The following is a 52,519-nucleotide window of genomic DNA, read 5'->3' as shown; positions in this document are numbered from 1 at the left end:
AGTGTCTGGCCAGATTATTGCAAGTAAGAAGTTAGAGAAGAGTCAACTGCTGTTTTAGAATATGTCTTGTAAACTCAGCTACCTCTCTCCGTTGATAGGGAATAATATGAAAGAAATAAAAAATAGAGAGGAAAGTGATCTAGACTGTGCCATAGCTTGACCTGCGATGCACGGTGATGTCTGGGTGGGAGGAAAGCACAAAAACTCTGAATTTTATCACCAGGTAATAAGCAAGTATAGAGAACGTTGCTCTCCTTTAAAGCCTTTCTTAAGCCCTAAGGGCATGCGATGATCTGTGACTGAAGAAAACAAAAAATTTCTTATCACAGTTGTCCTGAGATACTGCTTCAGCATGTAGGGTACTTTTCAAGAAACTACCTCAAAGAGGAGATTACAGCTACTAGAGAAATCAGACTAATGGAGATGAACCATTGTCAACATTAAGCTGCTCCTCAAGTCAATATGAAGCCGTCACACTGAAAGGAAGGTGTAAAAATGCAACCACACTGCAGTGATGAAGTTGTCAAAGTCGGAGAGCGATAATACCTTCCGTTTAGTGACCCTTTCTTCTTGAGCTCATCAAGTAGAACATCTTGGCTTGGTGATCTTACTGAGAAACGCCACTTAAATTTAATAGACACCCAGCATGGTGCCTAACCTCCAGCCATCTTGTTTATAGCACTCACTGCTTGAAAACTAGTTCAGAAATCCTGGCCCTGCGCTCAGGATTAATCTGAGCTTTTTCGATCCATCATAGAGGGTAAGCGCTGCAGCATCACAGACAAATGCGTGGTGCAGTATGTGGTTGATTAATGATGGCAAAACCAAATGTATCCTCTGGTGCAAAAGAAGGTAGGGAAGAGATAATCTTACTTCTGAATCACATTATCCTTCCTTTTCATACTTAATTAAGAACATAGTCTTCCCAGAGGCTGAAAAGCTTTGGCTTCAGTTGACACAGGCATGTTATATCTGCCTGCCTGCCTGTCCAAATTTTTCACCCTTATACATTAAAGTGATATCTCTGTGTCTGGTCTTACAAAAATTGATGGCAAAAAGCCTATTGATTTCAGCTGAGCAGGAGCCAGTAGATGCTGATCTTCCCTGGACAGTGTTCTGTAACAGATGTAGCTCAGTAATAATTCATGTAGTTGAATACAACATAAAACTATGAATACACATTAAAAAAAAATTGCAGTTCAGAGACCTTTATTTCCTTTTCCCTTAATCAAAAGGAACAGAGAGAAGGACTAGGTGATCTGTAACAAATGGTCTTTATCATTTCTTCTGTACTTTCTTTATTGCTGAAGTGAACATCTTTGTCTCTGAGAGATGTACGGTACCCAATTGTTATTTATAAGATGCTTTCTTTGGTGATGTTCTTCCCACACCACATTTGTAGCAGCTAAAACATCATCTGAATCAGAAAGCCTGGCAAAGTGAAAAAGTCTGTTATTCTGTGCAAGAGGATAATGAGGTCCCAATTCGATTACAGGGTAACAAGCAGTGAGCTTGTACGAGATGATCCCGGGATAGAGGAAATTGCTACAACCTAGTTGTTTGGAGGAATTCTGGAAGTACATTAGTTATTCACTGCAGCGACCTCCGGGTTATTCGACCACAGGGAAGCTTTAAGCGCACGACAGCACAAATAAGAGGTCACTGTTTCCGATCCTGGAAAATACCTGGGGTCCCTGGAAGACTCTGAGTACCCACAGTTCTTTCAGGTCTTTCCAGGGGTCCATGGAGTTTTATCCTAAATCCCTCTCATACAGCAATTCACCGCCGGGCCGCTGAAGCAGATTCTCTTCCTTTCTGAATTGATCAGTGATTTCTGAGTTGGTCTGAACACAAACTGCGGGTATTTCCTCCCCCATTCCTTGAAATACAGTGAAGTTCAGATCCGGCTGTGTGCTCAAATACTGACTTTCAGGCTTATCTGTGATTTATATGGGTCTGTCATGCTGGTAACATGAAAAGTACTCTGCTTAATGAGAAAGTGGACTGTGTTCCTATTCGAGCTCCCATATCCCTGACTCAATCTAAACCACATTTTCCTCACAAAGAACTTTTCAAAAGCAAAGAATTTCAAAAATTACTGCTATGAATGGTCCAAGAATCTACATTGTAAGGAAGTCCCCAAATGATCCATCACCATTGCAGATTTGTTTGTTAGCTTGGATTTCTTTGTCCAGCAATGGGTCGATTTTCACACACATACAAAAAGATCTTTTGTCTTCCTAAGTATGTGTGAGGCTTATGGAATCCTTTTAGAAAAAACATGTCTTTAGTTTCAAAGTGTAACGTGCCAGAAGCGGTTGCTTCGAAAACATCCTTGCCTGTAGTATGTTTTTTATTAGGAAAATGTATTCTCAAATTGAAATTAGTACCAGTTTTCAGGAAGGACTCGGGTGTGTTCTTGCATCAACATCTGTTGGTGTAAATAATGTAGTAGAATATGAGTTCGGAAGAACGTTTGTAACTGGATAGTAGTTCTGACAACCTGCTTGTAAATGCAGAGCTGTACCCAGTTCAAGTACTAAACCCTGCATAAAGGAACACCGTGATTATTGCTGGATCACACCTGCAGATCACTTTTACAATTTCCAGCCAAAGAAAAGAAAGAAGTTGCAGACTGGCATGGAAGCGTCACCGGGGAACCACCTTGGGAATGGTTAAGCTTCGAAAGGAAGTTTACAGCGAAAGCTGTTTTGTTGTGATTTACATTTCCAATAAAGCTAAACCCCAGGAGAATTTTGGCCTGTGTAGGGTATTTGCAATCTGGTGAATGCAGGATATGGACTTTCTCCACTCACCAGGTTTCAAAACTCTGCCCCAGAAATAGCCTTGCAGAATTGAGAACTGTAAGCACTGGGACAGTTGCATTAATAGGACATTAGTCAGTGGGTGGTTGCCTTAACAGGACTCCTCTGATCTTAGTTTAAAATCCAATCATTATCACTTTCCATGGGATTCAGTATGCAAACTAACTAGGGAGCAACCTCCTCCCCTTTCCTCCAATCCTGCCTTACTGACTGGGAAGTAACGCTCGTTTTTCGTGCAAACAGTGAGATTGACTTACTGGGAGCAGTTTAAATGCCTGAATAGAAAAGGCAGAAACTTGAACACACAATTCACTGGTTTTACTCCTATTTTGAGAGCCTTGCCCCCTCTTGCCTTGAGTGAACAGTCGAACTCGGGGTCCTACTTTGTGGTGGCCCTAGCAGGACTACAAGCCGAGCCAGCCACCCTACCTGGCTCCCCAGGCGCCAGGCAGGGCTGTCGCTCAGTTTTGCGGCTCCGGCTCCGGCTCCGTGTTGCGTGAAGGCTTCTTGTGTTCTTGCTGTTTATTCTGTTAAGAGACTTTCGGTTTCCCTTAATCTGCTGACAGGAAAACTCGGTGATCTGCAAGCTGATTCAGAGGTGGTTGTTTGCGGTGGCAACATTTGTCATGCGGGCAGAGCAGATGGCTGGGGTCAGCAACCAGTTCCTTTCCCAGGTTTTAATCTGCCCTTACGTGTCTATTAGAGGTCTTTCCCAGCACATCACTCAGTGGCTTTTTTTAAAAATTTTGGTCCAATATTCACTAGAACCAAACTTTCTTGGTTTCTTGTCTGCTTTGGATTTAAGAGGATGAACTTTTGCTGGTTTAATTTAATTCCACATCAGTTCTTACATTCTTTTCCCACTGGAAGCCTTCAGCTTTTCTGGCTGTACTGAAAGTAGCATTTGGCATAAGTCATAAACCCTTCTTCAGACAACATAATCTATTCAAAATGGTGCTGAAAGGAAGAAAGATTGCTAATGCAAACAAAAGCTTGTATATCTTTTTCAAGGCTGAAAAACTTAGGGCTGTGGCAGACAGTTTTTGTCTTTGCATCCAGCTGTAACACTTTAAGGCATGACTGTTTCAGCTGCTGGCGGTGTTGCTGCACTCAGGCTAGAGCAGGGCTGGCGCGTTCATGCCTTATGCCTGCAAACACATCTGAGTTCCGTGAAGATGCGCGTTGAATCAGTTTTCATATCGTTGTACCTGAGAGAGTGAAGGTGCTTGGAGTTTAAGGTCAGAAGAGTACATTAGCTCTAATCTCATCTACAACAGACAATTATATTCCTGCTCTTTTTGAGCCCAATAATTTGCGACACTCAAGTCTCTCTTCCAGAAAGCAAGCATTCTTCTTCGTGCGGGGGAAGAAATGGAGAATCAGCCAATTCCCTTGACTGCTTATTCTAGAGGTTATTCACCTTCACTTATAAAAATAAAAGCGCCTAGTTAGTTGTTTGAATTTGTCTGTCTTCAGCCTTTAGCCACTGATTCTTGTTATGTTACGCTATGGTCAGCTGCAAGATACCAGGCAGTTCATCCTCCAGCCAAACATCCTCTTCTCTCTTCACCCCCAGCAGCAGGTAATGTGGCTCAAGTTCTTATAGCTTGATGCCCAGTCACAGTGACTTTTGTTAACTGATTAAAATTGTTGATCAAATCTCCTCTGTGTCCCAGTTTCATGATTCTTCTTGGAATATGCCATCCCACTGGTTGCAAATAAATCACCAACTGGGGCAAAAGTGTACTCAATTTATGACTGACTCTTCTATGCACACGTGTAATAATCCTCAGATAAACTGATCAGGAGATTGTACTGCTTAAAGACAATGTTTATCTTTCCAAGCACTTAAGGCATTAACTATCTGTAGTATAAGAGGAAAATGAAATGTTGGCAGAGAGTTCTCAGAAACAAGCATGAACTGGAAGAGTAAGTGAGAAGCTGGCTGCAAGAAGGGACATCTTGCAGATGTATGTTTTCATCTGACAGGTTCCTAGCCTGTAGGAGAGATGAAGAGAGATGAAGATAATAAATTTTGTAGTGTCTTTGATTTACAGCTCTGATATAAGCTGTACTACTCTATACCGGTCATGATTGAGATTCTCTGTCAAACCACTCCATAATTACATCTGTATTAACGCAGTAGCAGTGCAACTCTTGAAGCATAAAAATTTCTCCAGAAAGCTTGCTGAAGTGTGCTAGAAAAAAGATATAGCTAGATGCAAGATGCTTCTTGGAAAATAGATAGTTTAAAGGAGAAAGGAATTATTTATACTTCTGGAAGTTTTTTGTGTTGACGTCGGAAATGCTTTTCACTAACGCTGTAATTCCACCTGAACGGAAGGTGTTTGGAGAAAAAGTCAAACATTTGCAAACAGAATATGGTATGTGATGACATCCAAGCCAAGGATACTGAACACAGCTACTTATCTAGGTGGTGCAGTGACTACTGTTACACAGTTAAAAATTTAAAACCATTTCATTCCAAAATAAAAAAAGAATCACTTTTGATCTACAAAAGAATATAGTGCTTCTGTCTATTCTTAGTAGTCATTCTCAAATGCTTTTAATAACATACAAATAACAGAATAGTTTGCCACTTTATAGCATGAATATCATTTTATGATAAAGAGCTCTGATACATTTTTTGAAAAATACTAATAATTTTCTGAATAGAACTTGAAGGCTTTTTTGGAAGATTTCGGCTCTGCAAGCATTGTGACACCTTTTGTTGTCATTTTGCTTTGGAACAAAACAAAATTGAAACACTGAAATTTTCGGTTGAATACTGCTCCTGCACTTTACTTGTTCTTTGGGGTGCTAACACACCCTTTGTTGCTACCTTCCGCATGGAACTAAGCTAACAGTTCAAGTCTTATCACAGCACCTTTCAAGCCCTTTGTGTCTTGCAGTCAAATTCTATATAACAATTTTCTTACAAGAAACTTTTCTTCGTCCGTCGTAGCCTGGAAATCCATGCGAGAGCCCAGCATTTGCCCCGTCGCCTGGGGACGTTGCCCCCACGGCTCCTTCGCTCTCCGAGTCTCTGACTTCACTGAGGCCACCTCTGCGACCTGCCCGATTTGCCACTTTGGTGAAACTCTTCCTCCTGTTGAAGCCAACGTCAGAATTAACTTCAGCGGGCCAAGATTCAACCTTTATTATTTTTCAGACGTTTTGCCGGTATACTCATTGGAACCTTGCCCTGGGTGTAATAAAACCTAGTTTAAACCTGGTTTAAGGTTGCAGACTGGATCAGCTGCTGCCTTGAACAGCTGCATTGCTGTAATGTGCCAATAGGATGTATTACATCCTGATTACAGTTTCTGTTGAGTGATAGGCCAAAATTACAAGGCAGCAATGTGGCTAATCGTGATAAAGGAGATAAGTCTATTCATCTACTGCCCGTATTTAATATTTGCAGAGCAGATGCTGTTTGTTCCCCTTCAGCTGTGTTTGCACGGAAGCGCTCTTCCACTCTGAAGATGTCTTAAGGTTAATGAAAAAACCTTACTGGACATTTAGATGAGGGAGAGGAAAGAAAGGTGAAATATATTGCAAGGTTTCTCTTTGTTTGCCAGCGCTGATAAACCTAAGCAAGTGAGTCAGCCTCGTACCACGAGCGAGGCTGGCTGCTGCCAGGTCTGTGGCAGTTGAAGAGACCATGTTTTTAGCATACGGATTGCCAGCGTGTTTGCAAATCGCACCAGGAAAGACTGTACCCCCGCAGGGACCAAGGCCCGAGTAGGCTATGAACGCTCTTTTCTTGCACTCGTGCCCACCGAGCAATACACGGTTCATCACGCTGTAATTGAACCATCGCTTTCGGTGTTTCGCCTCATTTTGCTGTAGAGCCCAGCTTTCGAGTGGGGCTGCGTTGTCACACCGGCCCCCGTTCCACGCCGGAGCGGCCCCAAAAGCCTGAGGTTCGGGGGTGGAGCGGGGAGCATCCGGCTCCGTAGCTCGGTAAAGAGGTATGACGCTCCACCGCAGCTCCCCGCGTCCACCCCAGCACCGGCCGCCCCTGCGCGAGGGGCGAGCGGGAGCCCGTCCGCCGCGGCCGAGGCCGGGCAGTCGGCAGCAGTCGTCACGCCTGGACGGACGGCGGCTACGCGGTGCGTCTTTCCGGGCCCAGGCTGATACCGTAAGGCGCAAAAAAGCGTCCTGCAGCTCCCCTTCGCCCCGTCTCTCCAGCTTCTCTGGCGCTTTGATGCTGAATAGCTGCAACGGGGCAGGCTGCAGGGATTAGGTCACCCCGGGGGTCCGTACAGCCGAGCCTACTTAGCACCAGCCGGTAATCTGGCATTATGCGGTCTTTGGGACAGCAGTCTATAAAAACACGCACAGAGAGAGTGTTTCAGCCCGCTCCTTGGCCAGACCTGGTCCCCAGCACGCTGCCGCCCCAGCCGACGCTCCCCCCGGCTTTGCAGAGCCCCGTGGAGGCTGCAACCCGCCCTGGGAGCCTGCAGCCTCCGGCGCCGACGTGATAGCAGCCCTTCGCAGGCTCCCGCAAAAAGCCGTTGTGCAGCGGCAGGTCTTTAAAGCCCCGTGAGAAGGTTGCTAAGGCAAAAACCGGGGGCTTTGGATACTAAACGGTGGCAAAACGGGGCACCTGAATTTATAAAAAATACAGAGAGACGCGTAAAAAAAAAATCCGTGCTTCATACAGTCATTAGCATAAATCCCCGGCGGGAGCGTTATCAGCGTTGCTCTGATAAGGTGAGGAATGCATATGTTAAGAGGCTAAGTCCCAGGGCTGGGCTGTGGGGCCCTGTAACACACTGGCCAGGGTTTATGCTTCCATCTCTTGATAAAAGGCCCTTTTCAAAACAAAGGTATTGCGCTCCAGGAAGGATAGTGCAGTCTGGCTCATACTAATCTTTGTGAAACACTCTGCGACCTCCTTATGCAAAGTATTATAGAAAAACGAGGTATTATTAGTTCCGTCTTTCCCTCCACTACTCGGGGCACAAAAACCAGCCCATACTGCAGTCCCTGCTAGGTGCGACCAGCGATCAGGCGCTTGCAGACATCCAGCAGCACGAATATGCTGAGAGTTGATAGCGAGGTAGCTCTACGAGACCTCTAGTCTTTAAATAGCCAATTTCCGATTTCTATTGTGCTGCTGTGATATGCCAAGTGTAAGATCTCAAATGAACCAGAAATAATTGGTGCTGTGCTTTTACTCTTCATGTCCCAGTCTTTCTTCCGCTTCTTTTTTGTCTATCTTTTCTTGCATTCTTAATTATTACCAAGGAAGGCTAATGCATGCGAACACTGTGGGGTAAATACTTTTCCAGCCAAGCAACAGCAGACCCTGGAGACAAGTTTTAGTCTGCAGAGCAGATTATATGAGTTATACCAGGTGACTTGCTGAGCTGCTCGTATTACAAACCCGAGAAGGATTTGACTTAATGCCAATAAAGTCACCCTCCTGAGGAAGAAAAGACCACTTGATAATGCTGAGGCATCATCAACATCTTAAAAACTCAGCCGTTTAATTTGTAATTCAGATCTCTCTTACAGGAGTGACGAGCAGAGAGGGAGGGAAGGGTTTAATTTTTCAAAGACCTTTTGCCCCGCCAGCTGGGCCGTTGCCTTCACCTGCGGTGGGACAGGGTGTTTCCCAGGCACCCTTTGCGACAGAGATAATCTTACTCTCCACCGAGAGTTCGACCAGCGCGGGCTTGGCCGCGTAGGCTGCTGCGGGGTAGGAAGAAGGGGACTGGGCAAACGAGAACGCCGCGGTGAGATTTTCCGACCGGACCCAGCCGCTCTCCAGGGAAGCTGCAGACTGAAGCAGCAGCAAATGCTTTTCAAAAAGCTCCTCCTGTTTTATTTTCCCTACAAACGTCTTCTGAGCATTAGCAAGATGGTGTCATTCGCTAGCCCGAGAAGATGAGATTGAGGCCAGAAACGGAAAAAAAAAAAAGTCACAAATTGTCTGTTGTTAGTATCATTTGTTAGGTTTGATTTTTCGGTGAGGATTTGTCCTGATATCCTATCACGAATGAAGAATTCCTTCTCTTCTTCATTTTGCCTGTGTGGCTCAAACGTCGCTCGTGCAAGCACTGTGCTAGAGGCTGCAAGCATGATCTGCCCGCGGCCGAATGGGACTGCATATGCCAGTACATTATAAAGGCAATTTAAAGAGGAAATAGAGCATCTTGTACGGCTTGGAAACTGGAGTGATTAAGAGCAAATGGGATGGTTATCTCGTAGGAGTACTTGGGAGTCCCATTGCAAACCACTAAATGGCTGCAGGGAGTCAGGGGAGAACGCGAGAGGCGAGGCAGAGCCCGCGTGTTGCCCTCGAGCCTCTCCCACCGCGTGACGCCGGGAGCCCTGGGCACGGGGCAGGGACGTGCCGCTGTCGCACAGGCCATGGGACAGGCACGCCTGGAGAAGGCACATCTTCAGAAAAAATTTAGAAAGTCTTTGGAAGATTTTCAGAAAGCCTTTAGTAAAAGACTCTTGGGGAGGCCTGGGCTGGCTGATGAGAGCAAAGCAGCCGCGGGGGAGGCCAGGGCACTTCCTCCGTCCCCGGAGCCGGCGCAGCACAGGCAGCACGAGCTCCCCATTTTGTCCTGCTGAGAGAGGCCGAGAAAGCCATTTTGCTCTTCTTGAGCAGTGCGTTAAACCTCACACCCCAGCTGCCTCTGATACAGCTGCCGCACACACAAACCAGATGGAGACCTCAGTCTTTCTGCATAAGCTGTCAAATAAAAGTTTATCGTGGTCACTGCAGTGATAAGACGAAGCCTTAGAGCATCTCAGGCCCTCTGCAAAGCTCTTTCCCATTAGCTATGCCTGTCCCTGCTGTCAGTCTTGCAAAAATAACCCTTTGGGGCAAATTTTAGGACGGTTACTCCCAGAATTGTAACCCTCCGTGTAAGCCTGCGAAGGAAGCTGCAAAACTTCATCGCAAAAGTGTTTTCGCTCCCAAATCTGTTCCTGACCTCTCTACATTTACTGTACATGGGAGTGAAATTCTCTTCGACCTAATTACAATTCCCACTCGGCGTTTTGGCACTCGAAATTTAGACATAGAGCTGCTTAAAAAAAAAAAACTGTGTCAGATGCACTGTGGTCACCTCTGCCATTCAGTGTGGAGAAGCGCAGACAAGGGCTGCAGGCACCAAGATCATTTTACATTTAAGCCAGCGTTTAATTCTCCTGATGGCACCAAGACTGCAAAAGCTCAGAGCCTTACCCCCAGGGTTAAGAGAGCTCCTAAATACAGAGTCTTATTGTCGACGAGAGGGTAAAAGAACAACAGAGTCGCTGAGAACTGTTCTTGAAAAACATTTATTTCTTTAATGGGTTTACAGCACTGACTCCCAAGCCCCAGTACAACATGATTTTCCCCTACACATAACTCTGGGGACAATTACCTTGATGGAAGAAAAAGCCATACAAAGAACCCCCCCCCCCCCAACCAAACAGTTTGGTACCAACAAGCTGTTGAATGCTCTCCCCAGCCTGGGAGAGAGCTGCCCTGCTGCATCCCTGCAGGGTGGTTCACTGCCCAAAGGCCCCAAACAACTGAAGACCTGTTCAACCGCAAAAAAAAAAAGGAGGGGGGGGAGGCAGAGAAGGCTGCTAGGATTCAGCAGCTGCTATTTTTGCAGACATTTAAAAAGGATATCTACGCATTTCAATTTCTCCTCCTGAGCCCCAGCGCTAGGGAAGTCAAATACAAACCCAGAGACCAACGTACACAAAATAGTGAACAAATGTCCAGACGTTTCTAATCCCCCCCCCACCCCGTTTACTGTGCCATGATAACTTCAAAAAACAACAAAAACTCCACATTCAAATCATGTTGGATCTAGTTTTTAAGAGGGAGGGGTGGAGATGCAGCACACAGCATAGCAACTGTCAAGCAATTTTTAAGGCAAATTTATTCCCATTTATTCAGAGTTTTTTGTTTGCTTTGTTTTGAAGCTGTTAAGTAACATTATCTCAGCTGGACATTAAGCTTAGGCAATTTAATCAAAGTTTCGGTGAAGTCAACTCATGTTGATCTGAGCCCAGAAGATCAAAAGTATTATTCCCGAGAATATCAATGAGAACAAATTAAAAACATTAAAAATACTCCAGATGATACACAACTCTCCCAGAATCTTCATCCCCTCAAAGGCCAGGTTGAGCCCAACTAAAACATACACACATACGAAGAAGGACACAGTGGCAAGCCTCTACAAACACAATGCTGAATACAGACCAAAGCAGAGCCGAACCTAAATTCCACAGATGCGAGAGCGTGGACAGAGTTATGAGTAAAAAATGGGGGGGAAGAAACAGAACCCCAGAGAGGGAGGTTTCGTTAGATGGAACGGAAAATAAAAGTCTGCCGTATGCAAAGAAAGGGAGCTCTTGGGTGCACGCACGCAAAGGTGGGTGCCTTGCAGTTGCCTCATCTCTCAGTTGTGTTAGTTTGTTGTGCCTTTCCCCTCCCTTTGAGATCCAGGTGGTGGTGCCAGGAGGTTAGTGCGTTTACTCAGTCTGTGCGTCATAGTTAGCCCCCCCTGCTTTCTTCAGCTCGTTCTTGATGTAATCCTCATCCAGCTCTTTGTGGTCACTGATCACAAATTCTTTGGCAAAGTTCTGCAAGAGATAAAGAAAAAGCATGTCAGAAACTGGCATACTTGTCCACGTACTCATGTTAAGAGGGGTTATCTGGCTTCCCCGGCTGTATAAGCTGCATACCTTTATCTACTATGATAGCGATGATAACCAGAAAGCTGTGGATGGGAGAAGACTATAGTGATGGTGAAACACAAGACTTAGTTTGTAGACGTGTTTTGTGTCTGCTTCTGTGCTCACTGGCTGCAAGACCTAATCCTGTCCCATGCAACAGCTCTTCCTGGAGATACATGCATAGGCTAGGTTAGGTCAAGTTTCCTAAACACTAGGTAAAAAGGAGTAAATAAGCATACTTCGGCAGATTTCCTGGCCCCTCCTCCGAACTAGCTGACCTTTAAGGACACACTTTATTATATATTCTGGGAAACCGCAGGGCAGCTATCTAGCTATTTGCACTCTCTTTGCAACTTAGGTTAGCTGCACAAGTCCCAGGCAGCATGCTGTTATGTGATGGGGACTTTGTGAACAGAGAAGACCTTTCCCAGAACAGATGACTGCGAACGGGCTCCCACAGTGCCTTGAAGATCCCTGTCACTACACTGTCACTGCGGCAAAGGACTCGTGCCTTGGGAGGAGCCGTCTCTCCTGCCTCAAAGCAAGGGTGGCAGGCATGTGTGTACACAGACTTTTAAGCAAAGAGGCACATTTGCTTCTTGCTTTCACATTTTCTTCCCTTCCTAACCACAACTGAAGACAGTTCATGTGTCTTTCCCTTCTCCCTCCAACCCACAGAGATTTTAGACAGCATGAAAGCCCTAGGATCCACTGCGTTCTGCACGGCCAGGGACACATGGCTGACAAAAATGAATAAAATCCCAACTGTCTGGCTGCAATGTGTCCGGAAAGCAGCAACGGGTAGCGAGCAGCCAACAGGCCACGGAGGCAGCCTGGCAGAACGAGAGGCTGCTTTGGGAGAGAAGCAGCCGTCTTGTTTGGGTCTCCCCAGCGCTGGAACAGCCCCGGCACAAACGTGACCGGGGGGGGGTTTCTAATTGGTTTCAGACTGAGCCACGGGAGAGCTCTTTATTTGGCAGCATCTCAAGCGCCTTAATTTGGGATCACAGCTGGGTAAGGGGGGGTGGGGGTGGAGAAGGCTTCAGCTTGAAAGAGCCTCGCCACCTCTTTCATGCGGTGGAAAAATGGAAGGGAGAGCAGAGCAGCTCCCTCCCCCATGCCGGTCTCCCAGGCTGCAGCTGATCCTGTTTCACACTGCAGGAAATCCTCAGTACTGACGAGTTGCTTAGGGAAAAAAAAAAAAAAAGAAAGCTTACAGCAGCTACGAGAAGCCCTATCTGCTCTGTTTTTGTTTATCAGCACCTAGAAGAAGTCCTAGGAAACAACAGTGGCTTCCCAGCACCATTTTGCTCCACACTTGCAAAGTCCGGTTCTCTGGAGTCCAGAGAGATAGAACTTGCACTTGTCCATGTCTTAGCAGGGTTTGGGGGGGGGGGGGGGAAGTGTTTGTTTTGGAGAAGATCCTTTCTGAGGTAGGAAACGAAGAGGCAAAAACCCCAAAACATCAAATTTGGTCATGCTTACAAGGCTGCAGCCAAAGTGGAAGGAGTGTTATTCTGAAGACAACTCAGCTGATAAATCAATAGACATGTCCTACTTGCAAATATCCTGTGTGAGATCTTTGGAAAGCTCAGTTCTTGCTAAGACGATTTCCACCAATGATTTGGTGCTCATTGAGGTGTGCTTCATATGATTTTTGAGCTGAGCCTTTTCGATTTCTTTTCTACATGCTAAGAGGTTTAAGAAGTCTGCCCCATCTCAGGAAACACAGGTTTTCCAGGACTATGTAACTAGAGTACTGGCCTTTGCCTTGACTTTAGGGAAAACTGAGGCGGGTCCATAAAATCCTTTCTGATAGTGATTCCATGAAAAATGTGTGCATTTTATAAACCGGGGGGGGGGGGGGGGGGGGAGAGTTTCCTTCACTGCCCAGTCTGCAGATTCAAGGCGATTCTGAAATTAAAACTGCATGTGCCCTCACGCATGAACAAAGGAGAACTAAATTACATGCAACACAAAATAATTATAATGACTCAAATGTCTTCTCAATTAAGCAGTCATCCAGATGATTCCAAGGTGATGATGGGCATCAGCCACTATTTTCTGCCAAGATCAATGGAAGGTTTCAGTACCAACCAACACCTTGGAAGGTTTCAACAGCTTCCCCTTAGCAGAGTGATATCAGTTGGCCAGATGGGTTATATTCCCAGCATGTTCTGCCACTCTTAAATATCCTCTTAGCTGACTGGGCCACCTCTTGTGCCAGATTTCTACCTTCTCAGTGCAATCTAGGTCACTACTATAAATAACTCTTTACCTTATTCCTTTCCATCGGCAAGCACTGTCAGGGGCTTGAATGGTTCTTTGCACTGACTCTTACCCACTCTGATGGGTCAAGCCTGACCCCAAGGGGAGAAGGTGCTTCGGGTGAGTTTGCTGCCTGAGAATCCTGATTTTAATATCCCGCTTGACTCTTCTTCAGTCATAGCCTCACTCATCACCCTAAATTAACTCTTTCAGCTCTCTGGGGTTAAGATTTGTAAAGACTTGTTCAGGGCTCAGATCCTGAGATGCAGGAAGCCATATAAGTATTTTAGAGACAGGTGAAACCATCTGCTGCTTCCTGTGTCATCAAGGCAGAAGACAGGAGATACTCCACATCTCAGACCTGGAGATTAGACACCCAGGATCAACAGCAGCACTTTTCAGCTCAGAGGACACCTTGTCCAGAGTTCGCTCCTTTTCTGTTTCCTCTGAAACAGCCAGAATACACAACAACTCGCAACTGATTTAACTGTTCATGTTAGCTAAACCAAGCAGTGGTCTTTATTTGACACAACTATCACCTGCACAGTGTGAATCATAGCAAAATTGGCTCCTACCAAGCACCAGGACTGTAAGGTCTTGGGTTCAAATGGCTAACAGCACTGCCGACAGGCATCGCAATTTCTAGTCTAGCACCAGTTTTTCCTTCTGCCCTTAGGAGCCTCTTGCTTTTGGGGGTGGGGAAGTCCCTGGTTTCTCTCCTCTCACGCATACCATTTTCTAATTCCTTTCAAGTGAACTGCAGAACAGTTGTGTGTGTGCCTAAGGCACAGTGCAGATCTCTGGCGCTCGAGCCCTCGCTTTACTGACAAGCATCTTCATTTTGCCTCCTCCACTTCCTTTTCGCCTCTCTTCCCCCCATCCCCAAGCTCCTTACAGCAGCAGCAAGCCCTGCGAGTGAATTCTAGCCTTTGTATTCACCCCAGAGTCACCAGCGGCCTGCGGATAACAAAAACAATGATGCCATTTATCTTTATCACTCTCTCGACACAACAGTAACCACAGAGTCTTTGCTTTGCCTCTTAAATCATTGAACATGACATGCAAAGCAAAGTTTACGTAGGGCTCTCCAATATACCCATCTAAAATACGCTTCACTTTTTGCCTGAGTAGCAGAGGTCCCAGTTTTGCAGTGCAAGCCACCGTGTCCTTGGCACACCTTCCAGCTGCTGTGAGACACCACGGCAAGAAAGGACTCCAACCACGCAGGTCAGGTTGCACAAGCAGAGCCTCCATGTCTCGCTGGGAAGCAAGAAATCTGTGCAGCAAGCTCAGCCCAGCCTTTCTCTTCCAGACAATTTTATGGGGGGAAAAAATAGGGTGGAGTAGATTTTCTTCCTATTCCAGGCCCTGAATGTTTAGCATATGGGGCCATAAAATCTTTCTAAGCGGGCCAAGGAAAAATCTGCCTGGTGCAGATACTGTACAAGAAAGCTCTGCAGAGGCCCATATAAATCCCAGCATGGATGGGCCCAAAGCCAGAAGGAGAATCCGTGTATTGTCTACAGACATATGGGTTCTTAGCAGCTAGGGACGGTGCCAGGTAGTCAAGCAGCTTCTTGTTGGTTTTATTTACGTTGGGAGCCCTTGCAGCAGCCTCCACTGCTGGAGGATCAAAATCCTCAGATCCACCGTGCAGAATTTCACCCTCCCATATACCGACCATCTAATGTCCAGTGCAGAGGCAGGACAGAGGAGACCACATCGCCCATTCCACCACAGCGTGGGATCTGAGACCTTGGGTCATGGGGATAAAAGGCCAGGCCCTACGGCTATATGTTCTAGCAGGATTTCTCTGCGTTTAAGGACAGCTATATAGTGACAAGCCCCTATAGCGATACAGCCCCACCACCTCTGCTCTAGTCTGGCTGCAGCTAACGTGGTCCAGCGGTCAGACTCCAAGCTAGCAGCAAAACCCCCTCTCTTCAAATTTACTCTTCGCCAACTTTCACACGCAGCAGTTCTAGCCGTTAGGAGAAGGCAATGCTGATCGCTGGCAAACACTTTTCTCAGCAGTGAAAACTGTGTTTCAGTTGATCTCTAAATTCCCCCTATCTGTGCTGCATCCCACTGGAAAAGTCACATGTCCGTGTGCCAGAGGTGGGGTGATGGGAGGCTCTTTATCCTGGCCTGAAGAAGTTATGTATAAAGTTGCCACCTTCACTAGACTAGGGCTAGGACTTCTTGTAAATCCATATCCATTTGCTGTGGTGGTTATAGTGAACCAGAATAGGAAAAACAGTCAAAAGGAACCATTTTGTTTGCTTTCCCAGCAGTACCTCTCTCCATTACTCACCTTCTTGACAGATACTGCCTCAAAGCCACTCTAAGTGACACAGCCGTTACCTTATAAGCTTGATTTTCTGACTGCCTCTCACATAACTATTGAGCCATTTTCTGCTCAGACCACTGTACTGACCCAAGAAACCCAACACACACTCACAGAGTTACGTGCGCTGCATCTGCCCCAAGACCAGGGACAGTAACCCCATAAGTGGGTCCTTCCTCCTTAGGGAGCAGCGCTAGTGCAGTGAGGAATCCAGGGGGAAAGAGGTGAACAGAAAAGGTCTGACTGTGAGCCCCAAAGTGGGAACTCAGTAAAGTTGTTGGCATCACTAAAGCCAGGCAAATTCCTCACCAAAAATAATAATGAATAAAATGCCAGAGATATTTGCTTACAGAAACAGAGCTGTTTTACCCTGAATACAATTTAGGCAAATAATAGAGCACATGACTTTGTGGGGGTAGGAGTGCTGGAGAAAACAGAGAAGAGGCAAAATTCATGGAAAATGAGAGACAAAGTGGCAAAGGTTGGGCAGTCCCTCTGCTGAGGCAGCCCTGCAAGAGAACTCGGTCTGGTCAGGAGAAAGACCTCCCTGCTGCCTCGTGAACGGTTAAAAGCACCTGGTAGGAAAGGCAGTCATGAAGGGTAACAGGTTCGTGGAGGGGAAGCAACCCTGAGAGAGAAACAAAGTCCTGTTTTCAGTTCTTCAGCATTTACATCAACACCAGGCGACTGTAGCACCGACGGCCATTTTGCATCAGTGCAAGGACTTCCCCCTCGAGCCCCACAGCCATTTTGCCTAGGCTTATCCTTAGTCAAAGGAAAGATAAATTCTTCTTCCCCACCCTACCCTTGCTTCCCACATGCTTGATCCAAGTCTTCTAGATGAGGTGAAGAAGGAAGGATGGAAAATAAATGGCCATGAAAAGTGCTACTGACTGAACACGAAATGCATTTTCCTACAACACAAAATAAATGCAATAAATGCAAACCCTGTCTTCCTGCAGTGTAAAAGAGGTAATAAGGATATTCCGCAAATAAGCAAGAAGACCTGAGTCTCAGCTTGTTCAGATTAGGGGAACTAGGGTTATTTGCACCAGTTGAGATTTGTCCCTGTAACTTTACAGTTATTACAGCTAAAAATCAATTGTCCTTTCCTCCTGGGAGATTTTCTGGCAACCTCTGCCGCTGACTATCAGCATCACTTCCCAGCACCTCCCTATAGAATTTGCAGCACCTGCTTCCTCTTCCAAGGGAGGAATCCAAAAGCAAGGGCAACCCAGTTCCTCTCCCCTTGCTTTATAACATTGCATCCTTTTGTTCACAAACCCATAATCTCTTGAACAGCTAATATCCATTATGTTTTCCTGATGGCAGGTGCTTCTAAGAGGCTGTTAATAATCACCACGTGTGAAGAGCCTTTATTCTACAGATGGGGCACGGTGGAGTTTGCTTGCTAGGCAGTATTCAAGCTGACTCCCTTTCACTTTGAGTGTCTCGGCAGAAGAGCAGTGTTTATTGGCGTTTGTTCAGCTTTGGGCAGAGCTCAACTGCAACTCGTCAATGCATCTACAAAGTAGTAGAGAATATAAAGCAGGCGTTCACCTCACACTGGAGCTTTGGTCTTGAAATAAAGAGCCACAGTGAGTTTTCTGCAAATGTTATAAGCTAGCGAGCACTCTTTGAGTTTTACTGAGGGCTTCTCAGACTGAAGAGCTGTTGTTTTGGAATCCCAACCAATCGCTTCTATAGATCATGAAAACCGAAGCTGTTATCTGCTGTACAAAAAAGCCTCCTTGTGCCACACTTCTTTGAAGGACAGCCACATCGCATAAGGTAAGTGCACCTATGGGTCACACACATAACTAAACCTCCAGAGAGCCAGACTGCTCTAAAAGCCTAGAGGCTCCTCAGGGTTTGTTAAAAAAAAATTTTTCCCCCACTTTGGAGCAATAACTACCCCAAATAATGAACCAACATTGAGTCAGATTTGTACTTTCTTATTACAGCAAATAACCAACTGTATTTTTCTATGTGTAACTCACATCCCAAATAATCCCTGCAAAAATCAGAGGTAGTGAGGTGACTGGGAATAAACTTTGGAAGATGAAGAGCAAGAGACCTTTTAAGAGAGAAGTAGTACTGGGATAAACTTCTGTTACTAAATTGCAGGATTTCTTGTTTTCTTTTGTTTTTATAGATTACCTGCAAGATTTTACTCATATTCAGCTCCACTGAGAGGTTCAGTTGCACATGTAGATAGTTGTCTCAGTCACTATGTTCTGGGAGCATAAACTCACATCCTTTATTTTATTTACATTAGTTCAAAGACAGACGGTCAGCCATAAACTGAATGTGTGTGAAAAGGCTGCCAAAGTTTGCAAAGCAATGCTAGTTACTATCTGCTCTCTCTTTGTCTGACCAGGAACCACAGCATCTTGGAAATAGGGTGTTTGTCCTGTTAGGTGCCTCTACACTGAAAAACAATGAATCAGAAAAGCCTTCATAGGGGAACTGGCTCTAATTGTGCCACTGGTCGATCTGTATAGTCCTGGGTTACTTCTTCATGGATATCCATTAATATCACAACAGGATATGGGATGCACTCATTCATGGTTGTGTGAGATACTCACAAAGACATCTGCACAAATAGCCTTAATTCACCTATAAAGGAACTGTTTCAGATGAGTTGTCAAGATAACTTCTTAAGGGAAATGTATCCCCATTGACCTTACATTTGAAAATATTTTAGAACAAGTTATAATTAGGGTGGCTAAATAAAAATGTATTGAACACAAGTTGCATTGTCTTCATATTTTAGCAGCGATTAATTGGAATGTGAATGCTTTTAAGTAACCGCCAAGGATAGCTAATGTTCCACCACATTACCAACTCACGTAGATTACTAATCTAACATGAAACAAATGAAATTGCAGATGATATGTAACAAAACTGAGGGACAGATCCTAGAATGGCATTTAGGAATGTTATTCAAATCAACAGGAATCAAGTGTCTAAACATATTTTTAAAAATCTGAGGCTTAGTGACTCATGAGTCATTCATTAGTACTCTATAATTTTATCTCCCATTACACTTAAGCAGCTTCAGCTGCTTCACATGAACAGAGGTTTGCTTTTCTATCTATCAGGTGCCATGAAAGTTTCTTTTCAGAATGGACCCTTCTGTATAGTTACAATTTTGAAAGATTTAGCACCAATGCTTATCTCCCGGAAGGAATATGAATTTATTATATTCTTCATTCTTCTTATCTAAAAATAATCTTCTATATAGTAGAAGTTATCCAATGAACCGAGGGAGCCTTCATTCTCCATATTATCCTTTTTGAAGAGTTCTTTATATAGGCAAGAGCAGAATTATTGAGGAGGATATTTCAATATGCAGCCTGTTCTCCCAGCACGGTAAGAAAGATCATTTCTCAAGCATTGGAGAGTTGGCACTGGATTTCGTTGAAAGAGCTAATCTTGCTATAAATACTTCTTCAGAGGAAACATACGCTAAATGTTAATGTCCTCTCAGTTGGAGTCAGGCACCCTTGCTTTCCAGCAGCAGTTCTTTGTGGCATGCCACAATTCCCATCTCTCACAGTAGCTGTTTGTTTTCCCGAGCTTTAACGTTCACTGAGCTTGAGGCCTGATGGCCCGAGCCCCGTGCCTCCACGCCCTGGTAGGCCTTGAAACAGTTAAATGATATGCTCGGTTTGGGCCGACAAATTCAAGTGAAATCCTTTCAAGGTGTGCACTAAGCCCATTTCTCTTTTTCTCGGATACGCCCAATGACAAACAGAAGACTATTCAAATCTAGTTACCTATTAAAAGCTGTTAGTTAATTGGTACCGATAGGGACTTCAGATTTCAGCTGATTGTATCCACGAATTCACTGTGCAGAGACAAAAGGCCTCAGGAGAAAAATTACACCAACGCGTGGGTTTCCCTGGTTAACTTTACCTGCTTAACTTAATACTGCATTGTTTCCTGTCATTCAATATTACACTATTTGCATATTGGGGAGGGAGGAAGTGAAACATCTTGACGGAGACAAGGAGGGGAATGCGTATATTCCCTGTTCGTGAAATAGTTAAGACAGCTTTAAGCCCAAAGATGCTGCTTTATGCCAGAGCGCTCAAGGATAGATGTTAAGTCTTCCCAGTAGGAAGAGAGGCAATAGGAAACTCTGTTCCTTTTAAAGGACTAACTACTAAGTTGAAAGATGATCTGATCCTTCCCCCTCTCTCACCTCCTGCTGATGTCCATAGAGCTAAAAGCACGAGAACTGAGGGTTAGAAGCAGAAGGCAGAGGTTACCTGTACTACTTCTTTGACCAGCGTCTTGTCAGTCCCAGTTTTGGCTCTCTGCAGGCCACTGACACTCTCTCCAATCCAAGTGATGAGGGCAAACTTGACTCGCTTGCTCATGGCATCGCCGGTGGTAAATCGGACAAAACCAAACAATCGAACATCATCTGGAGAGACAAAGAAACAAGGAGAAAGTGATTAAAAGCAGAAACGTCCTTGCCCCAATCTTTTTTTTGGGTGAGAATATTGCTCCCAACTTAATGATCAAGGCAGGCACACGCTACTGAGTGTGTGCTAGGATCCCTGTGGGTAAAGTGGGCAATACAGGGGCACTGCACACCTGCCCTTGGCTTGCAAGATGTGCTTTGCCCGTGTTAGGTCTGTGCCTTCCTAGGGAGCTCTGAGTGACCGGGACGAATCTGGCTCTGCTGGCTGCATCATGCCACATTAGTGTGCTGCTGGTAAGTTTGGAAAGGACTACAAAGAGTCAACTGGCAGTTCAGGGGCACCGAGCTAATCCAGTGATACGTCCAGCCAGATCATTCATCTGCAGGTCACTGGTCAAGAAGGAAAGAAAGCGGTTATCCAGCCACTCTCCTTCTTATAGGATAGCAAGATTAGGATCACATTTTATAAAATATACCCAGAAACCGGCCACCACGCAAATCTGATCCTTTCCCCTTCTTCCCTTCAGCAACATTTTTGGCTCCCTTGCAGAATGAGTTTATAAGGGGTGAGGGAGCAGGAGCAAAAATCATTTGCAACTACTTCCCCAGATGTGCTTTTCTACTCATTTCTAAGATTTGTAGAGAAGGAGGAAGATCAGGTCTTGGATTTTAAAACTGTCCTAATCCTTGCTTCGCAGCTGGTTTCTGCTATATCAGGCTAGACTAGAGTTATTTAGTCTGGCTATATGTGTAAAAACCTTGTAAACTCCTTGTCTCGGAGTTTTTTCTTTCATTGCAGGATGACTCATCCACCAAGGCAGTAGGATGCCTTCATGATCGCAAGCACTTATAAGGCCTGTGATAGCATCCACTCATATCCTCAGTCTCTTCTGGCAGCTTGCAGGATGCTGAAACCTACAGCTAGGATTGTGCAGAAACACAGAGCAGATGGACAGTTGTGCAATCGTGGAATATACCTAATCATAGCTGCTTCATTTCTGCCACTGAAGACCTTTCCAATGAAGCAAGATGACTCAAAATAGAAGAATAAACTTGCTGTTTGAAAAGAATCATGTTAATCCTGGTTATACTTGTTGTGACCAGTTCAACATGTCTTATATTTATTTGCTGTCTTGATTGCTTGACAGGTGACAACACAGTCTCCAAGTGTGGTAACGTGGTCACTAACATCACCTTCATTTGGGTCCATTACAGCATTCTCCATAAATGGTCAGGACAGCCCCAAGAGCCCTGGAGATAGGGAAGAAGCAGTTCTATATTGTCCAGCCTCAGAAAATAAGCTGCTAGAAATCTGTGCAGAAGAGTGGGATGTTCTCTGAGAGCTGGCAGGTCTCAGTGCTTTTTAAACACTATGTTTTGTCAAAGCCTGAATAAGCAGAACTATCTCTGATGAAAGATACTATCTTTCCACGTCTTAAAAATCCCATCCATCCCCTCCATATTTTGTTCTCTATATACTTTTTTGCTGCTGAAAGAGAAGTATTGGGGAAAACTGGAAAATGGGAGGGGGATGACGCTGCAAGAGTGTGTAAAATAAACTCCACTAAGAATTAATTTTTTTTTAAAAAAAAGAGAGATTGTCAAAAAAAAAAATACAGGCAGATGGGTCTCGAAGCAGAAGAAGAACCATACGTATCAAAAGTGCAGGCAAACAAAACTTCTCTCGCAGGTGCCCTGTTACTGGCAAGTATGAGAATCTCGCCAAGATTGATTAGAGCCGTAAATGAACCGACAGCCAGGAAATACCCAAGGTGAAGAGAGACTGTAAATCCCCAGTAAACTGTTACTATTAACAGTTATAGGAAAAAAAACCTTGCTTTCCCAGCTCTGACAGTAAAGGAGGCCACGTTTTGCTAAGAACTGTGCTGTGGTTCCTGTGGGAACACAGTGATAGAAGGCAATTTAATGTCATCAAGTCCTGGCCCCTACTATACTGTAACCGTGTCACCATCCTTGTCATGGACAGATCACTTTCCACCTTGAGTATGTAGGTTTTTCAACCTTGCTGCTTCTACCAAAGGCTATTGCAGATCCTGAAGACTGCTTTGGAGTAGGTCCCTTTATATAGATAATACGAAGATATAATGAATAGGAAGAATTCCAAGTTTTTGTGCAGTGCTTCTTGACAGCAACCTGGAAAGGAGGCTGAAGGAGCAGCTTCATCAGGGCACCTAAGGGAGCCAAAATTAGCTGTTCCTTGTGGGCTTTTATCTTTTAGATCACCTTACAGCTTGGTGAGTCTGAGCAACTGTTACCTCATCATGTTAAGTCCTGATAAGTTTAATGAGCAACTGAGGTTAGACTTAGGACTTTGAGTCACAATCTTTGGCAATATTTCCCCGGGGCACGTTTACCTGTATGGGCTCGAAAGGTTACACCCAAGCTGGGTGCTTTCTCTTCCTGTCTCCCCTTAGAGGTTATATCCCCACAGTAGGCAGCTCCTCAGCCGCCACAGTTTTCTGTCCTCTGTACTGAATATAAATTATGAACGTGTGATGCTTTAACTTAATGTGCCAGGTTGTGAATTGCAGTGGCTGAGGCAGAAAAAGCCAAGAGGGAACGTGAAATAGGGCTCTTAACAATTAACATGTCTCTTTTTCTAATAGTGCAATAGGAACAGGCTGGAGTTTTTTTCCAGCAGTAGTGCAGCCTGTGTATGCTCCAACCGCTGGTCTGAATCCCTGAGCAGAAGTGGTTGGGTTTCACAATTAGTCTGAAGCACGTTCAGAGCGAGAACAGGATCGAAACGCAAGAGCTTTTATACTCGCAGATTTCCTCTTTCACAGTTAATCCGCTCTGCCCTGACAGATCACCTCACCGTGCTGGAAGTCACCGGTGCCATCAGTGCCAGCTCCACTAGAAATCTCAGGACGTCCACATCCTCCCCCTTCTCCTCATTTTCACAAACAGAAATACTTATGCTGGTCTTAGGAATTTGCTGGGTGTCGGGAGAGTCTAACAAATCACAGAGACAGCAGATTTCCTCTGAAAGAGGAAATCCTGCCTGGCTCTACAAAACCACTTTCCTGGTTCCTAAGCCATGAATTTCAGGGCAGAGAGAAGCAAATAACGCATATTATTAATAGAACTGGATGGAACAGAAATAGCAGCTTTATTTGAGAGGGTTTCACAAGCTACAAACAGCAGAAATTAACAACATTAATTCCTACTAATGTCACTACTCCTTCAACTGCAAGCGGCGGTAGGTGTTATACAAACTATGAAAAGTACAATGAATGCCTTAATGGACATTGCTTAGTATCTTTCTCCAAACCCCTTACTTATCAGTAAGGAAGGATTTTCCAAATATACTGATTAAAGTGCTCTTGGCTGTCAACAAAGCCGGATGCCAAGCTGCAGAGATTTCCTTGATTGTATTCCCCTTTTTTTCTTCTACCCAGACCCTTTGATTCAGCTGCACTAAAAAATTCCCCGTTAGCTTGAAATGCACTGACTCATCAACAAAAGATATGAGCTGCAAGAAAGAAATACACTATCGAAAGCTTCACAGTTCTTAGTCTTACAGCTGGGAACGGCCAAGTGAGAGACATGCTGAGATAAGGCCACCAATCCGAGCTTCATCTGCCTGCTAAATCGAGGTCAGGCACAGGAAGGTATCTGCTAGAAAGATCTGCTTTTGTGTTTTGCCCAACACTGAATTACCAATAGCGCGTGACAGATTTCAGCAAGGATTTCTTTTGTTGGTTTCAACGGGAATTTATTCCTTTTAGGATTAATTTGTAAATTCTCCACCTCTTCAGCCACCCAAACTAGCTTTAGTCACCTGGTTAGGAGTGCCGACAGAAAATCGTCCCTGACTATTGCACTGGCTTTTCCATCTTCTACGCTCCAGTCAATCCTGGATGTGGTGGGGGACTCTCAGGCCTTGCTCCAAAGCCCTTGAAAATAGGGCTGCAGAGCACACTGCAGGGGACTGCAGCCTGGCCATAGGCCCCATTGCCTGCTTTGCCAAACCGCAGATCCCTTCAGCTGGGTTAACTATTCCTGCTGAAGGAGCAAGGAGCATGTGCGGTCAACAACGGTAGCCCCAGCCCCAGTGGTCCTGTATCCGCCTCTCTCCTAAACTGGGTTTGCTGCAGTGCAGAGTGGGAGGAAACTGGGAGCTACCATCCAGCTCATCTTTGTTCTTCTTGTCCTAAGGAAGGAAAGATTTCTTCAGAGTCGGCCAGAAGTGAGAGGCCAGACAGGCTCCAAACAAAGAGCACGCAAAAGATAAAACTCTCTTTACTTACTCTTGTGCCTTTATCACAAGATGGTAAAATGCAGACCTACAGCCATGCTATTTTGTTAAGCATCACAAAACTAAACTGCATCTAGATAGCTACAGTTCCAGCGTAGACCTTGAGCTGATGAGTTACTCCCATAAAAGTTAATGAGAAAACTCCCTAAGACAGCCTCCCTCCCAATCCTAGGGACAGCCCCAGCCGCAGCTCCAGCTGGCAGCCAGGAGACAGCTGTCAAATCCACCCAATGCTGCTGGAGCCACCACTGCCCCAGCCAGGCCCAAGGGACAGGGAAACTCCACAGACAAGGACAGTGCGAAATCCCCATAAACCATGGTTGTCCCTAGGTCTTCCTTTCAATACATATACGGGAAAGCCGGGAAGATGAACTTTAAAAAGAAAGAACAAAACTAGTAAGAAACTGATTTACAAAGCCATTTTAGCACCTAAAGATGTAGGCAAATACAGAAAAGCATCTATCTCATTATACGTCCTCAGGTATTTTTACAAAACTCAGACGCTTTCCCACAGCTTGAGATACCAACATAATCTTGATGATCTGACTCTTGCCTCTTACCGCCTAAGTCCTCTGCATACCAGTTATGGCCAGGCTTTATGTGGGAAATGCCACAAGCCCAGAAGAGCTTGCATTTGTTTCAGGAGTTAGGTTTTCTTCTGTTTTCTTCCTAATATTTTATGTCAACCAGAAATATTTTTGTAGAGTATTTATTTCATACTGAAGATTTTCAGTTCTTCCTTGTGCTGAATGCACAGCGTGGTTCTGGTCTGATCTTTTCAGACACATGAATAACTATCCCATTTCATGCTGTCATTGCAATTATTTATCTGGACCAGGGCTTTCCAAATAGAAGGGTCATTATTTCTTTTGTCAGAGATGCATTGGAAAGCAACTGTTCACATGTGCGATGGGGGAAAATACAGTATTCCAACCTCTCCATTACGTTATGGCAGAGTACACATTAAAAAAATTAAACTACAGACATAGACTCTGAAATGTTCTGTTGCTCAGATATACTTGAGAGTGCGCAGAAAATGCACCAACCTGTCCAGTGCAGTCAAGCATCACTGATACAAAACAAAATTTAAGCATAGGTTTTGGACCTGTGTTTTAGTTTGGGATTTCAGCTATATGTCACGCACCTCTTCTCAGCAGCAGTATCACCAGCCCAAGTAAGAGACTTTGAAATTAACTACCAAAAAACTCAAGAGCCTTCACATCCTTCCGTACAACAACCTTCAACTCTTATCGGTGTTCCTGGCTTCAAATCCGCCAGCTCAGCTTTTTGTTTAGAATACTGATGGCACGTACTGCTAAACACTAAATTAATGCTACGTCTGGATCCGTGCCATCTGCACAGGCAAGAGCTGTAACTGTGCAGTAAAATGGATCAAAAGCCTTGAATTAAGTCCTTGTTTAATGCAGAGGTAATCTTGTGCTGCTAAGCCCAACCAAAACAGTCCTTAGCCAGAAGACACAGGGGTTGTCTACACTGTGTGTTTAATGACCCTGACACAGTTATGTCCTCAACTTATGGTCTCCAGACTCTCTGGGTCAGACAAAAGCCAATACAGCCACATACGTGGCTCATTTTACAGGACTGCAAGGGGAAGTGTTATTAGAGGCCACCTCCTAGTCGTCCAAGGCCAAAATGTGCTGGTCTTCTTGCCGCCTGATATGGACCTGAGCGTGACAGCAACTGATAAGCAAAAGTGCGGGGCTCAGGCTATGCTCGCAGCACGGATATAATCATGGGCCTCTGAACAAAAGGGCATGGAAGAAGCATTTCTTACCACGCTTTCTTCCTTGAAGAGTGGCAATCGCAGTCCCCCAATAATGGAAAGGGGAAAGATGATAGTTTGATTATGCATTTTCTTACACTTTTCTGCCAGTACACAAAGCTTAGTAAAAAGTTCAGGAAGAGAAAGCCTCCACCCCAGCACATGTAACATGTAGCTCTGATGTACCCTGAATATTTGAGAATACAGCAGGCAAGAGGAATGAAACCTGCACAAGACGGGCAGGGTGCAGCGGCAGCTCCTGGAGCAGGGCACGGGCCCCTCCGCGCCTGGAGCTGAGCATCTCAGCCGTTCACGCGTGCACTGAGCGGCAGCCCACAGGGCGCTACCGCAGGTTTGCAGAGAGCTGCTTGGTCACATGGTCTTTTTGAACTGCTACATCCATTAAATGAAGCAATTTCACTTTCTTTCCCTAGATCCTCATCCGCTATCATTCCCTGAGGACGTTTACCGAATCAGTAATGAGTTGGGCCACGGTCCGCATGCAAAGAGTTATGTATGGGGGGAAGAAAAAGCAAAAATATGACCCCCTACCAACAACCCCCTCCCGCCCTCCATAACCTCTACCCTCGCACCAGGCAGGATACCCACTACAGGCAAAGACAAGTCTTCCAAACCAGTACAGAAGGACTCCCTGGTCTCAGAGCCACATGAATTAGCACACGCTGACTCTGCCTGCCCTGTAATTTAATGCCCTGGAGGAAAGCGATGCTGAAGGTGCTTTTAATAAGAATGGTTATTAAAGAAAGTGGGAGACACAGATGTTTTCCACTCAGAACGGCACTGAAATAGCTGGAGCGTAAGTGGAGCAGAGCAAGCTCCGACTGAGGTGCTTGGCGACGCTTTGCATGCTGAGGTTTGCAATTCCAGCTCCCACTCTCACCTTCAACCACCAAATTATGCTCAGCTGCTACGAGAGGCAGCTGCAGTACTCTGTGGCTTTCAGGGCAGCGTTTTCCACAAAACAGGAATTCATAACAAAGAAGTTTATTCTGATGTCAGCTTTTTTGTCTTTTAATCACATTTGCTGAAGCTGTTTGCATGAATAGTAGCTCTTATCCTCTCCAGTAAAATTTAGAAGGATCAGGAGGGAAGAGATGTAGCAACAGGAAGGAACAATATGTAGCATCTCTTCCCTTCCCTTCCCTTCCTACTCTTTTTCCACTGACTTTGTTTCAGAAGAAATATTCCAGCCAGCTCTGCTTCATAGTAACATTTGGCACCTTTCTTCCAGATGGGAAGGAAATCTCTAACTTCGTTGCTGGCACGAGCCTTGCTTTCTGACTGATGTCTAGTGGTCCAGGCTATGGGGAGTTGCACAGATGGAGTCACTGAAACTTGCATCTCTTCCTTCCTCTGCTGGTGCAGCATCCGTTAATTCGTGGGTGGAGGAAGCTCCTTGCTGACACTTAGCCAAGAACCTGGTACCTGAATTTTCCTAGTTCTTTAAAGCCTAGAGGTAGGTTTGAGAATAACCTCCCTTGCCTCTGGTCTGCCAAGGAACCAGCCCGCACGAGGTGCAGATGAAGAAAGAGGGAAAGGGAGAGAATCGATAAGGGATTTAGCTTCACGTTTTAGGCTAATGACGGGCCACAGTCTACCCCACAGATGCCCTTTATTGGTATCCTCCTTCATCTTGCTTATGCCTAAAATACGCAGAATTTCCTTTTTGCTGTAAAAATGTTTCCATGTTGGGGCCAGCTTAGCACTTTGCTAGTGTAAAACAAAGTCTTCTCAAACTTTATCTGTTTCAAGGCCCTATTTATAAATATGGGTTTGGCACATGCAAGCGATGGCAAGAAAACAAAACTGGCCATATTCTGAAGTGCAGTATGTGACTCCATGAGTTGTTACACACGTCCTACCCAGCCTAACCGGTGACCGCTCTCTGCTAAAGCCCCTCTCTCTGCTTATCCACTTAACAAAAACATTCCCTTTGCTACAGAAGGGACGATAGGAACTGTTCCTAAAGAGGGTACCACTTCAGACAAAACATTAAGAAACAACTCAGATAAAATAAGAGATTGACTCTTTAAAAACACGGAGAGAAAATAAATGGGGAAGGTTGCTTTGCAAGCCTCAGACATCTGGGGATGCTGGTTCAGTTATCTCAGCCACAAGAGGAGACAGAGAACAAAGGCACTCAGATATTTAAGCTGTTGACCTCCAGGGAAACTACTAATCCTTTAGAAATTGTTGGCATGAACTTCAGAAGTGCTGACATTTTGAAATCTCCCTGAAGACCACTAGGAATTGAGGTGCTCAGCACCCCTGGGCAAAGGAACAAACAAGAGGTTTCCCTCCTCAAAATGAACCTGTGTAGCAGAGCTGAGGACAAGCCCTGGGCTTCCCCCTATGCCTGGTAATTGTTTTTTTTTTTTCCCTTATATTCCACATTAAAAAGGGTTGGGTGGGAGAAGAGTTCTTGTGGTACAGGTCATCAGCTCTCCTGACATTATCTACTTGAATTTAAGTAGGATGCCATTCTATTTTGAAAATTTCCCCTGCAAAGGTCTAAAGAATAGCTGCAAACTAGTAGTTATGTTAGCATTGACAAGACCCCATTGCAAATGTCTTGGCAGAACAGTTTAATCCCTATGATTTAGTGACTGCTTCCCAGGGCTAGAATATAGTTTGCTCCTAAGATCTCTATTCACTGATCAGAAGATCAGTCCTGCCCTCATGTAAGTCAGTGGAAGTCCTCCCCTCAAACTCAATAAAATACAGCCAAGCCCCAGGACTGGAAAGACCATTATGGACCAGTAAGACCCTCACAGTCATTTGCGTTTAAACTCATGCAGGGCTCTTTGATTGGAGTGCCCCTGGGATTCGCCCCACCTTGGGAAGATGCACAGTTCCTCACAATACAGATATCTAAGTCTAAAAATACAGAAGATTAACCATAATACTTGACTACAGAGTAAGTGAGCTGGGAAGGCTTTGTCAGTTATAGACTGGTATTAGTTACAAATGCTTCACATCTCATGTCACTTCATGACATTATTAAATATCAGGCAAGATAGGGGGAAAAGCTATACATTACCCCCCAGAAGTTATTTTGAGAGAAATCAAAACATCTCAAAAATTAGGATCAGATTAAGTTCAATATTTCTCCATGCATTTTCATTCCCCCCCGTCCGGGCTTTGTTTCTCCTGTTAATGATGTTCTACAACTGACAGCTTAACAATCAGCTGCCACGTTTAAACCTAGAACCACAACTGCCGTGGTTGTGCACTGCCACATATACAATTGTTTTCAGCGCCGTATTGTTCAAGCAAATCTTCTGCACAACCGCTCTGCTCTAAGGTTTCATGTTCTTAAAAATCAGAGCCAGCAGTTACATTAGTACTGTGAATATAATTTACAGGAGGAAAATTTCCTTGCATAACAATCAGTATGACTAATTTTTTTAGCCACAAAAATCGGAGCATTTTTTGCTCTGCAGTAAGATATGCTTTCAAACTGCGGTGCTAAACAATGGGACCTTTGCTAAGCAAGCGTTTTATCTGGTTTATACGCAGACTGAGAAGCAATGTGGAAAGGGGGGAAAAACCCCAACGGAGCTTAAGTCCTGGGGTGAAACAAAGGACTGATGGAGCTACGGACTTTGGCTGCCACGGGAGCGAGTTGCACTCTGCGGCGGCAGCAAAACCCGATCATGCAGGACAGGGCGAGACACGGGGGAGCAGCAGGACGTGCTCCGCTTCAGGCAAGTTTTCTCCAGCTCTTTCCCCCCTTGTCTCAGGCCGCGAGAAACACGGTCCGTTTCACGTCCAGGAGCACTCACGGCGGGGCTCACCTGTGCACTTCCTCGTAAAGGTTTCGTAGTCTACGCCTTGGTCTCCGGGGACGATTGTGGAGCCATCGTACTTAAAGGTCACCCTTTAGGAGGAGGAGAAGAGGAGAAGGGGAATATATTTAAAATTCACCCTTTAGGAGGGGGGAAAGAGGAGAAGAGGCTTGATGTATTTGAAAGCCACCTTTGGGGAAGGGAAAAGAGGAGAAGAGGATTAATGTATTTCAGTCACCCTTTAGGAAGGGAAAAGAGAAGGGGACTGGAGTATTCAAAAGTCATCGTTTGGGAAGGAAAAGAGGAGAAAGGGATTGATGCATGTAAAAGACACCCCTTGGGAAGGAAAAGGAGGAGAAAGGGATTGATGTATTTAAGTCACCCTTTAGGAAGGTAAAAGAGGAGAAGGGGGTTGATGCATTTAAAAGTCATCCCTTGGCAAGGGAAGGGCAGGGAGGGGAGGGAGGAGGCAACAAAGCGCTAGCGCTCGTCCCGGCGGGCCGAGCCGCCGCTCCGCAGCCCCCGGTCCGCGGCCGCCGTGCCGAGGCGCCGCTGCTCCGCGCCCGGCCGGGGGCCACCTACCAGTTAACGGCGGTGGCGTCGTCCCGGACGAGGTTGTACGCCTCCCGGCAGGCCTCCTTGTCGATCTTGGTGGCCATGGGCGCGGCGGGCCGCGCGGGGGGCGCGGAGCGGCGCGGAGCTGGGGGCCGCCGCTGCTGCTGCTGCTGCAGCACCGCGCGCCGCCGCGCAGCGCCGAGCCCCGCGCCGCTGCGCCCCGCCCCGCCCCCCCGCCGCCCCGCCCGCCAATGGCGTGCCGCCGCCCCGCCCCGCCCCCGCCCCCGCCGCCAATAGCGCGCAGCCGCCCGGCCCCGCCCCCGCCCGGCCCCGCCGGGGCTCGGCCGGGGGCGGCCGCCGCCGCCGCCAGCTGGGGGAGGAGGGAGGCGGCACGAAGCGGGTGGGGGGGGGGGGCAGGCGGGCAGCCCCGCTGCTGGCGCCGGGCCAGCCGGGCAAAACCGCTGAGAAAATAGCCCACAAAGGACGGAGCGGGGCCAGCGCAGCCGCGGGGGGACTCGGGGCAGCGGCAGGTCCCCGGCGCCGCCGGTGCGCGGCTGCACGCGGGCGCCTCGGCGTCCTGTCGGCCGTTTCGGATGCAGCGATCTCCCCCTACCGGGCTCGACTTCCAGCACCGGCAAGGGAAAAAAAAGGAAAAAAAAAAAGGAAAAAAAAAAAAGAAAAAAAAAGGAAACAAAAAAGGGAAAAAAAAGGAAAAAAGAAAAAAGGAAAAAAGAGAAAAAAGAAAAAAGGAAAAAATGAAAAGAAAAGGAGGAGGATTCCAATGAGAGTTACTGATTTTTAGGCAAAAGAATGAAGGTTATCTGTAAGATTGCACTCCACCCCTACGCCTGCTGATCCTTGATCCTTTGCTTTCCAGAACCCAACTTCAAACACACGCCACCAGATGTTGTTGTGACCACAGAGCAGAGGTTTAAAACGGGTCTTTGTACGTATTATTGAGTTTCTACCGTAAATCTGGGAGGCTGATTACTTTTTTTTTTTTTGGAAAGTTTACTAAAAACCCCATTCCATGATAAAAAGTATCACACTTCGCTTCCTTTGAAGTGTGCCGTGTGCTGTTAATTAATTTCACACTGATACATTGTTTGTATAGCTTGCAAATATGAAGTCTGAACAGCAAGAAACTTCATTACAATATAGTTATTCAGTGTGCGCAGAGACCTCAGGGAGCAAGATTACCAGCTACTCGTGAGATGTGTCATTTACTGCCATATAAAATGAACTGCTAATCCTGCAAGTAGCTTCTTCCAGACAGAGTCCCAAGTGACATGGAGTTCACTGTAGCATCGGGCCCGAAACACAGCCTTATTGCTGCGGTGCCTCCCTGTGATGGAGATGAGGTCACGGGGAAGAGAGAAGTGTCTTTAAAGTCAATACTAGAGTAGGACACAGCATCTGGGTGAATCACACTATCTTTGTGGACTGCAGACTCTAGATGATAATATAATCACCCGTTAATAAGTCTGAATGTCTATCGATTTTCTTTTGGAATCGTCTTTAGCAACACTTTTTCTTTTTAAAAAGCCTTTATGGCGACCATTATTTGCTCATAAAAAATAATTTGTTTGTAGTCTGCATTTATCAGGCTTTGGCACTAGCTTAATGCTATTTATACCTGTAACAACTGCTGGTGTTGTCCTTGTTCTTCAAGCTTCTCCTGAGCTCCTGATGTTTCCTAGGCGAGAGGTGGCTGATTGAAAATGTCATTTCCCCTGAAAGGAGAAAAGCTCAACCTTGTGTAGGTCTCTGTGACCCAGTAGCTGGCATGGTGGAGAGTGAGGAGCCTATACTCATTAGGAGCTTTTTGTCGTTCCTGTGTAGAAGTGCCAGATTCAAGCCTCAGATATACACGCCTTCCTCATGGGACTAAACCTCTTCTCTTTGCTTCTCTTCCTTTTCTTTGACACATTTTCATGTTTTTTTTTCTTTCAGTGCCTGAAGGAATACATACTGTGCTTAGCTTCACCAGGCTAAAACTGGAGAGGGGAAAATAACTACTCTTCTGGCTTCAGTGAGCCCAGATTTACTTTCCATATGGGAGCTCTCTGAGCCCTCCATCTTCTGCACGTGCATCCTTCCTGCACAGATGTCAGCTGGCCTGGCAGGAGCATCTGTGCTTTTCACAGGGCCCCTTGGAGAGGAAGCACAGCAAGCAGAGAAAGGACTCAAAGAGAAGAATATACAGGCCCACAAAAAAGATAAATGTTGTCTCAGTTAAGTATGGGGTCTTGGATAACGGGACCAATGTTCAGTTGTCCAAACTTTATTAATGAAGTTGAGCAAGGGCCTCAGGATGGGTGGAGGGTAGATGAGCAAACAGGACCCACAGCTACAGCCCCCCAGGAGGCTTAGCTGTTCTCCTAAAATATACTGCTAACACTTTGCCCCTATGGCTCTTTTCCATCATGTTTTTGCTTCCTTTCTGATCTTTTTATGCAGATGATCTTTTTATGCAGATGTCTCCAGCCCTGCTTGTCTATCTCTGTCCTCTTTGTGCACAAGCACTCTCTGGAATAATACGCTCTTTCAGGAAGGAGCTGCTATGAATTTGTAGACCGCAGTTAACATTAGGGTTGTGATCAAGGTCGTTTCTTTGGCTCAGGGAGTCCAGCAAATGAGGGGCCACTATCCTGTGTCCTCATGGTCACACCTGCTACAGGCAAGGCCAAAAGCAAGCCAAAAACGCGTCTCGTCTTCAGCTTGGATTAGCAGAAACCCATCACCATGTGGTTTGCTGCGGGGCTGAAGAACAGACCCAGCAGGCTGGATGCTACTGTCCCAGCTGTGGAGGAGTCACCGTCGGCGGTGGGGGCGGGGGTGGCCGGGGTACTGCAGGTGCGCACATCCACGGCAGCCCTAGCGACGCTCTACTGCCCCAGGCTGCGCGCGTCGCCTTCCAGCGGGGACAACCGCCCGGCCGCCGCGCGGGACGCGCGTCACCTTCCAGCGGGGACAACCGCCCGGCCGCCGCGCGGGACGCGCGTCGCCTTCCAGCGGGGACAACCGCCCGGCCGCCGCGTGGGACGCGCGTCGCCTTCCAGCGGGGACAACCGCCCGGCCGCCGCGTGGGACGCGCGTCGCCTTCCAGCGGGGACAACCGCCCGGCCGCCGCGCTGGACGCGCGTCCAACCGCGGCTGTCCCAGTTCAGAGCCGGCGCAGCGTGGGAGCTCTGGGAGATATCCAGAAGCCCTGGAGCGCGGAAGGGGTTTCTCTACTCGCCTCGCGTTTCGGCGAGGAACCAGGGCCCGGCACGGGGCGTCCCGCTGGAGCCTGCGCTCCCAACAGCTTTGCTCTCACCGCGCCCTCGAAGCCGGAGGCGCCGCGCCCGACGACGGGAGGCCCTTTAAAATGAAACCTTTAGGCCTCCAGGGCCTGAACCGAGGCGAGCAGCGCGGGCTGCCCAAGGCGTTTCGGCGGTCAGCCAAGGGCTGAGACCAAGCGGTTCCCCGGGGCTCGTCCCTGCAGCCGCTGGGGGCAGCGCGGCGCTGGCGGTTTCATCCCCCGCCGCCCCGGCCCGGCCGGGCAGGCCGCGGCCGCCATCGGCCTCACGGCGCCGGGCGGGGCGGGGTGACGGTGACAGCCCGCCGCCCTCCCGCCGCCTCTTCCCTCCCCGCGCCGCCGGCGCCCGCTCCCCATTGGCGCCTCCCTCTTTCAATCCGCCCGGCATTTCCTGGGCGAGCCATGGCGGCGGCGGCAGTCGTGGTGGTGGTGGTGGAGGAGGAGGAGGAGGAGGCGGAGGGGAGCCGTGCCGCGGCCGCCCTGCGGCGGGGCTGCCCGCCGCCCGCTGCCCCTAGGGACGCCGCGCTGTGGTAACTGCCCTCCCCTGGGTCCCGGCGGGCGGGTGGCGCCGAGCTGCCGGGCTGCTGCTGCCGCCCCGCCCGCGGTAACGGCCGCGCTGGCGGTAACGGCCGCGGGGGCGGGCTGGGGGGCCGCGTTTCCCCCTCTCGCTGCCCTGAGGCGCCGCGGCTCCCTCCCGCGATAAGCGCAGTGGAGGGGCTAAAACCGGGAAGAGGGGCCGAGGGCTGAAGGGCAGCGGCCGCGCCGGCCTGGCCAGGGCGGAGGAAGCCGGTGCCGGCCCGGCCCGGCCCGCTCGGGCGGTTGAACAGGGCCGAGCGCCCGGCCCGGCCGCCTGCGGGGTCCCGGCGGTGACATTGCCCGGCGTTGGCGAGGAAACGGTTTTACCCCTCACAGCTCTGACAAGGACTGGCCGTAAGCGAATAGCCCGTGCGGGTAGAGTTGTGGCATCCACAGGGTACGCGCTGATCTGCGTGGGGCAGCGTGCGCCGAACTTGTTGGCGCAGCAGAGCGTTACAGTGAGAAAACAAGCTCCGTCGGGGAGCTCAAAAAGACAGGTGGTGGTTGTTGTTTTATTTATTTATTTTGGCCTTAACCCTGACGTTCTCAGACGAGATCAGCGCGTACCGGTCTTCTAAAGCGTTTCCGTTGCTTATCCAGCCCAATATGGCTTTTCACCGCTTTGCGTGTGCTGCTGACAAGTCCTCTCGCTGCCTTTGTTCCAGACGTACTGCGGCTCGGCCTGTCATGGAGGGAGCCCGGCAAACTAGGATTTGTCGCCCGCACAAGATCAGTGAGTCCTCGAAGGTCGGTACCTTTTGTGTTGCTTGCCAAAACCAGTTACAAAAACCGGCACAGTTTAAAACGGGGGTAGGAGGCCCTGCTTTGGAGGGACGGTGCTCTAGGACAGTGAGGACTAGTGTGAGTTCCTAAAAGAGCTAGAAACGCGGCGATCTAGCCGCTCAAACGTTTCTGAAATATGGATTTGCTACGTTGGGGATTAAAAATAAAAAAGCAGCAGCAAATGGGCATCTGCTCACTGTGACTCATAACTTAAAAAAGAAACTCACATCACTGCAACACAGTATTCTTTTCTACACCAGAACTTCAGTCATTAAATGAGATGTGTTTATGTTGGAAATTTTACATACTGATCCATCTCATAAAATTAAAGCTAGTTACAGAAACAGAGTTAGGCTTACTTTTCAAACTTAATCTTGTCCTTTGTATGGAATGGGAGGTGTGATCCAGCAAATAATCATTAATCCTGTGAAGTCAGTGGGATTTTTTTTACATTTGTAAGGTTTATTTTCTTTGTCTATGATCTCTGTCAGCACAAATACATTGATCTCAGCTGGGAATTCATGGAAGTCCATCTTAAGTAACTCTTTACACAGAATCAGGCTGACAACCTACATTTTATAAGTTGTTAATATCAGCAGTAATTAATTTCATGTTGTTTCATATTGGTGAATACTGTTTTTTTCGTTGCAGTGTAAGCACTAGGTTACAGGCGCTGCAGACTGAGCATCTACCTACAACAGTTAGAAAAGCAAAACTGGTTCAGTGCCTGTGTCTGTCTTATCAAAGTTGAATGAGACAACTTGTCTCATTCTTGTCTTATGCCTCATGGAGGAGCAATGATACTTCATTGACAATCCAAAAGAAATTAGATCCTTGAATCCAAAGGAAGTCAGAATTTTTACAGCTCTAATAACAAATATTTAAAGATAAAAGGAACTAATTTCTAAATGCATCCCTTCCAATATAATCTTTTCCTGAGTGCTGATCCTATCCGCTGTTTAAAAGGTTAGTCTGAATGTAATAATAATTTATCGCATTAAAAATTAATTAACTTGACAGCATTGTTTTGTCTTCTTGCTGAGACAGCAGCTGTCACTGTCCGTTAAACGTAGAATTACTGGTTAATGCTGAAGGTGTTCTACAGAATATAAATAGCTTGAGAAAACTGTTTGTGTTTAGTATAAAACTTGCCTTGGTTTAGAAATGTGCAACTATCAGCTTGTGTTTCTTGCTCACTGAATGAATGGCTAACTTGCTAAGTGGCTGAAGTATATTAATATAGTCTCAGTTCATTTGGTGCCATAAGTAATCATTTTATGCATGGTTTCTGAAGTGGCAGCAAGGTTTCTACAGGCCAGCAAGGATTTTAGCAGTACAAGTTGTCATAAGTATTTGCGGTCAGGATTATGCTGCTGACTCTACAGCCAGTTAAATAAATGGGGATCTTCAGCAACTCTTACATTCTTGTGTAATCTTGTTATGCAAGATGGTGGTATTAGAGAATATTGAGAGGGATGATCAGCCACTTAAAAAGATGAGAAGACTGTGGTTTTGGTTTAATCCAATAACTTTGTCTCAGAAGGCAAATTCAGAATAAGGTGCTGTAAGCTGTTAGTTATTATCTGTTCATCCTCTAAGAAAACCTTTCTGACGATTGCCACAAATGTATGGTTTGTCCTTCAGCATGTTTATTCTTCTTCCCACCTCCTCTGCCTCTAGGTGTCTGCTTGGGCACCTGTATGACATCAGCATTTCTCAAGCTAAAAAAGACGATAACATCTTTACGGTTTTTAAAACCCACACTTTTTTTTTTTTTCTGCTACAGTTCTCTGGCCATTATATTGTTTAGTGGAAGTTACTTCACATCGTGGTCTCTGAATTTAAAATACAATCTAGAACGTAGACAAAGTATGAGGCGCACTCAGAGTTTCGACCCAGAAAACTTACAATTATTGAAGCCTCTCTAGTTGGTTTAACTCTGTATATTTGTGTGAGTGCAGTTACTCCAAAAGAAAGCTTTTTGGCTGCTTAGCCTCCGTTGTTTAGAAAAGAGCGTAAACAAAACTAAAGAGAAACCACTCAGATATAATGCTAAGGGCATTAATTTGGGAAATTACATCTGATAAAACTTTCTTTGTAGATGAGGTCTAAGCAGAGAAGCAGACAGAGGCCCAGATGTATGCCATCCCCCTGCCCTTCCCCCAGTGTCAACAAACGCAATGTGATTGTTATAAAGTGGCCCTTGAGTTTTCAGTTTGGAGAGGATATAAAATGCAAATTCCCATATAGGAGTTAAATGTTTTATTATTATTAGCTGAAGGGTAAGCAATTGCAGGCCCTTAGGGGATGGTTATGTTCCTTGTAGGTTCTTTCTGAGCCTGCCAGGTATATACTGAGGGCTCTTTATGAGTTTCAGGACATGATCCTGAAAGAAAATCAGTAGACTGAGTTTTGCTACAGAAACCTGTCTCTGTGTGCATCATATTGTGGAAGCATGTCTTGTTATATATATTAGAAATGCTGCTGCCCTGGCTAAACCTTATCTGTCACAGCACGTTTGGCGGTTAATGTGGATCTACTCTTTGGCAGACTGCCTGTCACTATACCACCAACTGTTAAAAGGCAGACGTGGGAGGTCAGGCTCCCAAACTTGGTATTAGCTTAGAATGGTTGGCTGCCCTTATGTCTGGAGAGTGGTGAGCTGTGTGCATTAATTCTGGGCATATCATATAAAAGTATGATTACCAAACTATATATACAGAGTGAGGTTTCCATGCAGTGGAAAAAAACTTGGCTCTAGCACTTGAACTTTTCCCATTCAGGTGTATAGAGAAGTCTCCAAGTGAGTTAACCAACCTATTGATGGCTTAGCTAGACAGAAATAGTCATGTGCTGTCTGTCTGGGAAACTGGGAGCACCAAGAATGATTACGACTTTTAAAGCAGTAAATGGCAAGCAATAGTTTGGGAAAGGAAAGGCTGAATGACTGAGAGGCTTCTGAGAAGAACTCAGGTCAGCTGTGTGACCTTTTCCAAAATGGATATGGACTGAGACAGCCTTTCGGGGTCAGAACTCTCTTGTGGGAATGCAGTCTGAAGGTGTAGGACTGGGCAAGATCCAGAGACCTGCAGCCAGAAACGTTTAGAGCTAACTTAAAACAACACAGAGATGTTCTTCCTTTCCGCCCCCTTTAGTTTCTTTAACATGTTCTTACAGGCTCTGCAAGTCTGTCTGTTTTGGACTTGGTAATTAAAATTATGTATTTGCGTTTAACTTCACCTGGCTTTTATTGAGAGAGATCACAAGCTAACTGACTGTACCAGCATTCCATTCCTTCAGAAGAAAGATCCTAAAAAGCTCTATCACTTGACATACTAGAGTGACCAGTCCCTTCAGTATGTCTTCTAGAGGACATTCAAGGGGTAACAAAGTGTTTCCAAGCTGGTTCTTTTAAGACTGATAACATGAGTCTGTGAGAAAGAAGGGAACGCTGCTTGCTTCAGAAGCTCTACGGCACGTACTGAGCTAGTGGGAAGAATGTCTGGACCAGAAGGGTCCCAGAAGGGCAATTAACAGACATGTTAAGACGGCATCTTCCTCTTTTAAAAAAAAAAAATATATATATATATTTTAGTTGAATTCATTAAAACAAAAACTACCTTGGCTTCTGGAAGCAAGTAATAGTCACATGGGAATAAGTTATCCACATGTGTGGCTTTGCACATAAATAAACAACTATTATTTTTTGAAAGCGGTCTGCGTGCCTGGAATAATATGGGAAGAAAGACAGGGATTTTACCCCAACAAGCTTACCAATGCACAGCTCTCAAAAGATTTAAGAGGGGGTAGCTGTCAAGTAAGCACTAACCCAAACGATACAGGGGCTGAATGAAAATTTGGCACACTGCTGCATATATGTCCCTCGCTCCAAATATTTAGCGTGTAGCTTGGTTGTGAGGGACTATGTAAAAAGTCGTTTGGGGAACAAATAAGAAAGAAAATGTCAGCAAGATATCTTGAAGACAATGAGTGGAAAAGTTTCAGAAAATGATGGTTTTATAAATCATGAGGGAGGAGGTTTGGATGCAGCATTGTGGAGGAGGCAGGAGTAAATTATCACAGAAATGGATAATAGGAAGTAACAGAGCCCATAGAGGCCCTTCAGAGTGAAGGTGAAGAGCTCATAGGATGTCACATGCCAGGTGATTCAGATCAGAAATTACTGCAAGTATGCAGCACAAATCGGCTTGCTTTCTCCTGTGTGTGTGAATATCTCTCTTGAGAAAACACTATAAGAAGGCAGAAGTTTCCCTTGCTAAAGCAAACATTAGTCTGATCCGGTTTGTTTATTGCAGGTGTACAGATGGGATGACCACTCTAGTCTTGTTCTTCAGAGTCTGAATGAGCAGAGGCACCGAGGCCTCTTTTGTGATATTGTCCTTGTGGTGGATGAACAGAGAGTCCCTGCCCATCGGAACCTCCTAGCTGTTTGCAGTGACTACTTCAACTCTATGTTCACTATTGGTATGCGAGAAGCCCACCAGAAAGAGGTTGAACTTTTTGGAGCCTCTTATATAGGTCTCAAGGCTGTGGTAGATTTCCTGTATGGCAGCGAGCTGTCTTTAGATGGCGGCAATATTGACTATGTGCTCGAAACAGCTCATTTGCTGCAGATCTGGAAGGTGGTTGACTTCTGTTGCGAGTATCTTGAGAATGAAGTCAGTGAGGAGAACTATCTGTACCTGCAAGAGCTAGCCTCTATTTACAACCTGAAGCGCCTTGACTCCTACATTGATTCTTTCATCTTGCAGAACTTTGGCACGCTGTCTTTCACCCCAGACTTCCTGCAGAACGTTTCCATGCAGAAGTTGTGCCAGTACCTGGACAGCAGCAACGTGCAGCAGGAGTGTGAGCATGACTTGCTGCAGGCTGCCTTGCAGTGGCTCACCCAGTACCCGGAAAGGGAGAATGAGGCTTACCAGGTTCTGGATAACATTCACTTTCCTTTGATACCTAAAAGCGATCTTCTCCATCGAGTCAAGCCTGCTGTCTGCTCCCTTCTTCCCAAAGAAGCAAACTGTGAGGGATTTATAGAGGAAGCGGTGAACTATCATAATAATGTCACTGCTCAGCCAGTGCTGCAGAACAAACGGACTGCTCTGAGAACTAGCGAGGAAAGGCTCCTCTTTGTGGGCGGGGAGGTTTCCGAACGGTGCCTAGAACTGAGTGATGATACCTGCTTCTTGGACATCAGAAAGGGGCAATGGGTAGCAGAAACGCCTCTGCCAGCCAGACGAAGTCACCACTGTGTTGCAGTCTTGGGAGGCTTCATCTTCATAGCTGGAGGCAGTTTTTCAAGAGACAATGGAGGGGATGCAGCTTCAAATCTCTTATATAGGTATGATCCCCGCTGTAACCAGTGGATAAAGGTGAGACTTGAGCTGTATTATATCTCTGTTTAAAGTCCTTAATGTTTGGAGTGTTTTCCTCTTTTTTTTGTGGAAGGAAAGTGGTTGTTACAGTAGTCAACATGTAACAAGTTTGCAAATGGAAAATTGACTTCTTTAACCAAGGAAGCAGCGACTTGAATCCCTTGTGCGAATGCTTTAGCTACACGTGCAGGGAAAGAGTTTGGGGCAGATTTTCAATTTCTCTTAGCAACTGGGCATCTAATCTGCTGAAATTCCTGTTCAGCACCTAACTGCAGCTCTTTAAAATTGCTTTTGAGAATAGTGTTGGAGTGGGCCTACAGAGGTGATTGCTTAGTTCATCTCTCCCAAGCAGTAGCACACACAACTATATCAAAATTGGGTCTGCTGTAAAAAAAGAAAACCTCTCTGACACTTGCCAAATGTCACTTCGCTAAATGTCTCTTACAACAAGCTATTTGCTTCTAGTCATATTGTAAAATCCTGCTGCCAATGCAAGACCTATAAAATTTTACACTATTCCTGCATTTTTGAGCCAATAATCCTCTGTGGTTCAATTCTGGTTTTGAGTGCTTCCAATATACTTTATTCGTGGAGTTTTGCAAGGTGACCCATGTAACACTGAGACATTTATAGAGTGGCCTGTTTCTTAAATGCTTTCTGTCGTTCCCTTTTTTGAAGCAGGGTCCTATGTAACATGGTACTGCCAGAAAAACAAAAGTATTTTATGAATATCGTGGATCAAAACCAATAGTTCTCTTTTTCAAATTAATGGGAAGAAATAACTGTCCTCAGACATGAATATACATATATACATTAAGTGTGCTTGCTCACTGGATGTTTGAAGATGTCGACATGTTATTTTTCGACAGGTTGCCTCCATGAGACAACGACGTGTAGATTTCTACTTGGGAGCTATTTCCGACATGCTGGTAGCTGTTGGTGGCAGGAATGAAAATGGGGCACTTTCTTCAGTTGAGACCTATAGCCCTCAAAAAGATACATGGTCCTATATAGCAGGCTTGCCAAGGTAATAGAGATAAATTTGGAGAGTTATTCTGTGCTTGAAGAGTGGTGGTGGAGGGCGCTTACGTGATTTTAGCAGATGAATGGCTTTCTCTAGGAGGGAGGCAAAATGAAAAGTAACCAACATTATATTAGCAAGTGTACCATATAAGCAGTATTTGAGCAGCCAGCTCTTCCAGGCTGTGCTTCATATTGGCTCGAATGGTTTTGATTTCTGTCCCAAGGCCTATCTGAAGGAAGAAAGGCAAGGGGCCTTGTAATTTTCCTCTCTAGGTCTTCATGTTTTTCCAAAAGTCACTCAGAGCTGAATCTTTTCAGGGGTCCTGTTTATGTCTTGATCAAAGGCTTTTATGACTTGTTCAGCTTTCCTTTTGTTGCCTTGCTGTGGTCATTTTCCATGTAAAGTGTTTGTCTTTTTTTAGCTACTTATATTGGTTTTTGCGGATGATCCACATTTACCTGTATACAAATACCAGATATCCTTGGCAAACGTGACCTCTTTCTCTCAAGTGTGCAATCTGAGTTAAAACTTAGCTGCTCTACTTCTCAGAGGCTTTAGTACTGAAGCTCTTATTGTAAGTAACAGCAGTGCAGGGCATTACTTGTACCTGGAATCGGTATTTGGATGGTGACTTTGTAAGGCTCGTAGGATAGCACTTCATTTGCAAACAGCTGTTCAGATTTTATAGTATCTTATGTTCTTGAGAATTATGAGGGTATTAGCTATGTAGGTGATATTTTCAACGATGTCTGGAACCTGTGGCCTCCGCAGTAGTGCTTGCTTTCTTAGTGGCATCATTGACAGGATACTTACAATTTGATTTTTAGAATTTAGGGTTTTTTCCTTATTCCCTTAGCTGCAGAACTGCAGAGCCCTAGGCAGCCAGTGAAGGCACAGAAGCCTGTTACTCAATTCTATTTTGGGCAGGTGCTGCAATGCGAGTCTGATCCAGGCTAACAGCTGGGCTTGAGTGCTCTTAAGAAGCAGGATGCTTTTTTTTTTCTTCTGCTTATGTAGGCAGATCTGGCAGTTGAGGCTACACATCACCATCTTCCCTGGAAAGCTGCATATGAGAGTATCTTTAGTTCCTGTGCCCTTTTGTTACTTGTCATGACTTGTGAGATCCTAGTAACATCTCACAGAAATTGCAGCACAGCTGTTTCAAACAAATTTTTTCAAGAAATGTGAATGTGGCCTGACTGCCTTGTATGTTGTTTTTAAAAAAAAAAAAAAAAACACTTGCCTTAACAGGTGTTGATTTGATTCCCCCCACCCCCGCTTGCTTCCCTCTCGCCTTTCCACCATATAAAAATTGTCTTTGGGTATGGTTGCATGGTTGACTTAAGGCAACCAGACTGTAAGCTGTCTGAAAAGGGGCAGTCTTGTCTGTCTGTTCTTACTGCTTCCGGTGTGTTGACTTTGGGAGTTTGGCAGCTCCAGCATTTAAAAGTGAACTTGGGGGGGGGTGGGGGGGGCCAGTGGGAAGGGACTAATTTTTGGTTAGATTGGCAAGCTGGTCAGCTTAGACCAGGCAAGTGTTCCCCTTATGGAACAGACCCCAGTTATATCAGCCTAGCTGGTCCTTAAACTGGTTAAGCTAGAAGCGCAGTGACTATTTTAAGCTATTGCTGTACTCCAAAGAAATAGTCCTGTGTCCCGTCTCTTCCTGTCTGCTCTACCCTGCTCCTTTGCTAACTCTCCCTTGTGCCAGCTCAGGTATTCATGCAGCTGCATGGCGAACTATCTGGTTTCTCGTTTTTCCCCTATAGCTGCTCTCTTACCTGGTAATGCATTTTTAGTTACATCTTAATGGACATTTAGTACCTACATATTTTTTCTGGCTTTTCAGCCTTCTCTCTGCTGTTTGGGAACTTCTGCATTGGACAACACTGTTAGCAGCAGTGGTTTTTTTTCTGTACAAAAGGAATAAAGTTAAAATAATGATATTCAGATTGCAAAAGACAAAGATCAGTGCTGAGGTCAACAGCAGAAACAGTCTTTCTGAAAGCAGGTACAAGCTAATGCCGCTTGAGCTCAAGGAGAAATGTGGGCTGTAGCAGGTGTGGAGAGCTGCTGGAAGGGAACGGGACAATCCTTTATGGGTGTACCTCAGATGTATTTGCTGACAGCAAAGGAAGGATGAGAGAGTTTTGTGATCTATTCAAGACTAGGAAAATGCATGCTGGTTACAGTTTCTTCTGCGCATTCTTTGCGTTTTCCCTTTAAAATACTCTGCATCTAATCTGTCATGTTTTCCTCCCCTGTCACATGCTTTTGTTTCTCATACTGATTTTCATTATTCTTTTTGCCCAAATGACATCTTCCTGAGCCCTAATCTAGCAGCAAGTCTTTTCTTCTCACGTAGGAGGAATTAGACGATCCAGTCCTCCGCTTCCTTACTGTCATAGTCTCATCAGAAAACATGTCCTACTGTATCCTTTTTGTTTACCACGTTTTATATCTTGCCCTCTCTGAAGGGAACATCCACGGTTGGTTTTTTGAAGGGGATAGTGGTGGGGGGTTGATCCTTTTAAGCGTGTGGTCACAGGAAAGAGGCTCCCTGTCCCTAGCTCTGGCGTTCCTTCTGACTGCTCTAAGCCAGCAGCTGTATGGCAAACTATTCCTTGGAGTGATAGACAGGTGGTGTTCTGTGGTGATGGCCTGTGTGTAGCTTGGTTAGAGCTGTGTGGGGTGGGATTGTCAGAAGTTATATTTGCTAAAGATTTCACTCAGAAGGTGCAAATAAGGATTTTTCTTTTCTTTCCAAAGAGTGATGGTTTGCCATGTGTGTGGAGATTTTCAGGGGAAAGGCAACGGTTGCATCCTTGATACATGGCCTCCTGCCCGCTTCCAACTTCTATGTCCTTGTTCCTGTACGCAGGAACAGTAACGCTCCTCAAAGAGCGAGCTTTGCAGACTCTCCCCCTTCCCCCTCCATTTGGTCAAAACAATGTGTTGTTTTCCCTAACCACTTTCCTTGGAAGGAGCTGAGCTGTTTTGAATGAAATAGTGCTGTCTTGCTGGAAAAGAAAACACCACATCCTGAGGCAGATGCTTAATGTGGAAAACTTCAGCCAACCTATCTAAATGATGGAGCTGGTCCAAGTCTGCTACAAGTGAATTTTGCCTGAACCTCATTAGGGTTGGTGGTTATAGGATACCTTTTACATTCCTAAGAGAGGTCCTATATTTTTTAGCCATTCCTCCAGCCTCTTTGGGGGGAGCAGTTGCTGCCACAGTTTCCAGTCTGGAAAGGAACAGCAGTAGCTGACTAGCTTGGCAGAGCAGAAGCTGGTGCAATGTGTTCTCATCTTGAATAGCCTTAGCAAAAGCATGCTGCAGACATCAGTGAAATTAACTGTGTGGCCCTAGGTTAAAGTTTGGTAGAATAACTGAGAGCAGTTCTAAAAGGAAATGTGTTGGAACAGGTTAATGAATGATGGCAGGTGTTCTACTAGTCTTGCAGGGTTGTAACAGATGGACTCATAAGATTCTGAGTAACCACAGCTCGCCTGGACTTTGGTTGGAGTAGGAGATTCCCAAAGCTTTAGTAGAGTTGGGCTGCGTGTGGCCTTCATTCTGCTTAAGAAGATAAATCCTAGATTTTCTAGTGCTTACTGAATGGTGTTACTGTGACAGAAGCTGTAATTTTTGCAGCATTATATCTGGGAGGATTATTCAAAATTGGCAGTTTGTTCCAGTATGTTCTGAATTGAAACTTCTTTCTCCTTAATGGCTCTGTCTTTTCTGTCCACTTTCTTATAGATGAGCAATGCAACAAGCATTTTGGCAGCACCATCTATAAGATGGGCCTGTTGTATTCAAATGTCCTGTTCTGTTGCACACTTAAAAATGCCACTGTTCTAACTGCAGGGCCTACGGAAGGCGTTCTTTCTGATTGGTTTAAATTTGTGCATTTTTTTCATGCAGTTTTCTATTAATCTAAAGCCTAGTATGTGCAAATTTAGGATGAGCTTTTCATAAATTAGGCTAAGTGAAAACACCTTAGCCTGTTTCAACAGGTAATCTGCTTATATTGCAAAATAACAAACTCACAGCCAATTTGATGCTTCAGATACGATTGCCTTTTCGAATTACTGTTTTGACTATTGTTATTCGCTGGATGTGCCCATTGATTAAGACCAAAAAGGCTTCAGTGCTTTTTCTATAGCAGTCTATGCTAGACTGCTTGCAGGTACTTAAGAGGAAGTGTCTACTGCTTACCTGTATAGAATTCTGCTTTGCTGTTAGTATAGGAAAAGGTTTAGCCTACGTCACCCACAGTCAGTGAAGTTATTTTAAAAAAGTCTTTGAAGAAGTTAAATGTTGTATGTAATGGGACTGCTAGCAGCAATACAATAACCTTCTGTTATGTGTTGGATTCAATGTCACCATACTTTTCTTGTTTTGCCTCCTAAAAACTATCTCTTGTCTGACACTGCCTCCATAGTGTGCTGTACTATATATCTTCCAAGTAGCTTGCTGGATAGAAGATGTGGGTTTAAAATCCCACCCAGTGTGGGAAAGGAAATGAATTCATTTCGTCCAGCCTGTTTCCCAAACAGGTAGTCTTGCTTCTCAGACCCACCCTTCTGTGTGTGTAGAGAAGCAGAGTATACCAACCAGACTGGGTGTCACGGGAGACATATATATATAATCTTGCCTTTAAGCTTCTTATGAAGCAAGTGGCTAAGAAGCAATAGAGTTCTGAAATCTTCTTTTCAAGTTCTCCAGGGATGGTACTGTGGCCCCCAAAGCTGCAGTGTCTGTCCTGGGCATTCTGTGTACTTAAGCCAAAGGTGTCAAGGATTTTTGCTTCTTGTAGCAGGAGCTTGTTAAAATAGTCTGATTCAGACACTGGTCAGGGATCAAAGTCTTTGGTAGGCCCCTAGAATAATAAACATCTTCTAGCTTTTCTCAGAAGTATCGTGCTTTCAGGGTAAACGTGGCTTTTCTTGCTTTTCTTTTCCACCTTTTCCCTTGGCACAAAAGTGCTTGGTATTTTATGTGTATGCAAGAAGTTATGGTACATCCACATTTAGTTTTAAGCATGTTCAGGCATGGTTCAAAAGCATTGCAGGCTAAAGCAATGTTAACATAGGTTTGTCTGCCATGGAGGTTGAGTTGTCTTGAGTCCTTGACTACAAAGGATGGTAGTGGAGTGCAGCATGATGTGTATATTGCTCTGTAGCCCCATGGGCATTAACTTGTTTAGGCTTTTTGTATCAACGTGTGCGCCAGTTTGGCATGGCTGGTGCTGCAGCTACATCTTTGGACCAAAAAAAGCATGTGCAGGAAGGGTGTGTTCAAAGAAGCTGAGGCTGTCCCTCACCTTAGCATTCTACTTTAAGAATTCAAAAGGGTTTGGTCAGAAATATGCTTATGCAAAATTAAGAACAGCCTCAAGAACTGGGTTTGTAGCGGCTTTATTATAGCCAATCAGTGATTTTTCTCTTTGTCCTATGGAAACAGCATGCCTGATGTTGGTTTCTACCAGCTTGTTTTGCCTTATTTCAAATATGGCCTCTGATCTCTGATTAATAAGGTCTGTTGACTTGTTCTGAGGTGACTGAAGAAGTTATAACCTGTATAGCAGAAGTGGTAGAACAGATAGGTAGCTCATGAAAAGGACGCTGAATATAACATGCCTGTAAACAAACTGGGCTGTGAGCGCTGGTGGGTGTGAACACTGATTCATGATGCTGAAGTTGTGGAAGGGGAAAGCAGTAGTAGTCGTCTTGTTGGTTTTTCTTGGTTAATCGCTACTGTTAAGTCTGACAGGTATCATGATTATTTCCTCTCTCTGTCATAGAATCCCTTGCTGAGATGTGGATTTTTTCCTCTCAGGCCCTCTCAGACTGATCCAACCCAAGCACTGGAACAGGAAAATGGGAGAGAAGGCCATGCCAACTAGAGCAGGATGGGTTACTTCAGTTGTATGACACACTGTAGAGGATGCCTTAAAAAGTGATTGTCATACCTTAGCGCTCTGTAGCGAACAGGTATGAAAAGGATGCCTTCAAAAGTGATTGTTGTACCTTAGCACTCTGCAGCCAGCAGTATGAATGTGGAGAAAAGTTACTGGGTAACTAACAGCATTAGGGATTCTCCTGTCTTCCCTTACTGTGAAGTTTCTTGTTTAGTATCAGTCCTTGTTAAATGCTGGGTATCTCAATAAAATCTGTAAGTACTAAGATGAATTTTCTTGTTTGCCTGTCCTAGGTTTACTTATGGCCATGCTGGAACAGTCTACAAGGAATTTGTGTACATTTCAGGAGGCCATGATTACCAAATTGGCCCATATAGAAAAAATCTGCTCTGCTATGATTATCGCACAGATGTTTGGGAGGAGAAAAGGCCAATGATCACTGCCCGGGGGTGGCACAGTATGTGCACCTTGCAGGACCATATCTACTCCATTGGAGGCAGTGATGACAACATAGAAACCATGGCCCGTTTTGACATTCTGAGTGTGGAGTCGTACAGCCCTCAATGTAATCAGTGGACCAGAGTTGCTCCTCTGTTGCAAGCAAACAGTGAGTCAGGGGTGGCAGTTTGGGAAGGCAAGATTTATATTCTTGGAGGCTACAGCTGGGAAGAAACAGTCTTCTCCAAAACAGTCCAAGTTTATGATAAGGAGAAAAATAAGTGGTACAAAGGAACTGACTTACCCAAAGCAATTGCTGGTGTGTCTGCGTGTGTCTGTGCATTGAAACCTAAAACAGATGACAAAAAGAAAAAGTCAAAAACAAAAAAACATCAAGATCGAGGAAGATGACTACTTCTGGATAACCAGACTTTGAGGGTGGACTGCAAAGGAACTTTATATTGAAACATTTCTTTCTAACCTTGATTGTTTTCTTTTAAAATGGAAACAAAAGAAAGTGTCTTCTGCAGCCTCAGAAAATGTACAATTGAATGTGGGTTTTTTGGTGGGTTTTTTTTTTGGATTGAGCTCATGTTTAAGGTTAAAAACAACAAAAACACAAACTGCAAAACCCCCTACTACTGTGTAAGGGGTGAGGTGGCAAGAGAGGTTATGCCACTCTCCTGAATGTTATGGCATAGTCTTTTACTTCTGTGGTTCATGGCATTTCCATGCACATCGTATTCTATTGATGTTTTAAAATGAAACTGAACCTTTGGCTGAGATGATAATGTAGACAGAAGGCAGAGTACTGAGTGTCTAGTTTGAAGTTACATAGCAGTTCAGAGAAGTTCCAAGAGCAACTGCTAAGAAAAAATAAAATGGAACTTGGACATTGTTGTAAATTTTGAATTTTTGTTCCATTAAATTTCATTTACAGTGCGTTCTTTAGTTGTTAGTATCAGATTTCTGGAACACATGAGTGTTCAAAGAGAATATTGCTTTTGGTGAATGCAAGTCAGAGTAGCTTATTGAGCAAATAACTTCACTATACTCTTAAGATTCAGAAGATGTTACTAGGTGGCTAAAGAATAGATGGGAGTGACATGGGCTGGGAGTGACAGCACTGTGAACTCTGAAATCTGGGAAAGATTACATGAACCTGCATCCCTTGTTGGCAGCAGGAACTGTTCAACATTTTTCATAACTAAACACAAGAGCAAGCTTTTCTTAGCCTTCAAAACCTGCCCCAGAACGAGAAGAAAACTACTGAAGTGCTTGGGAAGAGTTGAGGATATGGATGGAAACTGTATAGTTTGCCTGGAGCTTCAAAGCAGATGGAACTGATACACTTCATTGTGAGGCTGGGGGTGGCTATGCAGGTAACGGGGAAAAATGGCAGGAGGAGCCTCTAGGTGAACCTGAAGCAAGAGTATGTCCTTCCCAGCCCCTTCAGGCCGTAGAAGCTGGGATCTGCTTCATTTACCTTGGGGCTCACAATGGTTGCTACTAGTAGCAAGTGCGCATTTGGGATGTGTGTACTGGCACGTCTGCTATGAAGAAGACCCTGATTAACCCAGGGTAATTATTTGAGATTCAATAATCCTGAGGAAAAGCAACTTGGATTTTTTATTTGAGCTAATAGCCCACTCCCTCCTGCCCAAGTTCAAAATGGATTTTCATGGAACTGATAGGCTTGGTGGGGACTCCAACCCAGGGCTTGTCAGGCATGCAACAGAACATCTTCCCCAGCAAGAAGGGTTTGAAACGGAGAAAATTAAAATATTCTCAGGGCTGCGTTTGGGGCCCAGACAGAAGGACTGTGAATTGCATGTTGGTCGGTGTCACGTTATCCTCTGCATACCAAGTAAAGAGATTTCTGACCCAAGTGTTAGTCCGTCCTCTACAAACACAGCTGATTCTGCTGCAGATGTTAAAATTCCCCGACTGTCTGGCCAGCCTTGGGTCATTCACCCTGGGGCGTTTTACAAACGCACCTCTGACTTGCAAGGAGTTGATCACCAGCAATCTGATCCAACCGCTTTAGTTATTGTAATAATGCCAGGCCACAGACTAGTATTCCTCCTTCCCAAAAGAAGAAAGTTTTAGAAAGTTTTTAAAAACTTTTATACTCTTTTATAGCACATTTTGCTAACTTAGTCTCTTGTTTGCCATATATTATTTACTATGGAAGCTACTGCTCTCTAACTGTGGCCCTATTGTTGCTGTCAGGAACTCATAACTAGATGGATCTTTCAGTCTACGTGTATGGTTGGTTGGGATGCGATGCAGCTGTTAAAGCAGCATTTACATTCTTGTCATTGTTAGGCAGTCAGCTATAATTGTGACTATTGTACAGCCTCTTCACTGATAGTCCGGCTTGTCAGACATGCTAATAAACATTCTTTATTTTCAGCTATTGGTGATCTCCTGAGTGGATTTCAAGAGCTTTAGTTTAAAGTTCTGCTGGGGAACTTTTTTATTATTATTACTTTTTTTCCTCCCCTCTCTCTTTTCCCTCAGTCTTCCTTTCACAACTCCCTTGTCATGCACCATAAGCATCTATTTCAATTTGCCCTTTTTTTTTTTCCACCCGGTGCACATGCAGTCAATATCCTGATACCCTGTTTTTTGCAACTCTTTATGCATTAATGAGGATTAATTGGAAAACAGTAGAGAACATTTTTGCACTTAAAAATGTCATTTGAAGATCTTGCAATTTAGAGAATTCCTAGATCTGTTACAATAACTTGTATTGAAAGAAGTACCTCTCAGTAAACTTCTGGAGTGCAAGGAAGTTACAGGACTCTTTCCCAGTGCTAAGAAAGGATTTGAGAAAACTGGTTATGAGATGAATGTTGTAAAACTCCTTGATATTTTTGGGGGTGTTTAAAAAACATACCTAAGGAGTTTGTCTTTCACTTGCATTAATGAATTTGTTTTAAAGCCTTTGTACATTGCATGAGGTAATGGTTATTATTTTTTTATCCTAAAAATAAATACATTTTGGCTATGACAAACTCATTAATGAGTTTCTTTTATATGTGTGTGTGTATATATATATATATATCTGAAATCCTTGCTACGTTAACTGACAACAACTACTTAGCTTGTGGGGAAGTTTTCACATGTAAGTATAGAACGAAGATTTCAAAGACTTGCTTTATTTCTGTTAGTTGGTTGCTTGTTCCTATACTCTCCCCTTTTAATTAAATGTGCTTACGTATTACATTGATGTCTGAAAAAATAAATCCAATTTAGAATATTGTATTCATCACTGTCTGACTTGTGTGTTGATTTAGTTGATGTTTTCTGTATTGATAAACTGGAAAGAAGTAACTAATTATTTTAAGGTGACGTTAATACTGAATGCAAAGATTTTACTAGGCAGAAGCCAAATGTAACAATTTGAACTGAAGTAGAAATATAAATTATTATATGGCTAATCCACATTTCCCCCCCCCAATCACGCTCCAAATCATGCAGTCCTACGTAACTTTTCATGTTCTTTTTGTAGCTGTGACAAAAGATCCAATCCAATTTACAGTGGTCTCAAAGATAGTATTTAATGGGGGCAGGGTAAACACCATTATGATTTCGTAACGTTAAGCTTAATTATGTAGGCAAAATACTAGCTCAATACTCATCAAAGTGAGTTTGTTTGGTTCCCCTCCCCCTCCAGTCATTATTCATTTATTGCCCTTTCAGAAACAAAGGCTATAAATGAGTATATGACATCTCTCATATTATTACAGGCTACTGGAGCATCCTATGTGTCATTGCTGTAAGAATATTTCCATTATTAAAGGAACAAACGATTACCATTTGCACACAGAAAACCCATTGTAGTAAGTGTTGCTAAAAGCACAGTTTGGCAGGTTCCCCCCTTAGTATGGATGGTGTTTACCTAGCCATGGCTTATCATCACTCAGGAAGTGTTAGTAGTTTATTAGTAAGAGGTACGTTATTTTGAAGCTGTTTTAAAACATGAACCTTCTAAACGCTGAACTGCTCTGTCAAATTGGAATTTTGCAAAAATGAAAGGGAGAACATTTATGTATGCGATGA

General features: G+C 45.1%; 2 protein-coding genes across 3 annotated transcripts; one reads left to right on the top strand and one right to left on the bottom strand.

Annotated features, from left to right (window-relative positions):
• Positions 1 to 10,117: 10,117 nt before the first annotated feature.
• COTL1 (coactosin like F-actin binding protein 1) lies at positions 10,118 to 31,228 on the bottom strand. Its single transcript, XM_068956216.1, has 4 exons — positions 31,035 to 31,228; positions 30,462 to 30,544; positions 20,421 to 20,578; positions 10,118 to 11,435 (listed from the first exon to the last, which is right to left on the bottom strand). The coding sequence occupies exons 1-4, from the start codon at positions 31,109 to 31,111 to the stop codon at positions 11,325 to 11,327; spliced, it is 429 nt and encodes a 142-aa protein (XP_068812317.1). The 5' UTR covers positions 31,112 to 31,228; the 3' UTR covers positions 10,118 to 11,324.
• Positions 31,229 to 34,634: 3,406 nt separating this feature from the next.
• Positions 34,635 to 51,725, top strand: KLHL36 (kelch like family member 36). 2 transcript variants are annotated; one of them, XM_068956213.1, is made up of 5 exons: positions 34,635 to 34,838; positions 35,550 to 35,631; positions 39,984 to 41,057; positions 41,930 to 42,087; positions 48,307 to 51,725. In XM_068956213.1, the coding sequence occupies exons 2-5, from the start codon at positions 35,572 to 35,574 to the stop codon at positions 48,860 to 48,862; spliced, it is 1,848 nt and encodes a 615-aa protein (XP_068812314.1). In that variant the 5' UTR covers positions 34,635 to 34,838; positions 35,550 to 35,571; the 3' UTR covers positions 48,863 to 51,725. The 2 variants fall into 2 exon arrangements, with proteins under 2 accessions (XP_068812314.1, XP_009681200.1); XM_009682905.2 differs by lacking the exon at positions 34,635 to 34,838 and adding an exon at positions 35,057 to 35,238.
• The last annotated feature ends 794 nt before the right edge of the window (positions 51,726 to 52,519 follow it).

Source organism: Struthio camelus, chromosome 10, assembly GCF_040807025.1.
Source record: "Struthio camelus isolate bStrCam1 chromosome 10, bStrCam1.hap1, whole genome shotgun sequence".
In the NCBI taxonomy this organism is placed as follows: Eukaryota; Metazoa; Chordata; class Aves; order Struthioniformes; family Struthionidae; genus Struthio; species Struthio camelus.
This window is presented reverse-complemented; position numbering and strand designations above follow the sequence as displayed.

Excerpts from the sequence above, each read along its gene's own strand:
- KLHL36 (XM_068956213.1), top strand. The coding sequence starts at position 35,572 with ATGGAGGGAGCCCGGCAAACTAGGATTTGTCGCCCGCACAAGATCAGT. Across the intron at positions 35,632-39,983 it reads AGATCAGTGAGTCCTCGAAG|GTGTACAGATGGGATGACCA; the intron begins GTCGGTACCTTT and ends TGTTTATTGCAG. Across the intron at positions 42,088-48,306 it reads TATATAGCAGGCTTGCCAAG|GTTTACTTATGGCCATGCTG; the intron begins GTAATAGAGATA and ends TGCCTGTCCTAG.
- COTL1 (XM_068956216.1), bottom strand. The coding sequence starts at position 31,111 with ATGGCCACCAAGATCGACAAGGAGGCCTGCCGGGAGGCGTACAACCTC. Across the intron at positions 30,545-31,034 it reads GACGCCACCGCCGTTAACTG|GGTGACCTTTAAGTACGATG; the intron begins GTAGGTGGCCCC and ends CTCCTCCTAAAG. Across the intron at positions 20,579-30,461 it reads CTTTACGAGGAAGTGCACAG|ATGATGTTCGATTGTTTGGT; the intron begins GTGAGCCCCGCC and ends TTGTCTCTCCAG.